Source organism: Lutra lutra, chromosome 16 (genome assembly GCF_902655055.1).
Source record: "Lutra lutra chromosome 16, mLutLut1.2, whole genome shotgun sequence".
Lineage (NCBI taxonomy): Eukaryota > Metazoa > Chordata > Mammalia > Carnivora > Mustelidae > Lutra > Lutra lutra.
The window spans coordinates 49,689,408-49,739,963 of NC_062293.1; the positions used below are offsets into that span (position 1 = coordinate 49,689,408).

General features: G+C 59.1%; 1 protein-coding gene across 1 annotated transcript; it reads left to right on the top strand.

Moving 5' to 3' along the window:
• The first annotated feature begins 254 nt into the window (after nucleotides 1-254).
• On the top strand, nucleotides 255-49,424 carry MYO15A (myosin XVA). Its single transcript, XM_047707855.1, is given in 69 exon segments — nucleotides 255-2,211; nucleotides 2,261-2,412; nucleotides 2,414-3,026; nucleotides 3,029-3,071; nucleotides 3,073-3,874; nucleotides 5,917-5,999; nucleotides 6,590-6,653; nucleotides 7,230-7,339; nucleotides 7,682-7,756; nucleotides 8,014-8,104; nucleotides 11,447-11,452; nucleotides 11,766-11,869; nucleotides 11,995-12,058; nucleotides 13,175-13,288; nucleotides 13,754-13,915; nucleotides 15,201-15,314; nucleotides 15,771-15,829; nucleotides 15,920-16,043; nucleotides 16,272-16,367; nucleotides 16,794-16,925; nucleotides 17,375-17,500; nucleotides 18,189-18,266; nucleotides 19,073-19,221; nucleotides 19,337-19,382; nucleotides 19,554-19,678; nucleotides 19,956-20,073; nucleotides 20,358-20,533; nucleotides 21,035-21,119; nucleotides 21,780-21,833; nucleotides 21,930-22,011; nucleotides 22,097-22,227; nucleotides 22,717-22,812; nucleotides 23,785-24,020; nucleotides 25,366-25,547; nucleotides 25,840-25,912; nucleotides 26,117-26,308; nucleotides 26,619-26,770; nucleotides 26,879-26,973; nucleotides 27,481-27,601; nucleotides 27,821-27,888; nucleotides 27,963-28,040; nucleotides 28,198-28,378; nucleotides 28,499-28,631; nucleotides 28,961-29,066; nucleotides 29,202-29,274; nucleotides 30,598-30,719; nucleotides 30,952-31,011; nucleotides 31,475-31,550; nucleotides 31,899-32,014; nucleotides 32,099-32,217; nucleotides 33,458-33,599; nucleotides 34,230-34,341; nucleotides 34,427-34,501; nucleotides 34,944-35,089; nucleotides 35,710-35,825; nucleotides 36,086-36,158; nucleotides 36,413-36,485; nucleotides 36,689-36,762; nucleotides 37,011-37,093; nucleotides 38,811-38,941; nucleotides 39,953-40,047; nucleotides 40,230-40,307; nucleotides 40,627-40,723; nucleotides 41,903-42,063; nucleotides 42,464-42,597; nucleotides 44,218-44,351; nucleotides 44,664-44,797; nucleotides 45,999-46,139; nucleotides 48,944-49,424. Coding segments are annotated over 69 exon segments (10,515 nt in total). The 3' UTR covers nucleotides 49,046-49,424.
• The last annotated feature ends 1,132 nt before the right edge of the window (nucleotides 49,425-50,556 follow it).

Sequence of the window (50,556 nt, forward strand, 5' to 3'; positions counted from 1 at the left end):
CTTTCCACCGCAGCTGGGGTGAAACCCAAGGCGGCTCTGGAGGAGATGAATTATGGATCCGCCCTCCCGGAATCTGGTCACAGCCAGAAGCAGCTTGGCTGTCCCTTCCAGGGCCACCCGGGCCAGTGCCGGCTGCTCCCAGCCCGAGGAGGCCGCGTATCCAGTGGCGGGCAGGAGACACAGCGTGTCCCTTTGGCTCCAAGTCCCCGAGCGCATGACACGGGGCGCAGCCCGGTGGGGAGCCGGCAGCCATCATGGCAAAGGAGGAGGAGGATGAGAAGAAAGCTAAGAAAGGGAAAAAGGGGAAGAAGGCCCCGGAGCCCGAGAAGCCCAAACGGAGCCTGAAGGGGACGTCGCGGCTGTTCATGGGCTTCCGCGACCGCACGCCCAAGATCTCCAAGAAGGGCCAGTTCCGGAGCGCGTCGGCCTTCTTCTGGGGCCTGCACACCGGCCCGCAGAAGACCAAACGCAAGAAGAAGGCGCGCACAGTGCTCAAGTCCACGTCGAAGCTCATGACACAGATGCGCATGGGTAAGAAGAAGCGGGCGATGAAGGGCAAGAAGCCATCCTTCATGGTCATCCGCTTCCCGGGCCGGCGCGGCTACGGCCGCCTGCGGCCGCGCGCCCGCTCACTCAGCAAGGCGTCCACGGCCATCAACTGGCTCACCAAGAAGTTCCTCATCAAGAAGGCCGAGGAGTCCGGCAGCGAGCAGGCCACGCTGGACGCCTGGCTCAACCGCTCGGACTCCCGTGTGGGCTCCCGCAAGCTGCCCTTCCCGTCGGGCGCCGAGATCCTGAGGCAGGGAGGCCGCCTCCGAAGGTTCCCCCGCAGCCGCAGCATCTACGCGTCCGGCGAGCCAGTGGGCTTCCTGCCCTTCGAGGACGAGGCCCCATTCCGGCCCTCGGGCTCCCGCAGGTCGCTGTACGGGCTCGAGGGCTTCCAGGACCTGGGCGAGTATTACGACTACCACCGCGAGGGTGACGACTACTACGACCGGCAGTCACTCTACCAGTACGAGGAGGAGGAGCCTTACCTGGGCTATGGCGGCTACGGCCCCTACGGCCCCTACAACCCGGCCTGGCCGCCCTATGGAGACCACCCCCACGGGTACCCGCCCGAGGACCCCTACGACTACTACCACCCGGACTATTACGGCGGCCCCTACTACCCCACCTACCCCTACGGTTACGGCTACGAGGATTACGAGCCCCCATATGCGCCCCCGGGGGTCTACGCGTCCCCCTACAGCTACTATGATGGGTACCAAGGCGAGCCGTACCCGCACGGCTACTACATGGATCCCTACGCCCCTTATGAGGCGCCATACCTGCCCTACAACCTCCCGTACGACCTCCCGTACGATGTACCCTATTTTGATCCCTACAGGGGGCCCTATGGCACCCCCTATGCCGAAGGCATCTATGGTGGCGCGAACCAGGCTCTCTACCCTCCGGAAGCGCCCTATCTTTATCCAGAGGAGCCGGCCTTCGCCTATCCGTGGGCACCGCCGCCCATCCTGTCGCCCCACAACCCATACGCCCACCCCATGGATGACATCGCGGAGCTGGAGGAGCCGGAGGAGGCGGGCGGCGAGCGGCAGAGCACCTCCTTCCGCCTGCCCAGCGCGGCCTTCTTCGAGCAGCAAGGCATGGACAAGCCCGCCAGGTCCAAGCTGTCCCTCATCCGCCGGTTCCGCCTCTTCCCGCGGCCCCAGGTGAAGCTGTTCGGGAAGGAGAAGCTGGACGTGTCCCTGCCCCCGTCCCTGGACATCCCCCTGCCCTTGGGGGATGAGGACGAAGATGAGGATGAGGAGGAGATACCCCCGGTGTCCCGGGTGCCCTACGCCCACCCCTTCTGGGGCTTCCTGACGCCGCGCCAGCGCAACCTCCAGCGCGCCCTCTCCGCCTTCGGCGCCCACCGGGGCCTGGGCTTCGGCCCCGAGTTTGGCTGCTCCCCGCCCCGCCCGGCCACCTCGCTGGCGAGGTTCCTCAAAAAGACGCTGTCGGAAAAAAAGCCCATCCCGCGGCTCAGGAGCAGCCAGAAGGCGCGGCCAGGCGGCCCGGCGGTGCGGGAGGCGGCCTACAAGCGCTTCGGCTACAAGCTGGCGGGCATGGACGCGGAGCGGCCCAGCACGCCCATCGTGCTGCGGAGGGCCGAGGCGCGGGCCCGCAACAACAACAACTCCCGCCGGCCGCCCGCGCCCCCGCCCGCGCCCCCCGCCCGCGCCCCCGCCCGCGCCCGCGCCCCCCGCCCGCGCCCCGCCCCGGCCACCCTCGCACTGGAGCGCGCGCCTCTCCCCGCCCTCAGCCAGGCGGCCCCCCAGCCCCCGCCCCGCGGCTCCGCCAGCCCTGGCCCCGGCCCTCGCCGGCCTGCCCCGGCCGGTGTCGCCCTACGGCTCCCTCCGCCGCCACCCCACCGCCCTGGGTCGCCCCGGCTCACGTGCCCCTCACGCCGCCCGCCGGCTGGTGGGCCTTCATGGAGCCCCCTTCCGCGAGCCTGGAGGGGCCCCCCGACCCGCTGGCATACCCGCGCCCCCGGCCCTCCTTCAGAGGCTCCCGCCGGCTACCGGCGGCCTTCGGCCTTCCCTGGACCCCGCTGCCCTCTCCCCAGCCCTCGCTGAGGAGCCTGTCGGGCCTGGGCTACCGCTCGCCCGTGGGGGGCCTGTCCCCTCAGCCATCCCTCCACGCTCGGCCCTTCCAGACTCCCTTCTCGCCCCCACCCCGCCGGCCCCGCTCACTTCGGGAGCCCATGTCCCTGCGCCGTGGCTCTGGGCGCCTGGGGCCACCCTGCTCGCCGGTGCTGGGCTCCCCGAGGCCGCCTTCGCCGCCCCCTCTGTTGGGCCACAGCTCGCGATGCCGGTCCCTCAACCTGCCCTCGCGCCTGCCGCACACGTGGCGCCGGCTCAGTGAGCCCCCAACCAGAGCGGTGAAGCCGCGGGTGCGCCAGCCCTTTCCCGGGCCTCCTAGTGCTGGCCCCTGGCCGGTGGCCGCAGCTGCCCCTGAGCGCTGGGAGAGCCAGCGGGAGTCTGAGACTCAGAGACACCCTGGACAGTGCCCCCGCTGGCCCTAGCTGGGACTTGGCATGCCTCCCGCCCAGCACCCACCCTCACCCTGGCCAGGAGGTGCAGGCAGCCGCCGCGGGTTTTTCCAGGCCACCCCCCCGTGCCATGAAAACCCCTTCCTCCAGCACGTGGGCCCTGTGCGGCCCCTGCTTCCCAGCCTGAGGAACCCAGACTCGGACATGACCAATGTCTTCCTGGGTAGACACCATGACCCAGGGCCTGGACAGTTGCTAAAGTCAGCCAGCCCGATCCCTGAGAAGCCAGAAGAAGAGGCCGCTCTGGGGGAGCCTCGGCCACCAGCAGAGCCTGAGCCCTCCAGCCCTCCAGCCCCCAAGGATTCCCTGCCAGAGCGGAAGGCACTAAGGCTCAGCCTCTCCCACCCGCTGGCCACATGTGATAAGATGAGAGCCACGGGACCACCATGGCGCCGCTGGGGGACACTGCCCAGCGCCCCAGCCCCCTTGGCACCCTCTGGGGCTCCAGCACCCCTGCCTAAGGCGGGTGAGCGGCGCCAGGCAGGCCCTGGGCGCTTTGCAGTGGTCATGCCCCAGGTACAAAAACTCAGTGCTTTCCAGCGAGTTCGTCCTGCCGCCCTGCAGCCCACTGTCCAGGTGACCCAGGACCCAGAGTCCCGCCCCAAGCCAAGAGCCTGGAGTTTGCTCTGGTCCTGTTTCTGGCTGCCGGTGGAGGCCCATCGACCCTGGCCACAAGTGCTCACCAGCCCCCAGTCCGGCCGCCTGGGCCCTGGAGCCAACTGCCTGCCCCATGGGGGCCCCTGGGAAGAAGTTGGCCCCAAAAGCTGGTGGAACAAGGTATGAAGGCATAGGTCAGAGGGAGGGTTTGGGGGTTCTGTCCTGGGAAACAAGACAGGAGACAGCCTCACGATCCTGGTGAGCTGCTGCCTGCTTGGGCTTCAGTTTTCCCATCTGTAACCTGAGGAGAACAGCATTTGGCCTTCCAGAGCTTTTGGAAGATCGAACATGAAGGATGCCCAGCACAGGTGGGCACAATACAGAGACTCTGGAAACTCCTCCCAGTCCATTTTAGGGGAAGGGATCTTGTCCCAGCCTGCGCTCTGGGCAGCCCTGTCCTGGGCCAGTCTGGATGGCACGTCTGCCCCCAGCAGCCCCTCAGAGATCTTATCTGAGTACAGAACTTCAGGACATGCCTGTCCCCCCTGTCCCATCCTCACATCCATGTTCACACTGTTTCTGTTGCCACCTCCTGACCCTCCCCCAGCCTGGAGTCTTCCTCTTTCGACTTCCTGCTTAAGGTGAGTTCCTTGGGCTGCAGAATTCTGAACTATCCAAGGGTGAGAGGCTCAGGATCCAACTTCCCATGTCCTCATGGTATGGGAGGAAACTGAGGCCCAGAAGGCCACACAGTGGATGAAGGACCAGCCCAGGAGTCTGCCTGGGACCCCCGTGGGGTGCAAGGCAGGTGGCTTGTCTGAAGGGTGCCAAGCTCATGCCTGGCTACCACGCGCATGGCGGAACGCGAGCCTGATGCTGGGTGGCCCTCAGTGGAGGGGGGTGGTCACCGGAGACTCCCCCGGGACGCCTCGGGTGGGCGGGGCACGCAGGGCGGCCAGTGTTTCTCAGGCTCTGCACACAGTGCCCCGGGGAGCGGGTGGCCAGCTGGCCCAGCAATGGCGACTGGGGCAGCCTGGCTGCTGGGGGGGCCCTGGCCCCGGCGCCGGGTGCCCCGTGCCGTGTGGGCCGCAGCATTGTGGGAGCGGGGCGCAGGGCGCCCAAGGGTGAGGGGCAAGGATGCCTGGGCCCTCCTCACCCTGGAATACGTGAGTGGCTGAATTATTCAGGGTTTGTGGCCACTGGTGCACATGGCCAGACGGGTGGGAGGGAGGCCAGGGCCTGCAGGGTGATACTCTCTGTGTCCTACTTAACAGCCTGGTGACAGGCCTGCAGCACGCAGGGCTCCCTCCTGGTGTCCCCTTCCCTTGCCTGCTCAGAGGAGGGTGCAGGGAGGCTGGGAGGGCGGGATGCACACATGTTCTCACAGTCGTGTGGGTCACAGGCAGGCCTCTGGGTCTGGGACACGTTCTTAGGTGTATTGCAGCCAGGCTCTGAGCAAACGTGGCATCCTTGGTGTCATGAGTGTGCACACATATGGGCATGGTGGAGATCCCACAGCCCACGGAGGGGCGGGGGGGGAGGCGGTGCACAGGACCTTTGTCTTAAGATCCCCGCCAGCTGTGATCGAGAGAGCCCCAGCCCTCCATGCACTTGAGAATGGGTCAGACGGACCCTGAGAGTGTGTGTCTCTTAGCCAGGCAGGCTAGGCCCACGTGTGTGTCCACAGGCATGTTGTAAGACCACGGGTGTGGGTGAGAGTTGCATGAGCTATGAATGCCTTTGCATATGGGTCTGAGCGCAGGGGTGTACGTGTTTGCCCTGGGCTGGAAGCAGAGGTGTGGTGCTGAGGGGCACAGTCTCAGTGTCCGCCCTCCACCAGCATGTGGACGTTCATTAGATGGTCACATAAGCAAAGATGCGGGGTCCACCCAGGGCCAGGATGTTGTCGCTGGGACAGCATGAGGTTGGGAGGACTTCCAAGCAGTCAGAGGGAACAGTATGTGCGTGTGCTCAGCCCCAGGTCAAGGACACGGGAGCACCTGCCACAGGGGACACATGGGCACAGGGCAGGCCTGTGTCCCTGAGTTGCAGGCAGCCTCCATGGGCCACAGTATTCCACAGCAGGGAGGCCCCAGGACCCAGTCTGGCTTTGGCCTTGGGCTTCTCTCCTCCCCAGCAGGACCAGGTTCCAGGGGTGTGCAGGACCGGTGGCCATGCACAGGTGCCCTCCGTCTGGGCTGACCCCAGACTCTCTCTGACAGATGCACTCCATCCGCAGCCTGCCCCCCACAAGGTTCTGTGAGCAGTGCCGGGACGACGGCGTGGAGGACATGACGCAGCTGGAGTGAGTGGAGTGTGGGGGTGGAGGGGTGGCAAGGGGTCACCATGGGCCAGGGCGCCTCCTCCTGCGAAGGGGGCCTCTCACCTCCTGGAATGTTTCCAGAGCCTCCACGTCCTCACCTGTGAAGTGGGGTCATGTGGCATCACAAAGCCAGTGTGTGCTTGTCAGAGCTGTGAGTCACGCAGGCCTGAGTTCAAATCCCAGGCCCACTACCTCCTGGCTGGGAGACCTTGGGCAGATCGCTTTGCCTTTCTGTGCCTCAGCTTCTCATCTGCAAGATGGGAGTGGGTGGCTGTTACTGTGAGGGTGCTGGCACCTCGGAGGGGCCCAAAATGGTAGGGTTGGTGTCATTATCTGGTGGCAATGACTCAGCCCTCACGTCTGCTTCCCCAGAGGATCCCCTTACCCAGGGAGGTAGAGACAGTGATTAGTATAGACATGGAGAAACCAAGGCACGGAGAAGTTAAGGACCTTGCCCAAGGCCTCACACTGAGTTGGTGTCAGAGATGGGACTCAAGCTCAAGCCTTTCTGACCAAGGCCCTGCCGTGAGGGGGAAGGTGGGCCCTGATGTCTCCTCTTTGTGCCCTCCCAGAGACCTCCAGGAGACCACCGTGCTGTCCAATCTCAAGACAAGATTTGAACGGAACCTCATTTATGTAAGTCCCAGGGCTGGCCCTTTCCTGGGCTCAGAGCACAAAGGCGGCTGCCTTTTGGGACCACAGTGGGCAGAACAGATTTCTCCTGCTGAGCTCCCAATGTGAGGCCTCTGGTTTGAAATGCGGGCTTTCTACCATTTGAGTATAACATGCTAGAGTCTGGGGTTCTAGATGGTGGATGTCACCCACAAGGGCTCTGGCCACCTCAGAATACCCTGGGCTCCTGACTCCCTCCCCACTCCAAGCAGGAGAGGTTTGACCTCACCTTGAGGGAGAAGTTTCTGGAGCCTAGTCCTGACTATGCATAAATGGAGTACACAACCGCTGACATGGCCACCTTTGCAGATTTCGTGGCTGTGGGGTTTTGCTTACTTGAGCCTTCTCCGAGCCTCAGCCTGGTACAGAGTCTGAAATCCTTCAGCCAGAGTAGAGGACCCATCGAGCTGTCAGAGGGTCCCAGGTGTGAACACGGAGGCTAGGTGGCAGAGACACCTGGCTCCGTAGAAACAGGCTACTGGAAGCAGGGGAGGAAGTCTATGAGGAGGCATAGCATTAAGGCCACCGTCTGCCCAGCAGACCTACATCGGCAGCATCCTGGTGTCTGTGAACCCATACCGAATGTTTGGAATCTATGGGCCTGAGCACGTGCAGCAGTACAGCGGGCGGGGCCTGGGAGAAAATCCCCCGTAAGTGTCTCTGGGGCTGGGGCGGCGGGGGGTGGGGGGTGCTGTCCTGGGGTCTCCTGGGTCGCTCTGCCTGAGCTCGGCAAGTCCCTGCCTGCGCCCAAGCCATGCATAGGGCCAGCTTACCTGTTTGGCCCAATGGTCTCTCCCCCAGTCTGGCCATGCTCCTCTCTAGGTCAGAGGCCTCTGTGGCTCCGACCAGAATGGGCGCAGGGAGCATTTCCCCAGGATGAAGGGTAGAGCAGAACTGGCTGCTTGGGTAGACAGAGATGCTCTCCAGCTGACTCCCGAGGGGTTTGAGAGGCAAGGTCCTGTCCCAGTGATACCTGTGGCCTGTCTCTCCAGGCACCTCTTTGCAGTTGCAAATCTTGCTTTCGCCAAAATGCTTGATGCCAAACAGAACCAGTGCATAATCATCAGGTGGGTCCGGCTGGGGACCTTTGTGTCTGTGGGGCAGGGTGGAGGATGGGGGAACATACGGGAGGAATCTCAGATGACAGGTCTGCATCAGGCCAGACCCGCTGTGGGAGCTGGGGTAAATCACTTGGCATCTCTGGGCTGGGCCGGCCCGCCCACGTCCTCTTATGTCATAGGAGGTCAAAGAAGGGTACGGGTAGGGGGAGCCCAGAAGAGTCTGTGACCTTGTGGATGCTCACTCGGCTCCTTTGCCCGGTCAGTGGAGAGAGTGGTTCTGGGAAAACCGAGTCCACCAAGTTGATCCTGCGCTACCTGGCTGCTGTGAACCAGAAACGAGGCATCACGCAGCAGGTGAGTCTGTCTGTTGCGTGATCTGCCTGAGTCCCCAGGACTCCCGAGCTTAGTGCTCCCCTGGGACAGGCTCCTAGGCCCCACTTGGAGGATGGGGAGGCTGAGGCCAGGGTTGCACTGGGAGGGCTTCTAGGACTCTGGCTTTTTCTGCCATCACCCTCCCCATCCAAGGCATGGCTGCAGGGGAGTCCCTTCTGCCCGTGCTCCAGAGCGGCTCTGGTTTCTGCCCTGCCGGGCCTGGCCAGAGCAGAAGCCCCATTTCTCCTGCCTGGCCTCATCTTCCTGGTGGTGTAAGAGACAGGACAGTCCTAGGCATGGGGGTGGGCTGCAGAAGATGCTGGGGCACTGAGGACATGGAATCTGGGAGATGCAGGCTCAGAGCATTGTGGAGCGTGCTAGGTCCTCCAAACCTGAGAGTGTTAGGCCCTCAGAAAAACTTTCCCGAGGACATACTGTGTGCCAGGCCTGGGCTAGGAGATGAGGAAGCAGGCAGCAGCAATGCGAACAAATGTTCCCACACTCATGGGAATTTTGCTACAGTAGAGGAAACAGAAGGAAAGAGATACACAAGGAAATTACATCTATGTGAAGGGGTGGGAAGTTGTGGACAAAAAAAAAAAAAAATAAAACAGCAAAACAATAGAGGAGGTTGGGGGAGTTTGGGGGCTTATAATTTGAAGCATGGTGGTCAGTGAAGGCTCTACTGAGAAGGCGAGGGAGTGGGCCCTAAAGACATCTGGGGAAAGAGCAAGCAGGTGGAGGGAAGGGCAAGTGCAAAGGCCCTGGGGTGCAAGGAGGTCTGGTATGTCCAGGGGTTAGCAAAGTGGCCTGGGGGAGTCCAGATGAGGGAGGACAGTGGCTTTGACCAGGGAGGTAGTGACGGAGGTGGTGAGCACAGCTGGACCTGGGAGCAGTTTAAAGGTCAGCCGATGACTTGCTGAGGGACCAGATTTGGGGTGTGAGGGAGGGGATCGGTCCAAGGGCAACTCCAGGTATTTGGCCTGAGCCATAGGCAGCGTGGAGCTGCCATTAGCTGCATGGGCAGGGCAGTGGAGAAAAAACAGGTAGGAGTCTTTTCTCCCGGGGAGTCTGCTGGGCGTCCCTACAGCGATGGTGGGAAGATGGTGGATACGCCACCAGCCTGGAGCTCAGGGAGGGTGAGGCTGGAGGCAAAGGCCCAGCAACTCAGACTCCAGAACCTTCCTTTGCCCCAGGCTGGGCTTTCAAATCCTCTAAGTGTGGATTTCTGGAAGGACTGTCTAGGTGGGCAGGGCAACATGCTCTTTGAGCACCCCTATGTCCAGTGTGATACGGAGTCACACCAGGACAGCCCAGCAGCCCTGGGAGGCAGGTGCATTTGTGTCCATTTACAGACTGGGAATCTGGGGTCTGGGAAGGGAGAGCACTTACCCAGAGTCCCAAAGTGTGGGGGTGGAGGAGCTGGGATTTGAAGTTCAAGGCAGAGAGCTGTCTCGGCAGGTGTTGGGAAGGACGATGAGAGTGGTGGGATGTGGCTGGATCTGGAGGTTTCTGTGCCAGGCCTTCCATAGACATGAGGATGGGCCTGCCAGCTGTGATGCTGTGGGCTCATTTCCTAGCTGCTGCTGGCCCCGCTCACATAATCTGACAGTCCTTACCTAGGGTCGGTTTCAGGTACGGCTGGATCTAGGGTCTTAAACAGCATTCCTTGTTTTGGCTCCATCCCCATCTATGGGCATCATTCATTCTCTCTCCCATTGATCAGCAAGATACGGCCACAGTGCCACCTGCACTTCCTAACGTGCCAGGAAAAGTCTCAGGGTTCTCTCTTGTTGGACTAGTTTGGGCCACGTGTCCTCCTTGGGCCCAGCTGTGCCTCAGTGGGCCAAGGCCTGGGCCAAAGTCTCTGCCTCTGGGCTGGGAATGCGACAGGCATTCCCCAGGGGTGGAGGGTGGCTGGATGCCACCCAGCCCAAACTACAGGCCGTCACCCCACCTGTGGGTTGAGCTAGGGGGCCCCCCAGGACCGCGTGCTCACCCATTTAGCCCAGCATTCCTCTTCCAACTCCCTGGCTGTGTGCTAAGGACAGAGGAGCGGCTGACTCCCACTCAGACACCCTCAAGGGGATTCCAGAGTAGGAGATAGCGTGAGCCAACATCCAGGCAGACGCCGACTCACTGAACAACCCCAGGCCAGCTCACACTCTCGTCTGGGCTGCGGTCTACTTCTTTGTGCGATGGACATGGTATTTCCTGACTAAACAGGACCATGACCGTGAACAGATGGAAGAACTGGCGCCTTCCCCCAAGTAACATTTCTGCAAAGAGCAGGCCTTCCAGCTGCTTCTTTCCTAAGAATTCATCCCGAGGAAATGACTCAGTCTGAAAGTGCTGTGTACACAGTTACCCACATGCTTGGCACGGTGTTGTGATCTCATTCATGGGACTCTGCAGTCCCCTGGCTCACACCTCACCTTTCCACGTGTTTCCTGATCTGTGAAATGGGTGCGTCAGTACCTACCTCCAGGATGGTTCGCAGCCATATAATTAGGGCCACTAATCCTGCAATTCTGGCACGTGGTAGGTGCCACTGGCTCTGCCTTGGGCAGCTCTGCAGTCCTAAAACGCTGGTCTTCATGTCATTCATTCAGCACATATTTTTTGAGGGCCTCTGATGCTCCTGGTCTCGCATAGATGCTGGGGACCCAGAGATGGCATGCAAAGATTTTTGCCTGTGGGGGCTGACGTTCTAGGGTGGGGAGGACACGATGCAAGGAAGTGAGGGGATTTGCCAGCGGTGCTGAGGGCTCCAGAGGGAGAGAACCCTGGTCCAGAAGCTGGCGTGGGCCTGGGTCAGGAGGGCTTTGCAGGACGAGGGAGGGAAGAAGTGGAGATGGAGCCAACCAGGAGCTTGGCTGTGCAAGGCTTGGCTTTGAGCCTGAGTGACGTGGAAGCCTGAGGGGAAAAGTGACCTAACAGGTGTTCAAAGGACCCCTGGAGGGAGCAGGGCCAGGATCGGGAAGGAGACTCCCCTGGGAGCTCAGGTGATTGACAGGTGGTGATGGCCATGGAGACGGGGTAAAGAGGACATCCCCAGAGCTTTTTGGCAGGTAGACCCAGCAGACTCCCATACCCTGGGACCACACTGCAGGCCCCATGCCTAGACAGCTGGGGTCTCAAAGATTCTTGGGTTTGCTCTCACCTGGCAACCCCCCTGCCCAGCCCAGGGGCCCAAAGGGGTCAGTGGTCCCTCCATGCTCTAAGGCCCCTGGCTTCCTGGAGGGAGAGGGGTTCAGTCCTATAGGTGACCTGCTTCTGTTCTTGTCCCTCTCTCCTCCTTCTCTGTCCTGGGCACTCCTGAAGATAAAGGTACTGGAGTGTGCCTGTATTCGTGTGCATGCATTGTGTGTGACGGCAGGATGGGCAGGGAGGGGCATCCAGAGGCCTGTCCTGGCTGGGGGCTGCTGTGGGAGGGGCCGGGGGCTGGGAGAGTGTAGCTGTGGCCTGAGTGTGGAGGCTGGCAGCATGAGGGGTGTTGGGGGACACTGGGGAGACTCAAGGATTCTACAGGGAGCCCACCGCCTCACACAGCGGGTCTGTATCTGGGAAAACCTAGGGGTGGCCCTAGCTATACTCCCTACTCCGGGCCCCCAGAACAATTCCCACATCTTCTGGGGTCCAGATCCTGGAGGCAACACCCCTCTTGGAGTCCTTCGGTAACGCCAAAACCGTCAGGAACGACAACTCCAGCCGCTTCGGGAAGTTTGTGGAGGTCTTTCTGGAAGGGTGAGTGGGATGGTGGCAGGAGGGACCCCCCAAGATTTTGCGGTGCACCCCATGTTCTAGTGCAACCCCTCAGAGCCCACGCCGGCCACCACCCTGCACAAGCTGACTGAGCTCCCCCTTTCCAGGGGCATGATTTCTGGTGCCATAACCTCCCAGTACCTGCTCGAGAAATCCAGGATTGTGTTTCAGGTGGGACAGGACCTCCCGGGGCCCTTGTGCACTGAGAGGGGCTGGGGTAGGCAGATATGCAGAGCCTGGCACCTGTTGGGGTTGGGGCAATGTTGAATTAATGAACAAAGACATGTTTCTGTGTGAGCATGTGATCTCCTCTCCTCTCGCACCCCCTACAGCCACACTGACACTTTCTTGTCCCCGAAGCACACCACCCATGATCCTGCCTCAGGACCTTTGTACCTACAATCTCTTCTCTCTGAGCACTCCTCCCCACCAGACACTCACGTGACCCAACCCCCATCTCCTCCAAGTCTCCCCTGAAATGGTACCCGCTTGGGGGAAGCTACCCCATTTAAGATGCAGCCCCTCCGCCTGGGTGGCTCGGTGGGTTAAAGCCTCTGCCTTTGGCTCGGGTCATGATCCCAGGGTCCTGGAATTGAGCCCTGCGTCGGGCTCTCTGTTCGGCAGGAAGCCTGCTTCCCTTCCTCTTTCTCTGCCTGCCTCTCTGCCTACTTGTGATCTCTGTCATTAAATAAATAAATAAAATCTTAAAAAAAAAAATAAGATGCAGCCCCTTTCCATCCCTCTCCCAGAACTCCCACCCCCTCCCTGCTTTATTTCTCTCCAGAGCACTCTGTTCTATCTGACATGTCTTATTTTCACTAGCGGTTGGCTGGATGTCTATCTCCACAGCTAGCAGGTGGGCTCCAGGATATCGAAGGCTTCTGTGTCCCTTGTTCCCCACTGGGTCTCAAGGGCCTATAAGAGGGCCTGGGGTGCAGTTAGGGCTCAGCCGCCCAGGCTGAGAAAACCGTCATGAGGCCCGGCGTGTGCACATCTGGGCCTTGGACACAGTACAAGTAGCTGGGTATGCCCAGTGTTCACATGAGACCTTGGTCTCATTCCTCCAAACAAAATTAAATCCCGACCAGTGCCCCCTTCCTACCAGCATTCCAGGGCTTCTCTGCCCCTGCACCCACCCCCAATCAGAGCCAGGCTGGGGGCTCACTGCTCACAGGTGCCTGGTCTCACCTGTATCTGTATGGGCAGGCACACCTGGCCTCGTATGTGTGTCTGGGGGTCACCTAGGTAGGTGGCTCCCTTCTCTGCCCCTGCCCATCCCCGCTACAGGCCAAAAATGAGAGGAACTACCACATCTTTTACGAGATGCTGGCCGGGCTGCCCGCCCAGCTGCGACAAGCCTTCAGTCTACAGGAGGCTGAGACCTACTACTACCTGAACCAGGTGAGCCCTGGCAGGCATCCGAGGGCCCCCAGGCCTGATATCCCTGCCCCATCACCCTGTGCAGGCTGAGAGAACCAGCTCATGGTGTCCTGATAGCCAGCGAAGGGGGTGGGGATTGGCGGGGGGAGGGCACAGCTTTGGATTTAAAGTGTGTCTTTTCACAACAAGGTGATAGGCATCTTTGGGGTCCAAAGTGGGGGTAGAGGAGGCCTACCTGACTTCATTTCTCTACAACCTAAACAAAGATAAGCAGCTGGGAGTTACGGCACTTCCGGTTTTGTGCCTCAGTTTCCTCATCTGTGAAATGGGGACAGCATAAGACCACGTTTTAGGGTTATAGTGAGGACGAGATGAGCAAACGTATATAAAGCAGTTGATCAGGGCCTGCCTCCTGGGCCATGGGAGTGGGACAGAGCTAGAGTGCCTGCCCAGGGTCCCTGACCCCTGGCCCCTGCCCTTGCCCAGGGCGGGAACTGTGAGATCTCAGGGAAAAGTGACTCTGACGACTTCCACCGGCTTCTGGCCGCCATGGAGGTGCTAGGCTTCAGCGGTGAGGACCAGGACAGCATCTTCCGTATCTTGGCATCCATTCTGCACCTGGGCAATGTATACTTCGAGAAGTATGAGGTGAGAGCCCACAGCCTGCAGGTCCTCTCCTCAGAGGTTTGGGGGCCATGGATACTAGCCTTTCAGGGCACACCATGCACATTTCATTTGTTCTCTCTCCCACCTCTACCCCAACCATTGGGGTCGCTCCTCTTTTTCTTATTGATGTATGAGAGCTTTTTATATATGAGAAGGAGACCAACTCTTGGTTCCTGGTGGGAACTGCCAATATATTTTCTGGCTTGTTCATTTGTATTTTGATTTGTACCCAGGGTGTTTTGTTTTGGCGTTTTCTTTGGTGGTTGGTTGGTCCTGTTTTGGTTTGTTTTTTTGCCATGTAGGTTTTTAGAATTATTTTCAGGTATTTTATTTAGGAACCTTTTCTTGTATAAATTTTAGACTTTGTATCATTTTTAGAGAGGGACTTATCTCCCTAAATTGTAACAGCTGGGGCGCCTGGGTGGCTCAGTGGGATAAGCCTCTGCCTTCGGCTCAGGTCATGATCCCGGGGTCCTGGGATCGAGCCCCGAATCAGGCTCCCTGCTCAGTGGGGGGTCTGCTTCCCCCTCTCTCTCTGCCTGCCTCTCTGCCTACTTGTGATCTCTGTCAAATAAATAAACAAAATCTTAAAAAAAAATTGTAACAGCTTTCACCCAGCACTTTTTCAAAATGTGTTATGGGGTGTGTGTGTGTGTGTGTGTGTTCACATTTAATCTTTGGTTCATCAGGAGTTTATCCCAGTAAAGCGTGAAGTAGGAATCTGGTTCCTTTTTTTTTTCCATGTGGTTACTCAGTTACACTAATTCTGTAATTCAAGAAATAGAAATTTATCATGTACTAAATTCTCACATACATTTATGCCTAGTTTCTCATTTACTGTCGTGCTTTATTAACTTATGTATTGTGTGTCTATTTCCCACTGTTTTATTTTGTTTTTTAAAGATTCTATTTATTTTTTTGAGAAAGAGAGAGAGTGTGTGTGAGTAGTAGAGGGAGAGGGAGAAGCAGGCCCCCCACTGAGCAGGGAGCCTGATGTGGGGCTCCATCCCAGGACCCTGAGATCGTGACTTGAGCTGAAGGCAGACACTTAACTACTGAGCCACCCAGATGGCCCTAAAATCCCCCTCAGTGCTTTAATTATTGTAACTTCATAACACATTTGACTATCCGTCTTCTTGTGCTCCTCCACTCCCCTTCTATCTCAGAAATTTCCTGTTTTTTTTTCTAGCTTATTTATGCTTTTTACATGAACTTTAAGTCAAGTTACGTAGTTTAAAGCATGTTGCCGTTGCTGTTTGGCATGTAGACGGATGCGCAGGAGACCGCCTCAGTGGTGAGCGCCCGGGAGATCCAGGCCGTGGCGGAGCTGCTCCAGATCTCCCCTGAGGGCCTGCAGAAGGCCATCACCTTCAAAGTGACCGTGAGTCCCGGGCCCCCGAGGGCTGTCAGAGCCCCCCGCCAGCACCTGGATGGTATGGACTGTTCCCTCTGCCTCGAATGCTATTCCTTCTCGTCCTTCAAGACCTGATGCAAGCATCCCCCATCAGGGCGCCACCCCTAAGCCCTGGGTGGGTCATTACCTCCCCCGGGGCTCCCACAACCACTGGCCCTTTGTCCCTTCCCAAGGCGGATCTCGCTGGGTCTGTCGCCTTATGCGTGTGTCTCCGCCTTAGACCCCCGGCCCTGCCCCCACCCGCAGCATAGTCAGGCAGAAGTGGGGGTGAGGGTGTCTTATTCCACCTCTGGCCAGCCGTGCGACTGAGACCAGTCACACCAACATTCCTGCTCTCTTCCACGTGCTCCCCCCAATCCTCCCGGGGGCTTCCTGGAGGCGGCAGCCAGCCCGCTGCCATTCAAGGGCCTCATCCCTCCACAGGAGACAATGCGAGAGAAGATCTTCACCCCACTGACCGTGGAGAGTGCTGTGGATGCCAGGTGAGGCCTTGCCCCTCCCTGCCTAACCCCCAGATGCCTGCACCCCACCCCCACACCTTCCCACCTGTCCCAGCACCATCTCTGCTCCAGGGACGCCATTGCCAAGGTGTTGTACGCACTGCTCTTCAGCTGGCTCATCGCCCGGGTCAATGCCCTGGTGTCCCCTCGGCAGGACACGCTGTCCATCGCCATCCTGGATATCTATGGCTTCGAGGTAAGGCTGCACGTTGGGTGAGGGGCGGAGGACATTAAGCCACCTCTCACTCCCTTCTCTGCTGACAGCCCCCACCATCTCCTCTCTCCTCCTTCACATACCCGCCTGAGGCCGAGGAAGGCAGGGAGGGCACTGGGCAGCTGGGGCCAGTGAACGGGGCCCTGGGTGGGGACACGTGGGCTACTGGCCTAGGAGGGAGCTGGCCCAGCCTCACCCCCCGCCTGGCAGGACCTGAGCTTCAACAGCTTCGAGCAGCTGTGCATCAACTATGCAAATGAGAACCTTCAGTACCTTTTCAACAAGATCGTCTTCCAGGAGGAGCAGGTGTGCGGAGCCTCCCTGAGCACTCGTGTCCCCTCCTGATGGGCCAGTGGGCCTCATTGGGGCCAGGCAGGACAATACTGGTTCTCAGAGGGCAAACCGGAAGTGGTCAGGCGGAGGGGAGGGAAAGGTGTTCTGGGCCGGGGACCAGCACATGTGAAGGCCTGTGCTCTGGACACAGAAGATGCTGGGTGCTGAGCCGACAAAAGCCCTCTTGGCCTTGTGGAGGATCCTTCTCCCCCGCTGCAGGGCTGTCCCGGGGGAGGGTGGAACGGGGCTCAGAGATGGTTCGTGTTGCCCTCCCGGGGAGTGAGCTCCCTGTGTGAGCAGAGGTGCCCCTGGCCAGACCCTTTCACGGGGCTCCAGCCTAAGAGGCAGGGTGGGTGCGGCCCAGACAGGGCAAGGAGGCCAAGCTCTGGACGCCTGCAGGAAGAGTACATCCGGGAACAGATCGACTGGCGGGAGATCACCTTTGCTGACAACCAGCCATGCATCAACCTCATCTCGCTGAAGCCCTATGGCATCCTGCGGATCCTCGATGACCAGTGCTGCTTTCCCCAGGTGAGCCATGGATGCTGTGTGAGCCTGGTCAGGTTGGTCAACGTCTCTGAGCCTCATGGCCTCATCAGGCCTGGGTCCTGCCTTCTTATCTGCTCTTGCCTGGGGGACAGGAGCTCAGGGCACCCAACCTACAATTCACGACCTGGGGGACGGAGGCTGGGTAGGGGGCTGTGGTGTCCAGAAGAGGGTGCCAGCCTGGGAAATTATGGAAGGCTTCCTGAAGGAGGTGACCTTGAGGCTGGACCTCAGACTCTGATTGGAAGATGCAAGTCCAGGGTGGGATTCCGCTTAAGCCTCCCCAGTCAGGGCAGTGGGGCCGCTGGGGGCAGCTGTGACTTGCTGCTCCCCAGCGCTCACCCGGAAGCAGTTTGGGCTGGAGGATTTGCCACTAGTCCCGGAACGGGGTGCCCGGCTCCCCTGCCCACCCGCTGACCCCCGCCTGCCCACAGGCCACAGACCACACGTTTCTACAGAAGTGCCATTACCACCACGGCGCCAACCCGCTCTACTCCAAGCCCAAAATGCCGCTGCCCGAGTTCACCATCAAGCACTACGCAGGCAAAGTCACCTATCAGGTGAGACCCAGGACAGCCTGCACAGCGTGCTGCGAAACCGTCCGCAGTTGGAGACACAAGCGCACCAGGGGCTGCAGACACTCCCTCCTGGTTCTAGTCCCCTGCCAATCCTCAGCTGTGTGACCTTGGGCAAACTGCTTTACCTCTCTGAGCCTATGTGGGGACATCTGGAAAATGGGGCTAATGATAGTGCCCATCTCCTGCGCTGAATGTGATTAGGAGTAGCTGTTACCAGTAACGACGCGGATGCTCACTCTGTTATCTCAGACATGTTCCTGCCCTGGGGGTGGTGTCTCCGGCCAGGATCTGAAGCTTCTGTCTCCATTCAGGCCTCGTTTTCCTCATCTGGAGGACAGATACAGGACAGGGTCCTCCACTAAGGATGGGGCCAAGACCCAGACTGTTTATATGAAGCTATGGCTGGTGCCCCCTCCCTGGAAGATGGGAATGGTATTGGGAGCAGAAGGAGAGGGGACCACAGGAGGGGGAAGGGTCCCGTATTCTCTAGGACGGATAGGGAGATAGAGGCCCGGAGGGGCAGGGACGGAGAGCCCCTGACCCACTGTAGGGAAGAAGGAAGGAGGAGGGGAGCAGACAGACTGATGCACACTGGGGTAGGTTATCCCCCTGCCCTGCCCCCAGGCTGCATGGCCTCTAACCCAAGCTGCCCCTTGTTACCCCTTTGCAGGTGCACAAGTTCCTAGACAAGAACCATGACCAGGTGCGCCAGGACGTGCTGGATCTCTTTGTGCGGAGCCGGACACGGGTGAGCAAGCTTCACCTCCCACCGCTCTGTCCCCACCGCCCCCCCACCACTCCGAGAGCAACCAGCCCACCATCAGGTCCCTCTCTCGGTCCAGGAAACGGGGAGGTCCCCTAGGTACCCAGGTGCTGGCCCTGCCTCTAGCACACCCCAGGTCCAGCCAGGCTCTGACCCTGATCTCAGCCCTAACCCAGAGTCTTGCCTTGCTCTGTACTTTCTCCCATTGCTGGTCCTGACCCCTGAAGAGCCATGCCCCTGGCTGGTCCCACTGGATCACCCTGCCTGTCCCCCGGCCTTACCCACCCAGCCATGCCCTGCCCTGTCCCTTCACTGAGCAGTTTTCCCAAATAGCCCTGTTGTTTCCAGACACCCTCCCCCATTCTCTGGGTGTCCACCTTCTTCTCTGTCAAATGGGCACCCTGCTGAGGTCATTGCCAGAGTTCATGGCCATGTGTGTAGAAGGCCACCGTGGGACCAGCTGCACAATCAGACAGAAGGAAAAAAGTCAGCCCGACCACGGGACAGGTCCCTTGGAAGGTGCTGAGCACCTTGACTTGAAAGGGGTGTGGTCCAGGAGGACAGCAGCCTTGCAGAGAGGGCAGGGGCCCAGGGAGGTGGTTTTCTGATCCCTGTGGTCTGGAGATTTGGTTCGTTTTGTTTTTAACTCCTTTTGCCCCCACCCCCTCCACCCCCGGCCTCGCCACCAACCTCTGTTTCCTTGTTTCTATCTCTCGGCCCCTACCCTGCCGTGTCTCCCTGTCTCTCGGCACCTGGACCACTGCCCCGGCCTGCTGCCCACCCCTGCTCAGGTGGTGGCACACCTCTTCTCCAGCCACGCCCCACAGGCTGCCCCTCAGCGCCTGGGCCAGAGCAGCTCCGTCACCCGGCTCCACAAGGCACACACAGTGGCTGCTAAGTTCCAACAGTCGCTCCTGGATCTGGTAGAAAAGATGGAGAGGTGAGCGTGCAGTGGGGTGGGCATTCAGCTTCACCTCTGACCCACACCACCACCCTTACGGTCAACACTTCCCTTCTCTGGGACCTCACACGGCTGTCCTCCCACCCCTGCGCAGGTGTAACCCCTTGTTCGTACGGTGCCTGAAGCCCAACCACAAGAAGGTATGTGAAGAGCCAAATCATCTTCCCCGTGACGTGTGACCTGGGGCAAGTGGCTGTGCCTCTCTGGGCCTCCATCCATCCAGCCCACTGTGGGGACTGTTTGTAACTGCTAGTGCCTGGGGCACGTGGGTGGGCTGGTGTGCAAACTCCCTATCTGGGCCGTTCTTACAGGAGCCAGGCCTCTTTGAGCCAGACGTGGTGATGGCGCAGCTGCGCTACTCGGGGGTGCTGGAGACCGTGCGAATCCGCAAAGAGGGCTTTCCAGTGCGCCTGCCCTTCCAGGTGTTCATCGACAGGTACCGTAGCAGGGTGGTTCCTGAGCTCCACAGATCCTTCAGCTCTCCCGCTGCCCCAGGAGTACAGAACCCAGGCAGGACGCAGCCTGCCATGCACAGTTGCTCAGGTTGTTCACCACCCAAGCTCATCATCGGCTAGCTATCACAGGGCAGATTTATCCTTCCGCTTTTTTCGTAGTTTCACCGCCTGTGTGTGTGTAGGTTCTAGGAGTAATTTGAAGCTATTACAAGTTTCCAGCAGGTGGCAGTAAAGTGTCTTATTCCACGGGAACCGTAGGTACCGCTGTCTCGTCGCTCTCAAGCACAACCTGCCAGCCAGCGGGGACATGTGCGTGTCCGTGCTGAGCCGTCTGTGCACAGTCCTGCCGAGTATGTACCGCGTCGGGGTCAGCAAGGTGAGCCCCACTCCACGCACAGCCCCTGGAAGCCACAAGTTCAGGGGCTTCAGAGCGGGAGACGATGGAATGAGAAACGGCGCGACCGAACATTCCTGACCCAGAGAGCAGCGCCGTGGGGCTTGGTCCCGTCTCGGGACCGTTACTCGGGCCGGTCCCTCCTCCCGGTTCCCTGTCGCGGATCTTCCCACCTCTCCGCGCTCAGCCCGCCCCACACCCACCCCGGCTGGTCCTCCCCCCGCTGTCTCCTGGGAGACCCTAACGGGGCCGCCTGCCCTCCGCAGCTGTTCCTCAAGGAGCACCTGCACCAGTTGCTGGAGAGCATGCGGGAGCGCGTCCTGCACGTGGCGGCCCTCACCCTGCAGCGCTGCCTCCGCGGCTTCCTCATCCGCCGGCGCTTCCGCTCGCTGCGCCGCAAGATCGTCCTGCTGCAGAGCCGGGCCCGGGGCTACCTGGCCAGGTACCCGGCCCTCCCAGGGCAAGGCTCCCCAGAGCCCCATGGCGAGGCTTGGGCGGGGCCATGTCAGAGCAGGGGAACGAAGCTCCCTGGCCCCGAGGAGGCGTAGCAAGTAAGAGCCGGGTCTCGGCCAGAAGGATGTTCCCACTATGGCTCTGCCTTGCGCCGTCCTGCCCACCGAGCCCCTGGCCCTCCTGATCTCTCCAGCCAAGAGGAGCCCCAGCCTGCATCTTAAGGAGCCCTGGGAGGACAACCCATTGGGGTGCGCCTGCTCCTGGCAGTGTGGTCCAGGCCCTGCCACTTAATTGGCTGCGTGACCTTGGCCAAGTCACTGCCCCTCTCTGAGCCGTACAGGGCTCCCATAGTGAACCCTGGGTGCTGATATCCAGGACGGGCTGGCGTGGGCATCTCTGCACCTTGGCCACCCTGTGATCCCAACCCCTGCCTGCCCCATTCCCTCCCCCCACACACTTCTTTCCACCTCCCCCCCCCCACTCCCTCCAGGCAGCGGTATCAGCAGATGAAGAGGAACCTGGTGAAATTCCGGTCCCTGGTGCACACGTACATGAACCACCGGCATTACCTCAAGGTGCAGGCCGGCCCCTCCCCCTGCTCCGGGGAACCAGGCGGCAGCGGGAGGGAGGAGGCACTTAGCACCCAGGAGGGGACTCCTGGCCTCAGACAGTCCTGGGTTCCAATGCCCACTCTGCCACCCGCTAGCTGTGACCTTGGCCTTGCCCGTCCTCACTTTACCTGCCTTCCCCTGGGGTTGTGGAGGGGGTTCCGTCAGATCTTGCTCGTGAAGGATTTGGCCTGTACCAGGTTCACGGCGAGGCCTTCAGTCGTCGGGTATGACAGAATTTGTCGACCGAAGCTGCCCTAGATACAGTGTTCCTTTTACTTCAATGCCCGTCTTGGCCTGTTGTCATATAAACCAACGACCCAAAGGACAAATGTAGTCCCCAAAGCCTTGAAGAACTACCTGGCTTCTACTGAAGGCTTTGTGGAGGGATGGAGACGGGGACCTCCTATGGGTCTTTCCCTTTCTTCCAAGTATTACTCCCTCTGCCTCGTGCCTCTGCTTCTCGCTCTTCTTCCCTTCCTGTTTCTCCGGCCATATCTTTGCCTCCCTCTGCCGCCTGCGAGGCACCAGCCACCCTCTGGGAGCCGGCTCAGGCTGCCCCCGGCCTGGGGCCTGCCGTCGCCTCTGCCCACCATTCCCATGCCTTGACCATCTGCTCTCCTGCAGCTGAGGGCAGAGCGGAGGCTCCGGGCGGAGGAGGCGCGGCTCCGGGAGTTGGAGGTGGGTGCGGGCGCTGGGTGGCAGCAGGGGTAAGAAGGGAGGCTGGCTGGCGGGCGTTGTGGAGGGCCTGCCCCTCACTCTGGGCTGTCCCTCCAGGAGCTGAGCAAGCGGGAGGTGGTAGCTGTGGGACACCTGGAGGTACCTGCTGAGCTGGCAGGACTCTTACAAGCCGTGGCAGGTCCGTGAGTGCTGGACCCTGGGGTGGGGGGTGGGTGTGGGCGGGCACTGGACTCTGGTGCCCCATGACCTCCTTCTCTCCACAGGCCTCAGAGTGGCCCAGGTGCCCCGGGTGGCCCCTGTGCGGACTCCCCGGCTCCAGGCTGAACCCCGTGTCACACTGCCCCTGGATATCAACAACTACCCCATGGCCAAGTTTGTCCGATGCCACTTTAAGGTAAAAGCTGGCGTGGTCCCACATGGCCCTGGCCAGTGGGCACTGACAGATGAGAACTCACACTGATATCAGCCTGGGGCAGGCTCCTGGCCGTGCCCTGCAGCGTGGGGTATGAGCCCCTGAGTTGCTGGATCATGAGGAGTCTGGGGGCTCTGGGGGAGGGCTGGACGGAAGTGGGGGGCCATCGGGGGCTTAGGAAGTGGCCGTTTGCCCACCAGTTGGAACTATTTCAGATGTCTAACAACCGGTTGAGCCACGGGACATCATCCCGTCTCATTTCCAGCTCTCCAGGACGCTCAGATGGTCTTCACCCCCAGCTTGCTGATGGCCAGGGTCTGCTCCCTTTCAGGCCTCAGTAGCCCCATCCACACCCTGGGGAAAGGAGCCCATAGCTCCCTGGCTCTTGTCCCCCTCCCTGGCACAGAGCAGTGGATCCAGATGTGCCCACAAGCCCCAGCTCAGTCCCCACACCCCGCCCTGTGCCCACAGGAACCTGCCTTCGGGATGCTGACAGTGCCCCTGAGGACACCCCTCACACCGGTGCCAGCAGAGTGCCACGCGGAAGCCGTGAGCGTCTTCAAGCTGGTAAGGGTCCGCCCAGGCCGCCTTTGAAGTCTCAGGCTGTGAGGCTCCTTGTCTTGCCATCCTCGGTCCTGCACTAGCCCAGGCCATTTAGCCCAGGGCTCTTCTTTGGAGGAAAGACTTCTGGTGTGGGATGGAATCTGGGCTCCACTCTGGGCTAGGGCTAATCCCACTCGGGGGATTGGGAGCCTTTCTTCTCCCAGCCGTCTTCCTGGCAAAGAGCTTCCCAGAGGACCCAAGAATAGATCTGGGTCCTCTCCTCGAGGCCTTCCTAGTCCGAGGGGGAAGGCAGAGCACACCTGATCAGTGATGACTAGCATGGACAGAGGTTGGGCACAGAGGCCAGGAAGTCTGACTGGAGCCCTAATCCCGTTCTGGAGGGACAGAATCAGAGAGGGCTTCTTGGGGGGAAAGTGCGGGTTGGGGGGGGGTAGCATTTGAGCTCAGAATCTGCCAGCTGAGACAGATGGCAAAGGCACAGAGAGAAGAAAAACTTGATGTCAGACACATCAGTTGGAGCAAGTCAGAAGGGCAGAGGCAGGGAGGGGTCCCAAGGGCCTGTCTGCCAGATCCGGAGCTTGGAGTTCATTTCAAGGGCCCTGGGAAGCCAAGGAAGGTGCTTGGTCAGACAGGGATGTTAAAGAGTGCTCTCTGGGGCCTGGAGCAGGAGGTGGGGGCTGGCTGGAGGCCAGGGATGCAGGCTAGAGCTGGGGCTGTATGGAAAGTGCTCGTGGAAGCTTCATGAGCATGAGAGAAAGTCAGAATGCACTTTGGATCCTGACCTTTGTCGTAGTTGGCGCAAATCGCCTGGTCATTTGGCACGGGGCATGGCAGTTATACTGTGACACGGGGGGCTGTTATCTGGGCTTTCCAGGGACATGGGGGAAGGATGGGAGAGGGGTGCGTGTTGGGGGTGGTGGGACCCTGGCAGGAACCACCTTCCAAGAGGCCCAGGAGAGTCTGTTTGTGGCCTAGATCCTGCGTTTCATGGGCGACCCCCACCTGTATGGCGCCCAGGAAAATGTCTTCGGGAACTACATCGTGCACAAGGGGCTGGCGATGCCTGAACTCCGGGATGAGATCCTGGCACAGCTGGCAAACCAGGTGTGGCGCAACCCCAGTGCCCACAATGCCGAGCGTGGCTGGCTCTTACTGGCTACCTGCCTCAGCGGCTTTGCACCTTCCTCGCGCCTGAACAAGTACCTGCTCAAGTGAGTGGACCCAGCCAGGGCATGAGGACGGGGATGCAGGCGTGAGGCCCCTGGGGCGGGATGTGAGAGGTCAGGCCGTGCAGGAGTGAGGTCTCTGTGCTGGGAAGCTCAGGCACTGGGGCTGGACCGGGGGCTGGTCTCTGTCTCCAGTGGGCTCAGAGCCAGAAACGAGGGGAGGTATTCACTCTGGAGTGTAAGGCTCAGGCAAAACTCAGACGATGGCCGAGACCAGGGTCTGGGGAATTTGGGGAAAAGGTGCTGATCTGTCATGTCATGGGAAAAGAACCAGGGAGTCAGGAGCAGAGATCCTGGACACGCGACAGTCGGGGTTCAAATCCCAGCTTCAACCCATAGAATACTGGACGTGGTGTGTGGGTGTAGATCTTGTCGGCATCCTGATCACATTGGTGATTCCGATGACAATGATGATGCCGGGTGAGAAGGGTGATTTGCAAAAGAGAGAGCTCAGGCAGGCCCCGGGTGCAAAGCCCAGCTCTGATACTTCCCTGCTGTGTGACCTGGGGCAAGTCACTGCCCTTCTCTGAGTCTCTTTCCTCACCTGTGAATTAGCATTGGTAACAGGACCAATGGAGGGGGGGCTGTGAGCCTCAGTGTGCAGGGCCACGCCCAGTAGGTGGGCAGCTCAGAGGGTCAGTCTTGGGAAGCTGGGGCAGCAGGTTAGGACCACTGCCTGCCTGTCTGGGGCTTCCTGTGGGCACAGCTCTGGGTTCCCTTTTGCGGCCACCGTGGGCCTGCTCCACAGCTGTTCCAGCAGCAGGGAGGGAAGGAGCCAGAGAGCCAGGTATGTGGGGTACCTGCCTCTGGAGGGTATCTTCTGATTGGGCCTGGGTCAAGTTGAACCCTTTCAGCCATCTCTTGTATGGATAAGAACCTGGAGGCAGGCTCAGAGGGGGCAGATGACCCCCTGGGAGGCTTGGTGAAGGGATGGGAAGAGTGTTCCAGAGTCCACATTCTTGCCCACACCCTGCTGCAGAGCCCACCTGTCAATGACATTTTGCTCCAACAAGCTTTGGTGGGCCTTCCTGGAACCCGTTTGGCCTTTTGTTGGACCTCTGTGCTGGCTAAAGATACTTCTGGTTAGCCTGGGACCCTTTCAGCTTAGTCCTGGGACTCTGGGCTCTCGAGGGACCCCTTTAGTGTCATCCCAGAGCTCTGGACTATAGCCTGGGACCCTCCCGAGCCAGCCTCAGAGCTGGGGCCTTGTCAGCTTCACCTCACAGCTCTGGGCTAGGCTGGGCCTCCCTCAGATTAGACTTAGAATCCCCCTCTATCGCGGGCTAGCCACAGTCCCCTCTTCATCCTGGCTCCAACTCCCGCCCATCAGGTTTGTGTCTGATCACGGGCAGAATGGCTTCCAGGCTGTGTGTCAGCACCGGCTCATGCAGGCCATGGGCCAAGGTCAACAGCAGGGTTCTGGGGTGGCCCGCACCTTCCCGCCGACCCAGCTCGAGTGGAGAGCAACCCAGGAGAAGGCCAGCATGGCACTGGACGTGGGCTGCTTCAATGGTGAGCTGTCCTCTCCCCACCACGGGCTGCTTTCCCTCCTCCCTCTCTCCCTCCAGAGGGGCTACTGGAGTCAGTACGCCTGGGGATCAGGAGATGCTGGGGAGGGGCCCTCTGGGTGTGGCTGGGGAGAGAGGTCAGCAGGTGGATGTGGGGGCTGGACCTGGAATGGAGGGAGGGAGCAGGGGCCGGGAGGATGCAGATCTAGGGTCCAGGACAAGAGCAGGCAAGCAGGCAGGAAAGGTGCAGGCCTGGGCCGTGGATGCATCCTGGCTAAGCCCAGCATCTGCCCCAGGCGACCAGTTCTCCTGCCCGGTGCACTCCTGGAGTACAGGGGAAGAGGTGGCTGGAGACATTCTGCGGCACAGGTTGGCTCCTGGAAGGCCCCACCCTGCACAGTCTTGGGTAGTGCAGAAGGAGGGAGGGGGAGGAGCAGAAGACCAGAAACCCCCTTCCCCCACCATGGGGTCCACTCTGGTCATGCTTAGGGTCTGGCTCGTGTTCCATGGTTTCTCCAGACAGTACCTTTTGGCTCTGTCCCTCATCCCTGCTCCTCCATGTGCTGTCTCCAGGGGCCTGGCAGACGGCTGGCGGGGCTGGACGGTGGCCATGAAGCATGGGGTCCAGTGGGCAGAGCTGGCAGGCCACGACTACGTGCTGGACCTGGTGTCCAACCTTGAGCTGCTCCGGGACTTCCCACAACAGAAGTCCTACTTCATCGTGGGTGCAGAAGGGCCCGTGGCTGGCAGGGGAGGCCCCAGAGCGTAGGTGGCTACCAGGGCCCTTCACGCAGATGGCCTCTCCTCGCACACGGCTTTTCTCCCAGCTGCTGGTTCAGAGCTGAGTTCTAAACCTAAGCTTTAAGCAACTTCTACACCGAGAGTGGTCTCACACTCACTATCCCAAGATCAAGAGCCCGATGTTCTGCTGCCCGCCCCCCCGGGTCCCACCTTTAAAGGGAGGGAGTCACCCATTTCCAGAGCCCAGAGAGAACATGGTGGTGGTGGTGGGGTGATTCAGGGAGAGCCACAATCTCATAGGAGGGGAGCTGCTCCATGGTCCCCTTCCCTACAGGTTGTTTGGGAACAGCTGGGACTCGGATGAGGACACGCCCACCAGGCCCCAGGACCAGGGACACGTGCCCAGAGTAGCTGACTCTGATGGGTACTGCAGCCACAATGAGGACGGTACAAATGGGGCCCAGAGAGGGACAGCAAAGCACCAAGGCCAGCCAGCAGTGGCCACTGTCTCTGGTGGGGAGGGATCCTAGAGGCGATGGGGTGATTAGCAGGAGAAAAGAACTTGGCTTTTGTGTCCCCCACCCTCCCAACCAGACTCAGACAGCCCGGGAGAACCCTCTGTGCCCCACAAGGGACTGGAAGGCTACCTGGACAGCCTCTTCGACCCCGTGCTGTCCTACGGGGATGCGGTAGGGATTGGTGGGGGTGGTATTTGCAGACAGCTGGGACCACAGGGTGGTGCAGGAGCATCTCACAGCCAGGGCTGAGGGGTGGCACGTCTCACCTGGGTCTCTGCTGGGGGCCCGGCAAAAGATGAGGGTGTCCTCATGGCTCAAGATGCTCCAGGCTGACCCCAGAAGGACCCATGGGCCCCTCCTCCACCTCTGGTGGGAGCCAGCCCCCTCAGGCACCCTTGCTCATTCTGGGAACTTCCAGGAGCCCCTCCGTGGCATGATGTGGGCTCTGAGCAGGGCACAGCATCTCCTGGAACCTGTTCATTCACTTGTGGGAGGGGGGATGGGTTTGGGGAGTTTGCACGACTGTGGGAGTACTGACTGGTATGCTGCATGACCGGAGGCTGGGCATGGAGCAGACGCCCCAGGGACAGAGGAGGTGGCTGGTGTCAGGTGCCCGTTGCCTTGGCGTCTGAGGAGCATGACAGTGAGGCAGACACTTGAGCCACCTGCTGCCCCCAGGACCTGGAGAAGCCAACAGCCATTGCCTACCGCATGAAAGGGGGAGGCCAGCCTGGTGGCAGCGGTGGTAGCAGCACTGAAGACCCCCCCAGGAGACCCCCAGAGCCAAAGCCAAAGCCAAGTCAGTGCCTGCCCCCAGGGTGTTTCCGGGGTCGGGCGAGGTGAGGGGGGCTCTCCTGCTGGTTCTCTGGGCTCCTCCACCTGCTAGGATGGAGGCAGCCACAGGCCTGGCGGGAGGGGGTGGGGGAGACAGCAGCAGTGTTGGGGATAGCTGGGGAATTCCTACTTCCCTCTACCTCCCATCCCTCGGGATCCACGCCCTCCGACTCGCTCCCTCCAGTCCCAGGCCTAGATGCCTCCACGCTGGCCCTGCAGCAGGCCTTCATCCACAAGCAGGCCGTCCTCCTGGTGAGTGCAGGATGGGTGCGGGGGGTGCCCTGATTTCGGGCCTGCCAGTCACCACTGCCACCACCTCTCCCCAGGCCCGGGAGATGACCCTGCAGGCCATGGCACTCCAGCAACAGCCCCTGGGCCCTACCCCAAGGCCCTTGCCCCCAGAGGTGAGCCTGGCCTGCCCAGCTGAGAGGCGTGCTGCTCTAGGGCATCGTTGTGCCTCTCTGGGGCAGTCCCCCCGCAGCCCATCCTGGGCAAATGTGGGGTCCCTAAGAACAGGCAGGTGTGTCCCAGGAAGTGCACCCTACCCCCTGTTCTCTGCAGAAACCCCTACCGCCAGAGGCACGGCCACAGTTTGTGGGCACTGGACCCCCAGCCAAGCCTGTGCTCCTCCGCTCCTCTCCAAAGCCTCTGGCCCCTGCCCCTCTGGCCAAGGCCCCAAGACCCCCCACCAAGCCCGTGGCCGTCCCTGTTCTAGCTCAGCACCGGGTTTGTCCAGAAACCAGTGAGTGTCCTATCCCCGTGGTGGGGGATGGGGGGAGGGCTTCCCGGGACAGGACTGGGATTGTAGTGTGTCCCCTGGGGTCTCATCCTGTCCCCTACCCCCACCCCCCCTTGCCCACAGCTGCACCTTGCCTGGATCTGGTCCGGTATTCCACACTCAACTCAGAGCACTTCCCGCAGCCCACACAGCAGATCAAGAACATCGTGAGGCAGTACCAGCAGCCGCCCCGGGGAGGCTGGCCCGAGACCCTCAGGTCAGCTCTGCCCCTGTCCCCGCCATCCGGCACTCTGGACGGTGTGGGAGGGGCCCTCCTTGCTGTGGGCCCATTCACCCGGGGAGCAGCCCCCTGCCCAGCACCCTGCAGGGAGTGAGTCTGCTCACGCAGATGGTCCCAATGATCCTTCAAGCAGAGGAAGGCCTAGACCGCTGCTCTCTAGGTTGTGCTGTGTGACCTCAGGCCAGTCTCTGACCCTCTCTGGGTGCTCACATGTAACGATGGAGGTGGGGCTGGGGGTGGAGGAAGAAGTTCCCTGTTACAGGTATTTGTGGCTGGGAAGAAGAAACCCCTATCCAATCCACCAGGACGGATGGCAGAAAGATGTTTGTGAAGCGGCCAGATCCCCATGAGGAGGCGCTAATGATCCTCAAGGGGCAGATGGGTGACCCAGCGGCAGGAGGGAGCAGCCAGGTGAGGGACAGGTTTGGGCTGCGGCCCTGGAGTACCTCCAAAGCCAGCTGCCCCTATAAGCTGCTGCCCCTGCCACTGCCCCCTTCCTGGCCCCCCGCATTCTGCCCCTGAGCACTCTCTTTGTGGTGGGAACAGGTGCCCAGAGAGGCCGTGGCCTTGGTCAAGCCAGTGACCAGCACACCAAGGCTATCCGTGGAACCCACTCCAGGTGAGAGGCCAGGAGGGAGAGGGGAGAGAGGGGCACGAGGGTCGAAGGGTGTAAGCCTGTGTGAGCACAGGGGAGTCCCGGTCTTCATGTCCACGGCATGTGTGTCTGTGTCCCTGAGCCCATGTGGACCTACTGTGTGCACATTCATGTAAGTATATCAGCACTTATGTAACACTGATTTCAGGCCAGACCCGCTCTGGCCTCAGTAAATCCCCACTCAAATCCTTCAAGGAAATACTGTTCCGGTCTCTACATTACAGGTGAGAAAACAGACAGAGAGGTTACATGACTTGTCTAAGATCACACGGTTCAAATGGGTTAGACCAGGAATATAAACTTAGTCCTCCTAGATTCATAATTGCAACCCTAATCTCTATGTCCTCTGCTTCATGGCAACCACAGTATATCTTAAAAGCTCACATCATGTTGGGCACCTGGGTGGCTCAGTGGGTTAAAGCCTCTGCCTTTGGGTCATGATCCCAGGGTCCTGGGATCAAGCCCCACATCGGGCTCTCTGCTCAGCAGGGAGCCTGCTTCCCTCTCTCTGCCTGCCTCTCTGCCTATCTCTGTCTGTGAAATAAATAAATAAGTAAATAAAATCTTTTAAAAAATGTTTTAAAAGCTCACAGCATGTCTCTGCCAAGAACTCTCCCATGATTTCTAGGATGAACTCCAGACTTCTCACTATGGCCTATGAGACCCTGCATGATCTGCCCATCTCTGCAACCTCATCCCCTCCCACTCTCCTTTTGGCACACTCTGTTCCTGGAATACAGCAAGCCCACTCCTACCCCAGGGCCTTTGCACTTGCTATACCTATAATGCTCTTCCCCAGAAGATCTTTGCATGCCTGGCCTGTCTCACATTTGGGTCTTGGCTCAGTGTCATCTGAGAGGTATGACAGATCACAGAGACTGAAGGACCCTCACAGACAAGCCCCTAGACTTTCTCCTAAATACACGAGATTTATTTCCATCCCAGCTCCTAGAACTGAGACCTTTGTTATTTCTCGCCATTCCATCAACATCTACCACAAGACTGTCAACACAAGGGCAGGAGCTTTGTCTCTATTGTTCACACCCAGCCTCTAGCACAGACCGGCTGCATACACTAGATGATCTATATATGCATCAAATGAAAGACTGAGCCAGGGCTGAGCTGTTATGATTGTTCATGTGCCCTCATGACTGATATGTCCACAGTCAGGGGTGTGGGAAACCTCTTAGCCCTGGTCCCTTACCTGACAAGAGGTCACCCCCAATACCCTCCCTCATCGGCCCTGCGTCTCTCACTCATGCCCACCCGACTCACTGTGCTCCCCAGTGCCGCCTTCGCGGTCTCTGGAGCCCCCTGAGGAACCCCAGCAGACGCGGCTGCACCGCCTGGTGAATCCCAACTTCTACGGCTACCAGGACACCCCCTGGCGGATCTTCTTGCGCAAAGAGGTACTTGGCACTGTTGAAGCCAAGGGAGGGGCTGCATGGGGGCGGAGCCCTCTCCTCTGCAGGGGGCAGGGAGGAGGGGTGGGGTTGGGGGTGAGGCACAAGAACGTGGTTCATGTAAGGGGGCGGAGTCAGAGCCAGAGCATGGAGCCCGCTGTATTTAGGGGATGGGGCCTGGTGGGAAGCAAAGCGAGGGGACTGTCCCAAGGGCCTCACTGGAGCCCCAATCCCACAGGTGTTTTACCCCAAGGACAGCTACAGCCATCCCGTGCAGCTAGACCTCTTGTTCCGGCAGGTGAGGTCTTCTCTTCCCTTTCTGGCTCGGTGTACTCACCAGGGCAATGGGTACATAGACTAGCTGTCTGCAGATTTCATTTCTGTACTCTTGGATGTGGGGTCCTTGACCACAGCGAGGATGGGAAGCTGTTCTACTGAATTTCCCACCTCCACTGTCAAGGTCAGTAAGCCCACAATTTGGATTTAACCAGATAACACCGTTTGTCTGAGCTGGATGGTACTCAGAAGTCAAATCCCAGCCCCAGTAAGTACAGGAGGAAGCTACGGCCCAAGGGCAGCATGGGTTGTAGAAGAGAGGAGGAAGGAGAGGGACCTCTGTAACTGGGATCTGATTGACACAGATGACCCCACTGCCATATAAGTAGAAACCTCCGCATTCCCACTCCCACTAGAACAGTCCAGCCTGGGTTCCCAGCTGGGGGAGTCTCACCAGCCACCTGCATTGGGGTTCATTCCCACAGATCCTCCATGACACGCTGTCCGAGGCCTGCCTGCGCATCTCTGAGGATGAGAGACTGAAGATGAAGGCCTTGTTTGGTACCATAGAGGGCAGGAAAGGACACGGATGGGGCATCCAGCTAGAGTCAGGCTAGCCCTTTCCCACAGGGAGATTGGGGATGATGAACCCAGCCCTGTTTGCCTCCTGGACAGCCCCCTTGGCTCTGTTTCTGGCATCTTCCCTGGCTAGGTGTCAGGCCGAGTTCAGATTTGCCTAACACATCATGTGTCCCCAGCCATCCTGTCTGTCCGTGGATCTTGGTTTCCCCTTGTAGGCACTGAGAACACAATTCCAGTACCTTCTTGCCGGGTGTCAGCCTCCCTCCCTGCAATGTGGGCTGGCAAGGGAGGGGAGGGAGGATTCTGACCTGACCTGGCATCCCTTAGCCCAGAACCAGCTGGACACACAGCGGCCCCTGGCAACGGAGAGCGTGAAGCGGGCCGTGGTCAGCACCGCACGTGACAGCTGGGAGGTCTACTTCTCCCGCCTCTTCCCTGCCACGGTGCGAGCCCCCTGCGGGCCCCCACTCACCAAGGGGCTTCAGGGAGGAGGCTAGAAGACTCACGTGTCCCTCATCCCCACCCAGGGCAGCGTGGGCACTGGCGTGCAGATCCTAGCCGTGTCCCACACAGGCATCAAGCTCTTGCGGATGGTCAAGAGCAGCCGGGAGGCTGGCGGGCAGCTACAGGTCCTGCGCACGTACAGGTGACCTGGGGACAGGCGGGTGAGAATGGGGCTGGCTGGAGGTGGGCGTGGACCGACAGCAGCATCTCCTCCCAGACTCTTGCCTCAGCCAACTGCCAGCTGCCTGTGATGTGCCAGGCTCTGAGCCAAGCCCTTTAAGCAAGTCCGTTTTACAGACAGGGCAACTGAGGCTCAGTGACAGAAGTGGCTTGTCTCAATTCACAAAACCAGGAAGTGGATGAGGCTAGAAGCCCGCCACCCTGTCCTGCCTCTTAGCCTCACCCCAGCCCTGCCCTCCCAGAGCTCACTGTGCAGTGCGGGCGTCTGTGTTGTGAATAGCCGAGAAGGGCAAGGGTACTCCAGCATAAGACCTCACGGAGTCTGCGGACCCTCCTCTGCCAGCAGCCCCTTTTGTCCTCTGTCACACAAGCCCAGAGATAGAGCCTCATCGCTGCTTGTGTGAAAGCTCCTTGCTTTGAAAGATGCAGAGAATTTGGTCAGTGGGTGAAAGAGAGACATTTCTGTAGGCAAGGCCTAGAAGGCTGGATTAAGAAACAAACAGGGGCGCCTTGGGTGGCTCAGTCGGTTAAGTGGGTAAGCCTTTGCCTTCCGTCTGCTCAGGCCATGATCTCAGGATCCTGGGATCAAGCCCTGCATGGGGCTCTCTGCTCAGCAGGAAGCCTATCTCTCCTTCTCCCTCTGCCACTAGCCGCCCCCCCAACTTGTGTGCACGCTCTCTCTCTCAAATAAATAAAATCTTTTTAAAAAGAGAGAGAGAGAGGGGCGCCTGGGTGGCTCCGTGGGTTAAAGCCTCTGCCTTCGGCTCAGGTCGTGATCCCAGGGTCCTGGGATTGAGCCCTGCATCAGGTTCTCTGCTCAGCAGGGAGCCTGCTTCCTCCTCTCTTTCTACCTGCCTCTCTGCCTACTTGTGATCTGTCTGTCAAATAAATAAATAAAAATCTTAAAAAATAAAATAAAGTAAAAAGAGAGAGAGAGAGAAACAAACAGAGCAAGGCAAAGCGTAGTGAGGGCTGGAGTGTGAGCTCACAGGGTGCTAGGAAGTAAGCTGGAGCCACAGGCAGGATGGGGTGGGGAGGTTAGGCAGGCTCCCAGGTCCCATGGTGGCAGGGGGCAGGGGGCTGGGGTGGGACTGGGCTTTGGGAACCGTACAGGGCAGGAACAGAAGGACCAGGATGGGAAGGGAGGAAGGCACCCTCCAGCCAAGGAGCCCTGCCTTCATGCCACTCTCCCCGTCCTCCAGCTTTGCAGATATCCTCTTTGTGACCATCCCCTCCCAGAACATGCTGGAGTTCAACCTGGCCAGTGAGAAAGTCATCCTCTTCTCAGCCCGAGCTCACCAGGTCAAGACCCTGGTGGATGACTTCATCCTGGAGCTGAAGAAGGTCAGGGTCCTCCTACAGATGCCCTCTCCTCAGGGGTCCGGGGGCAGAGAACAGGGCTCTTCTGCATCGTGGACAGGAGGCATGGGTGTGAGTGTGTGTGTGGGTGTGGGTGTGTGCACATGTGTCCACAGACATCTGGCATCTTTTGGGCCTTTGCAGAGGCTGTGTCTGGGACACCTGTTCCCACTTTTGCCAGCTCCCTCAAAGCCTTTCCTAATGCCCTCATCACAGGTGTCACCCCACCCCCCACCCCGAGCCTGTGAGTGCCCGCCTCGGCCTCTGCAACCTCCCTTCCTCCCCACCAGGCAGCCTCAGGCCCAGCAGCTGGCCTCAGTGGGGCAGCTTTGGGGGGTGGGGGATGGGTAAGGCCTGTACACGTCCTGACGGCCACCAGTGTCCCTCGGACTCTCAGCTCCAGCCCTTCACAGTTGTGGCTCCAGCCCTTCACAGTTGTGGGAACCCCTTCGACTGGCACAGCATCCTTCCCTCTTGCACCCGCGGAATGTTTGGAATGTTCGCTTGCCCAGGAATCAGGGAGGAATACCTGCGGGAGAGAGGAGCCAGGGCATGGCCCCAGGCTTCTGGGAGGAGGGGATGGGCCCCAGCCCCTCTCCCGGCCCCTCCTCCCAGGACTCGGACTACGTGGTCGCAGTGAGAAACTTCCTGCCCGAAGACCCAGTGCTGCTGGCCTTCCACAAGGGCGACATCATCCACCTGCAGCCCCTGGAGCCTCCCCGAACAGGTCAGGGCCCTGGGATGCTGGGTACTGGAGGGGGACGCCTGGCCAGGGGCCTCCTGGCCTGTGCTGACATCAGCTCCACCCCCAGGCTACAGTGCCGGCTGCGTTGTCCGCAAGAAGGTCGTGTACCTGGAGGAACTGCGGCGCAGAGGCCCCGACTTTGGTGGATACCCCCGGATCTCTCCCCTCTCCTCGTCTAGCCGCCCTGGCTCCCAAACCTGGAAACCCCAATTGGCTTCATGCATTGGCACTGCACAGGCTCGGTGGGGTTTCTTCTGCCCCAGAGCGGTCCTCCTGGCAGCCCCCTAGCCCAGCCCTCTGTCTGCATGTCGGGCTGAGGGGTCTCTGCAAGTGTTAGTGTTCCCCTGTATGTGGCCTGGGTCTCTCTCTACCCGAGAGTCTACAAGCACCGTGTCTTCTCGTCCACCTCCACTGAGGGAATGCCTTCCCTGTCCCTGTGTCTGCATCTGCAGATAGGCTCCCGGCAGGGTTCCCTCACAGACCCTGGGCCAAGGGCAGGAAGGAGCTCGATTACCCCTTCAGGGGCCCCTTCATTCCAAGACAAGACCCTTCTGTTTGTCTCAGATCCCCTACCTGCCCCCTAGGCTGGAGGTTCGGGACCATCCACGGGCGCGTGGGCCGCTTCCCTTCAGAGCTGGTGCAGCCCGCGGCCGCGCCCGACTTCCTACAGTTGCCAGCTGAGCCGGGCAGGGGCCGGGCTGCTGCATGGGAGGTGGGCCGCAGGAGGGAGGTGAGACCTGCAGGGCTGGTCGTGGGGCTGGAACAGCAGGGGGTTCTCAGCCTGATGGTGGAGGCGGAGGGGAGCAAGGTCAGCCAAGAGTGTGACCAGTTCCAGGATAGGAGAACCTGGTAGGGCTAGCCAGATGTGAGACCTAGGGGATGGGACCAGAGACGGCTGGAGGTGTGGCCAAATGGGGTTGGAGTGGTGGGGGTCAGCAGAAGGACTGTGATGAGGCCCCCTGGAGCAGGACCAACCTGGGGGCCAGTAGGGGTGAGGCCAGGCAAATGAGGTGGGGTTGGGTGTGTGGAATGGACCTAGCGAGGGGTGGGGTGAGGTAAAACTAAGGAGTGAAGGACAAGGTCAGCCACAGCCAAGCAGCTGGGGAAGCTAACCCTAGGCTCAGATGAGGGGCATGGCAAGGTGCAGCAGCGGGCAGGGTCAGTTGGGCCTGTGGAAAGTGGGGCCAGGAGAAGGGGGCCAGGACTACTGAATGGGGGTGGGTTTCGATGGGTGGAGGTTAGGGGTAGCCTGAGAGGCTCTGGACAGAGTCAGCCTGGAGTTGGGTGTGGCAGCTATGAATGTGACCCCGTGTGGCAGGACAGGACCTCTTAGCTCTGGCCCTCCTGCAGGGGCCCCTGGTCAGGGCTGGCTGCCCTGACGGTGCGGAGGACGGCCTGACTCTCCCCCCGTACTCGATGCTTGAGTTTGCCCAGAAGCATTTCCGAGACCCTCAGAGGAGACCCCAGTGAGTGGTGGCCCCACCCATTATCCCCACTCTGAGGAAGATCCTTCTGGGGCTTCTTACAGCTATCCACGTGGGGGCACCCGCTTGTGATGGGGGGGATGAGAAATCCCCCCAGATGTGAGGTCCGCCTGCAGCCTCTGCTTCTGGGAGCCTTCCTGCGTGGCCGACTGACGCGGGATGGAGAACATTCTGGGTGGGAAGGGGTTGTCGCCAGAGGCTCAGAGGCTAGACTAGTCAGTAGTGCCTATCTCCTGTTTCAGGGATGGCCTCAGGCTCAAATCCAAGGAAGGTCGGGAATCCAGAACCTTGGAAGACATGCTCTGCTTCACCAAGGTGTCCAGCCCCGGGCCTGTTTCCCCATCTGTAAAATGGTGATGCAAGATTCCCCCTTCCAGGCCCTTCGGGAAAACAGCGTTGTCCTCAGTGGGCCCCCTCCCAGCTCTCAGCACCCCAGCCACCTGATTCCTCCCAGGGACAGGATCTGTCCCCATTGCCGAGCAAGCCTGGTGCCTCTTCTGTGATGTGGACTCTCCCGTGGTGAGACGAGAGGCACTGGCCCTGACACAGCTCCCTTCCTCCTCTCACAGACCCCGCTCCAGGAATCTCTTATCGAGCTCAGTGACAGCAGCCTCAACAAGATGGCCACCGACATGTTCCTAGGTGTGCGGGTGGGATCCAGCACCCTGTGACCCTGCCTATCCCACCCCTCTGGTCTTGAGTCTTCCCCCTCCCCTCAACTCAGACCTGGGGCCCCATTAAGCCCCCAGCTGCCTCCTGGGGACAGACCCAACCTTGGGGTGCCATGGGGGCGGAGCGGGCAGCTAGGTATCTGCTGGCCTGAGTGGGGCAAGTCTTTCCTATAGCTGTGATGAGGTTCATGGGCGATGCTCCACTGAAAGGCCAGAGTGAACTGGACGTGCTTTACACCCTCCTGAAGGTCAGTCCAGCAGACTTCGCCAGATGTTCCCTTTTTGGCTTGTGTGGCTCAGTTTCCCCATCTGTCACCCAAAGTTGCAGGACTTTGGGCGGAGGGGAAGCCCAAAGAGGAGTGCATCCTGCAGGTGGGGAGGGGGCTGGGGAAAGGACACCAGGCCTTTCTCCAAGCACACACCCTGTTCTTTTGTGTCTGGTGTGTGGCACGGGCCCTGGCCTGTCCTTGCCATGTAATGGCCTGCCCTCCTTCAGCTGTGTGGGGACCATGAAGTCATGCGGGACGAGTGTTACTGCCAAGTTGTGAAGCAGATCACGGACAACACCAGCGCCAAGCCGTGAGTGAGCTGGGCCTTTCCCTCTGTCCCCTAGTCCCCATGCTGGGTCCTCGCTCCAGGAGGAGCCAGTTTAGACTCTCACCCCCCACCCAGGTCTTCCCTCCTAATTCTCTTTCCCTCATCCTGTTCCTCACCCAATGGTTAGAGTACACATGTTTGGAATTGCTTGGTCTGGGACAAGCCGCTGCTGCTCTCTCAGCCTCATTTTCCTCGTCTGTAAAATGGCATTGATCATGTGATAAATCCAGGATCTTGGTTGCAAGTGACAGAAACCCAGTTCAAGATGGTTTAACCAAAAGAGGATTCAGATGACTGAAAAGCCCAAGTATGGCTTCAGGCATGGCTGGATCCAGGTGTCATTGGGAACAGGCTTTCTCTATACTCTAGCCCTGCTGCTCTCTGTGTTGATAGCGTTCTTAAGTAATATCTCCTATCCACTGGCAAGATACCAGCTCTGGGAAGACATTTCCCAGTCTAGTAGTCTTAGGGAAAGCCAGATTGACCCAAGATTGTAGCAAAAATACCCAAATCTAGTCTTTTTGGCTTCAGTTAGTCCCATGCCCATCCCTGAACCAACCACAATGGCTGGAGGATATGGAGCTTTGACTGGCTAGAACTGGGTCAGATTTTTGTCCCTCAGCCAGTCACTAGATCCAAAGGAAGGTTGAACTCTTATTGGCCAGACCAGGATCAACAAACCATCCCTAAACCGATCACTGTGGCCAGGCGGCTACAGTGTTCTAGTTCTAGGCCAGACCGGGCTCCCATATCTGTCACCAAACCACCGTGAACTGGGGAGGACTGGGTGCTTTCTTTTTTTTTTTAAAGATTTTATTTATTTATGTGACAGATAGAGATCACAAGTAGGCTGAGAGGCAGGCAGAGAGAGAGGAGGAAGCAGGCTCCCTGCTGAGCAGAGAGCCTGATGCAGGGCTCGATCCTAGAACCCTGAGATCACAGACCTGAGCCGAAGGCAGAGGCTTAACCCACTGAGTCACCCAGGTGCCCCGGAGTGGGTGCTTTCTTAAAGGAAGCCCAAGTGCTGGCCACAGGCCCCAGCAGGCTCCACAAATGAAACCTTGCCTGCGGGGCGGTGGGAAGGTGAATGTGTCTTACATGGGACTGGCACAGAGCAAGTGGCCAGCATGGGGCACTCTTGTTACCACCAGATCCACCCTCCTGTCCCCATCTGGTCTACCTCCCCACTTGCTCTCTATACACACCCCCACCCCCCTCCCCGCCCCCCCCCGCCCCCTCGGCCAGGAATTTTAGAAGCACTCAGCATATCCTCCTGCTCCTTCCCACCCCCTGGCCCTCCCTGTTGTCCCTCGTGCCCAGCCCCAGCGGGCATGGGTTCCTCTGGCCCTCCTTCAAGGCCCTCCACCCAGGAGCCTCCCCAGAGAGATTACACCCAGAGAATACTTGTGGGTTTTTTTGTTTTATTTTTTGTTTGTTTGTTTGTTTTGTGCATGTCTGGCTTGTCCTGTCAAGGGCCACATCTCCTTCTTTCCATGTCTCCCACCTTGTCTTCCCAAGCACATTGTACTGTCTGCATGGCTCTGGGGCCCTCCCGCCCTCTCTCCCTGGCTGGGGAGCACCGTCAGCCAACAAGCTGCCCGAGAGCCGGAGACGTCCAACCCCATCCCTGGAGTCTCCCGGCATGGCCCTCCAGGTCCGCGGCCAGCTGTGATGTGGCCCTGTGTGCGTGTCCCCACAGGGACAGCTGCCAGCGAGGCTGGAGGTTGCTATACATCGTAGCTGCCTACCACAGCTGCTCCCAGGTCCTCCAGCCACACCTCGTTCGCTTCCTCCAGGATGTGAGCCGGACTCCAGGCCTGCCCTTCCAAGGTGAGGGGCTAGTGAGTGGCGACCCTGGGTAGTGAGCACATGGAAGGGATTTCTAGGTGGGCTGAGTGGCAGGAGCAAAAGCCTGGAGGTGGCACTGTGTGGCATGCTGGAGAAGGAAGGGGGTAGCCAGGGCCTGGAGTGCTGGGTAAGGCCCTACTTCTCTCTCGGCCATTGAGAATCCCCACGGGTCTTGAGTGGGTCTGTGCAGGGGTGAGACCCAGCTGATGGCAGGGTCTCAGCCTTTCCTCCCTTGGAGACTGGAGGAAAGGGGCTTGTCCTCAGCCTCACCCCTACCCTTGTTTCCAGAGCAACCCCTGGGTTCCCCTTAAGAAGAAGGTCATCAGGGATGCCTGGGTGGCTCAGTTGGTTGAGTGGCTGCCTTCGGCTCAGGTCATGATCCCAGCATCCTGGGATCGAGTCCCACATCGGGCTCCTTGCTCGGCAGGGAGCCTGCTTCTCTCTCTGCCTCTGCCTGCCACTCTGTCTGCCTGTGCTCGCTCGCTCTCTCTCTGACAAATAAATTTAAAAAAAAAAAAAAAATCTTAAAAAAAAAAAAAGAAAAAGAAAAAGGTCATCATAGCAGACCTCTTTGTCCGCCCCCTGAGTCCTCCTCTTTCATTCGGTTAACATTCCCAGAGAAACAGATGGTGGCGTCTTCTGCACCCAACTCTGGGTGAGGGAGGGGGGCTGGCAAGGGGGTCCCAGCTGACAGGGGAACATAACCCCCGGGGCAACAGCGGAGGTGACGGCTGTTTCCAAGGCTGTTTCCAAGCTGGGGGACCGTGGGCTAGACAAAAGGCTTTAACCACATGGGCCATGAGTTCGAATGCATCTCTTGGCTTTGGGCAAATCCCTGCCCCTCTTGGGACTGTTTCCTCAGCTAACATCATGTCGGGGAGTAGATACCCCATAGATTGTGGAGAGAAACCAGAAGGCTGGTGCTGGTGGCCGGAAGAGCCTCTTTCTTGCACTGCCTACCCTGGGCAAGGCCTTGACTCTCTGTCTCTGCAGGGATTGCCAAGGCGTGTGAGCAGAATCTTCAGAAAACCTTGCACTCCGGTGGCCGTGTGGAACTCCCCAGCAGCATGGAGCTTCGGGCCATGTTGGTGAGCGTCAGGTGGGGTCAGAAGGAACAGGGGGGAAACAGGAGCCCAGCCCAGAGACGCAGTGGGCACTCAGCCCTCACCAGTCCAGAGTCCCTTGGCTTGGGCACTTCCGTGGCTGGGGACAATGGCTGGCCCAGATCCCAGGACACGGCCTCTCTCGTCTCCTCCCCTCTCTGTCCCAGGCGGGCCGCAGTTCCAAGAGGCAGCTCTTTCTTCTCCCCGGAGGCCTTGAACGCCACCTCAAAATCAAAACATGCACCGTACGTGAGGGAATGTTTCTGGCAGGCAGGGGCAGGAGGGTGGTGGTGGTGGGGTGCCCTAGGGTGCTAAGTCCCGCAGGGCAGGACTTCTGTCTCAGGGAAGCAGACTAAGTCTCCGAGAGGTAAAGGGTCATACTGCCGAGAAAGAATTTGAATTCCAGAAGCTGTGCTCCTTCCCTGCATGAGGCCAATTCTCAGAGGATCCTTCACGGCCCTGCAGAGGGCCTGAGGAACTCTGTGCTTGGCTTTGCAGGGCCTGGGCCACCGGGAGGACAGGGGTTAGCTCAGCTGGCCTGGCCTCACCCTTCCCTCCCTCCAGGTGGCCCTGGACGTGGTGGAAGAGATCTGTGCCGAGATGGCTCTGACCCGCCCCGAGGCCTTCAGCGAGTATGTCATCTTTGTCGTCACCAACCGAGGTGAGGGGCCAGGAGGACTGGGGACGCTGGGCCCAGCCCTTAAGTCCCAGGTCAGATGCCGCTTCTTCCGGGAAGCCCAGGCTGCTGTGCCTAAGAACTTCTATGTGCCGAGCACCCCAGCTCTGGACATTGGTTTTGCCTGCCAGACCAGAAGTTCATGGAGGACAGTGGCCTGCTCGGCGGGAGCCCATGGGCCCTGCCTTCAAGGAGCTCATATCCTGGGACATTTCCTTGAGTGGACCCTGGCTTCTGGAGCCCGCCCCACATGCATTGCTTCCTGTCTCTCAGGCAGTAGCAGCGGTCTCCCCCAGCCCTTCTCATGCGGCCCAAAGCCCCTTCTGTCTGCTGCCCATTCTGGACCGTGGTCTTGCCTCCTGCCACCCTGGGCAGGAGGTGCCAGCCTCCTGCCCCTAATCCTTGTGGCTGCCGGCTGGGTTCTGAACTATGTGTCCTCAGCCCTGCCCGCCTGGGTCCAGCTAAGACAGGGGGCAGGGGATGGTGGTAACAAAATTGTCCTCATAACGGACATGTATGGACCAGATACGGTGTTCCAGGCACAGTTCAAAGCATTTTAATTGTAAAAACTCCTGGAGGGGGTCCATTGTTTAGTGGAGGTTAAGGGGTTTCCTGAAGGTCACACCATGGACAGTCTAGCCTCAAGAGTCTGGGCTTTATCATCACGCCATACCTCCTCTTTGGTAAAATGTTACTGAAGACCTAGGATGGGCAGCAGAAAGGTCCATGCGAGAAGGAAGAGCTTAACCCTCCCTCACAGACTCAGACCCCTCCCATTGCCAGGCCCCCATCTTCCCCACCCCCCATCCATTCCAGTAGCCATTCCAGGCAAGGGGGTCTCCCCTGAAGGAGTTCTGTAGGAAGGCACTCATAGGTCTCACGCCCTGGGGCCTGTGGTACTTCTCTGGGTCCCCAGCCTCCTCTGGAAAGGGGCTGGGCTTCCTCCAGGCATGACCCAAGGCACTTTCTGAGACCTAGATGGGCTGTAGCTTGGAAGCTTGGATTGGAATGATTCCCACCTCTGCTGATCAGCGTTCCGCAGGCACAGGGCACCGTGTTCCATACACATGCTCTGCTTAAGGGAGGACCTCACGTCCTGGAGCAGGGAGGGGCCCTGCCCGAGCTCTGCACATCTGCTCTGCAGCCACCCCCGTCTCTCCACAGGCCAGCACGTGTGTCCGCTCAGCCGCTGTGCGTACATCCTGGACGTGGCCTCGGAGATGGAGCCGGTGGATGGGGGCTACATGCTGTGGTTCCGGCGTGTGCTCTGGGATCAGCCCCTCAAGTTCGAGAATGAGCTCTACGTGACCATGCACTACAACCAGGTCAGCACATGGGCTCTGGAACCTTTTACGCTTGCCTGTGTGAAGTCGGACTCCACAGCCTTGGCACCTGAGGCCTTCCCAGCTATAGTGACTCTGGTGCAGGCTCCGTTTTCAGAAACCCCGGCCCATGGCCGTTCCCAAATGCCGCAACGCAGATGTCCAGGACACTCTTCCCCCGCCACTGTGGGGACTCCCATGTGTGCTTCCAGGCCACGACCCTCCCCGCTCACCTTCTCGTACATCTCATCGTTCCCCGGAGCCCAGGAGGGTGGCCGGCACCCCCAGCCCAGAAACGAGCAAGACTGGAACTATTGCAATCGCACGTGTTCACGTGTTCCTCTGAGGAACAGGTGAGTGCGGGGCAGCCTACAGCCCCTCATTGGAATTCTCAACCCCGCAGGTCCTGCCCGACTACCTGAAGGGCCTCTTCAGCAGCGTGCCAGCCGGCCGGCCCAGCAAGCAGCAGCTGCAACAGGTGTCCAAGCTGGCCTTGCTACAGCACCGGGCCAAGGGCCACTCCCACCTGCCCAGCGTGTGAGCACCTGCCACCTGTCAGCCCCCCTCTCCACCCCAGCCCCCAGAGCTGGCCCTCCCAGGCCCCAGCACTCTGCTTCTGCACCACTGTCTGCCAAGCTGGCTGGGAAGTGGAGAGCGGCCCTGGCCCTGGGGCAGAAACGTTCACTGCGGTACCGCAACCCACCCCCCACGATAGGAGATCCCTTAAATAAATCCTGGGTGTCAGGCAGCCTTTAAACTGAGTTCCCCAAAGAGGCAATACCTTGGTCATCCTAAGACTTTTGGCCTCAGAACATTTTTACGCTCTCAAACATAGGACCAAGGAGCTTTTGTTTATGTGGGTCGTACTTACCGTACTGAAAACTGAAATTGAGAACCGCCTTAAAATATGTATGGTTTGAAAAATAAGGATAATGTATTACACATTAATATAAATAACCATATAATAATTGTAGTTCTGAAAACATGTGAAAAGTATTTGTAACTCAAGCAGTAGAAATTAACGTTACGTGCTAATGCAAACGACTTCTAAAAACCAACTGTGTTTCCCCAAAAAGATCTAGTGAGGAGAGTGACACTGGTTTACATTTTGCACATCTCCTTACCAACTGGCGTAACGGAACACAGCTGGGTTCTCAGATATGCTTCTGTGGGTGGGTGAGCTGGGACCTCACAGGTCATGGGTTCTCCGGTAAGTTCCACTTGTGAGAGAACCCGAGGGGAAAAGTCCAATTAACATCTTAGCTCTTCAGATGTTATCAGGGAAATGGCTTTGACCTCCTAGGCCCTCAGCCACACCCTGAGAAGCTGTGGTAGGAATAATAGTAAGATAACGTAGGTATGCTGTATGTATTTCCAGGAACTCGTAATAAGGTAAGAACTCCGAATATAAGGCTCTTTTTATGTTCTAATTTTAAGGAAAAGGTCAAGGAAGGATGGACAGCTATAATCCCAATATTGGGGGAAAATAAATCACTGAGTTTTACTTTTTGGAAGGTACTTAACATGCATCATCTCAGCTAATCTTTATTTTCCCCCTTACAAACAAGGAAACTAAGGCCCACAGAGGTTACAGGGCTTACCGAAGCTTACCCAGCTAAAAGGTGGGGGAACCAGTATCCAAACAGAAGGGACTGAAGTGGGGGGTCTGTTGGCCCAACGGGTCCAGCCTGGAGCCCCACACTTCTCTGCTCCACGCTCTGACCCGCTGCTGGTGGTCGCTTTGCTCCCTGCCCCCATATTTCCCCCACCCTAGTGCATCTCACCCTCATGGCCTGGGCTTCCCCTTGGGGAGTGGGGCTACAAAGGACTAACCCACCTTGGGTTCAAGTCTCAGCCCCCCAGTTCACTCAGTCACTGTGTGACCCGGGGCCAGTTGGGGAACTTCTCAGAGCCTCCATCCCTGCACCCTCAGGCAGGGACCCTACTTGTAGCGGCCACGGTCATGGAGCGCCTGCCGTGGCCCCAGGCGCCAAGTGAGCCCACTGGACAGGCAGCACTGAGCGGTCTAGGGAAGTGTAAAGATCACATCCCTTTGGCCTAACACCTGCCTCGCAGCGAGGATGGCGGAGACTGCGTGCAGGGTGTGCGGAGCCTGTGATGCTGGGCGCTCAGGACCATCCTTCCTTCCACACACAGGCGAGAGATACAGGACTACATCCCAGCCCAGCTCTACCGCTCCCTGGCCGGCTCCGCCTGGCTCGGCCTGCTGGGCCAGCACCGGCAGCAGACACAGGCACTCAGCCCCCACCAGGCCCGGGCCCAGTTTCTGGGTAAGAGTCTGTGGCTGGGGTGGATAAGCGAAGGGTACCCCACTGCGGAAAGGGTTCTGGAGGCAGGGGAGGGAGGCACTTTTTTCTTTGCACAAAGGCATTTTCAGTGCTAGCAGAGCTGAGCAGCTGCCTGGAGAGAACACCTTTCCAAGAAGTTCACCAAGGCACCACTGAGGCTCTGGGCGGCTGTGGGCAGATGCAGGGGGGCTGGAGAGGAGGAGGAGCCTTGGGGCGAGGACACAGATGCTGGACGCAGCGGAGGGAGGACACAGACAGCAGGCTGACCGACCACCCCACCTCTCCCCTCCCTAGGCCTCATCAGCGCCCTACCCATGTTCGGCTCCTCCTTCTTCTTCGTCCAGAGCTGCAGCAACACCACGGTGCCAGCCCCCTGCATCCTCGCTGTCAACCAGAATGGCCTCAACTTCCTCAGCACCGAGACCCACGTGAGTGGCCTGAGCCTGGCCCCCACCTCCTATCCTCCGGAGCATACTCCCTGGGGTTGGGGACACATTGCTGGGCAGCGGTGGAAGCCAGCCCCAATACACCACAGGCCCGCTCTGAGCCTCATGTGCCCATCCGGAACATGGGTATGATAGCAGAACCCAGCCCACAGGCTGTCGTGAAGGTCAGCGCGGTGGGCGCTCACAAAACTAGTACACAGGTCTGCCCCACCTGCCTGAGCAGCCTCAGACGCTGATTTCTCGTGGGTCTAGAGGCCCAAAGCCAGAGAGCAAGGACCTTGTGGGGTTCGTTTCCCCTGAGGCCTCTCTCCTTGGCCTGTAGATGGCTGCCGGCTCCCCAGGTCCTCACGTGGACTTTCCTCGGAACGTACATCCTTGGTGTCTTCATAATGTCCAAGTTCCCTCTTCTCCTAAGGACAAGGGTTGGATTTGAACTACGCCCACCCACCCCGATGGTCTCATTTCAACTTCGTTCCCTTTTTCAAGGCCTTGTCTCCAAATACAGTGGCAGTCTGAGGGACAGGGCCTTAGGACTTTATTGGAGGTGATCTAGGATGCTGGAATGAGGAAGTGAGACCAGGAAGGGACAGTCTCACACACCTTGGAAACACACCTTCTGGAAGGGTGTGTGAGCAGCCAGTGGGAACTGGGGCTCAGTGGGGAGGGGGGAGGAGGCAGGGCTTGAGACAGCCTGGGACACACCCCTGGCAGGATGTTCTGGGGGTGAGGGAGCTGGGGTGTCTAGGCACCTTGTCACCCACTGTCACTAATCATGGCATTAACTCCCATTGCCCTGGCTTTCCATGCGTGGGCTCAGGGTTTGCTTCTGGGGGTGGAAAGAAAGCTCCAGGCAGAGAGGGGCAGACTTAAAAGGCAGCTTGGGTGGGAAGGTCAGGGCACCGCTGGCTTCTACCACACCCCGGGATCCCAAGCATTCAGAACAGGGCCCAGCACCGTGGAGATGGGTGCGTCCTATTTGTAGAATCAGTTTCATAGGCAAGGAAACCGAAGTCCAGAGAGGTAAAGTGACTTACCTCACGTCCCACAGCAAGTCGCTGGGGAACTGGCACTCCAGCCCCCGGGGGGGGGGGTCCTTCCTCCTGCTGATCTGATCTGCAGGGGAGAGGTAAGGGTGGGTGAGACTGTCCCACCCACAGGCCTGTCTCCTCCCCTCTCCCTCCAGGAGCTGATGGTGAAGTTCCCCCTGAAGGAGATCCAGTCAACTCGAACCCAGAGACCCACAGCCAGCTCCAGCTACCCATACGTGGAGATCGCGCTGGGGGATATGGCCGCCCAGCGCACCATGCAGCTGCAGCTAGAGCAGGTGGGCCCAGCCCTGGCCCCAGGCCTCAACCTCCAACCCAGCCCCTCCCTCATTAGTTCTACCCACCAGGATCTCTGCCAGGCCTGCCTCCATGGTAGGTCAGGTCCTGGCCATACCCCCCAAGGAGCATCCAGCTGGGTGCTGGGGACAGAGCTAACCCAGCTAACCCAACCGAGCACAGAACTGTGGGTCATTAGGGTAGTCTGGCAATGAAGCATCTTAGTGGTGGGCTCATGGGAAAGGGCCAGGTTATTTGTAGAAGATTGAAGAGTTTGATGGGGAACTAGGGAGACACAGCTGGCCCAGGGGAGACCTTAAAGTCCTTAAATGTCAAGATAAGACTCTGGGGCATGCCGAGGGTACTAGGGAGCCACAGAAGGTTGGTGAGAAGGCAGGGACACAGGAAGTCTGAGGAAGCTCACCTGGACTGAGGCTTGGAAGATGGATGGTGAGGTCTGGGGTTGAGGGTAGAAAGGGTATGTTCCCATATGACAGATAGGGAAACTGAGGTCCACCTGTCCTGTACCTTCCCATATCTGGAGCAACTGTGGCTGCTTCTTAAAAGGCATGGCTGATCTCTAGATTCCTTTCCAAGTCTCACATCCCTGGGGAGAGAAGATTGAGGCCCAGGGAAGGTCTGGGACCTGGGCTAGGGCCATGCATGTCTGCGGATGCCAGGCTTCCACATCCACTCAAGATCTGGGCCTATGACCAGCCCCCACACCAGGGCCTCCCTTGGAGGGGCTGACCTCCCAGTGCAAGGCGGAGGGACTCCCACCACCCTGGCTCTGCCTCTGAGGGACACAACAGAGCCCTCCATGTACCCCTTGCAGAGCCTGCAACTCAGGACCAAGCCCCCTGTTCTGCTTCCCACCACACCCCAGTCCCGCTCCTGCCAAGCTCACCCCCGGTCTTGGCCTTACTTTCTGGCCTGGCCCGCTTCCCAGAACCTTCCTTTCTGAGCTCACACCACAGCGAACTTACCTTCCATGTCTTCCTGGGCTCCTTTTCTGCTGCCCCCTCTTCTGGATGATGTCTAAGTATTGCTGAGTCTGAACCCCTCGCCCCTTCTGGCCCTGAGGCCTCCATCAGTGCTGTGACAGCCCCCATATTTCTGGCTCCTGCCCTCACCCCTCATCTCCCTGGAGACCAACAGTACTTACCTCAGAACCCTCACAGGCACTCGGGTCCTAACCCAGGGGCCCTTTCCATCCCTCTCGCTTCCTCTCTCTATCTTTCTGGCCTCTGCTCTCACCCCCCTCCCCTCTGCGCACAGCCCTGGCCTCTTCCAGCTCCCTGATGCCAAACTTGCCCTTGCCTCTCTGCCCCAGACCCTTTGCACTCACTGTCCCGTCTATCTGCAGTGCTCTTCCCTGGTTCATTCCTTCCCTCTATTTGGGTGGCAGCACAAGCGTCACCTCTTTCCAGAAGCTTTCCCTGACTCTCCTCCTGGATGTATTACTGTCTTCAGCTTGGCAGACCTCCCTGTGGCGTGTAGATCTATCACTTGTTTACATATTGTCTGTCTCCCCAACCAGAACACCAGCCCCCAGAGGCCAGAGCTGTGTCTGTTTTGTCCACATTGGGTCCATAGCACAGCCTCCGGCATGTAGTGGGTGCTCACTAAGTGGTTGGTACGATGGATGGTTGGATGGGGCCTTTTTGGCTTTTCCACTTCCTTGCAGACCTCCAACCCCTTTATGCTGCTGCCTCTGCCTCTGGCACGTTTGACTGAGGGGTGGGGCGCGTTCATTCAGCACATAACCACGGAACGTCTCTACGTAGCAGGCTCTGCACTGGCTACAGGGATCCCCTCAGCCCTTAACCCCACCGAGCCCAGAGTCAAAGAATCTTTCCAGCAGACCCCATGATCAGTGCTAAGGACGATGTAGCTGAGCTATCTGGGATGTAATCAGCAAGGACTTCCAAGAGGAGGTGATACTGAGTATGGCGGCAGTGCAGCCAACAGACCTAGGTCCCTGCCTCGCCCACCTCTGACAGGCTGCGTGAGGGGATCTCAAGGCACCCCCACTTCTTACTGAGCTTCAGTTTCCACACCTGTCAAGTGGGGCCACGGCTCCATGGAGGCCTCGCATGTGGCACGTGGGTGGGAGGGCTGTCTGGGGCATCGGCTGGCACAGTGTGGACCAGAAGGGGTAAGGTGCGGGAAGCTTTAGGAATGGTGCCTGGCGCACCATCCCGCTCAGTCAGCATCCTTTCTCTTTACGTCTGTCAGAGCAGCTCCCGTGGCCCCTTGGAGATCCCTGTGGGGCTACCACCGCTGCCTGTAGTCTGAGAACCATGCTCAGGTGGATTTTCCACACTTCTCTGCTGCCTCTTCCTCCCCACCCCATCTGGGAGCCCTGAGGCTGGCCCTCAGCTTATTCTCGGCCCTGGGTGCCAGGTGGTAACCATGGCAACACATCGCTAGACACTGACCACTCATCTACTAGACTAATATTTTTTCCATGCAAAGGGTTTGCATGTAACAAAACGTCACGGAATTCACGTGCTCATCCGGAACATGGAATTCTCCATGCAGCCCCGTGAGGCAGGCCCTGGGAAACTGAGACCCTACTGATGAGGCCGCTGAGGCTCTGAGAGGTGAAGTCACCAGCCCTAGGTCATACTCGTCAGGTGCAGCAAAGCTGGCAGATGCCCTAGGTCTCCTGCTTACTGACCCCTTTCAGCCTGGAGGTGGGGACAAGGGTGGGACCTGCCAGTACTCTCCCAACCACACCTCACCCCAAGGTGAGAGCTGGGGAAGCATTGCTGGTGCGGGACTCTCACTGTCTCTCCTGCAGGGCCTGGAGCTGTGTCGGGTAGTGGCCGTGCACGTGGAGAACCTGCTCAGTGCCCGGGAGAAGCGGCTCACGCTGCCCCCCAGTGAGATTACACTGCTTTGATCCAGCCCCCCAGCCCTCCTGCTGCCCTCTGCCAGAAGACTTGCTGTGTGGCTCCCGGGGAGTTACTGGGCCTCCGTGGGCCAGTGACCCCTGGAAGGGGCCAGACCCTTGGTGCAGAGACCAAGGTAGGGTAGGACAAATGACCTAAGTCCCTGGGAACACAAGAAGACAGATCCACAACTGGGATGGAATTGCAGTGTGCAAACTTGGTCAGATAACAGGAAGAACTTCCAAAGGCTGGCCCATGGGGACTGGAGTCACATACCCCATATGGGCCTGGCCCCGACTCACCCCCATGGCAGAGAAGCCCCACACCAATGGCCTAGTCAAATTGGACTGTGAATTGGTTTACCGCAGTCTGATTTTCTTTTTTTTAAGATTTTATTTATTTGACAGACAGAGATCACAAGTAGGCAGAGAGGCAGGCAGAGAGAGAGGAAGGGAAGCAGGCCCCCTACTCAGCAGAGTCCGATGCGGGGCTCGATCCCAGGACCCTGGGATCATGACCTGAGCCAAAGGCAGAAGCTTAACCCACTGAGCCACCCAGGCGCCCCAGGTCTGATGTTCAAGTCTGCCCCAGCCCCACATCTCAGCCCCTCACGTGTCCTCCTTGAGTGCTCTGTGCACTGCTGGTCAGCTGGGATTTGGGACCCTTGGTCATGTCTGTGCACATAAGAGATGTGCCTGGCAGCCATTCCTCCCCCTCCCCCCACCCCATGCAGTTGCTGAGTAGCTGGAAAAGCAGTCTAAGGGAGGAGGCAGGAACTGGAGGCCCAGCTGGGCCCCTGACTCACTGCCTGTGATTACAGCTTCTAGCAGAGACCTGTCCCTACCTCTCCCTGCAGACCCCTGTCCCCCAACTCCACACTCCTTAGGTGGCCTCGACCCCAGGCCCCCATCACTGGCTTATGCAAGGTTTGAGAGGGGTATAGTGGTGGGAGAGAGAAGTTTCACATCAGAGTCTGGGGAGGAAGAAGTCTGGGAATGGCTTCTTTAGAGAAGGAAACATTGGTGTTGGGTTTTGAAGGATGGGTAGACGTTTGCTAGGAATAGATGAAAGGAAGGTGAATGAACGTTCCAAAGAGAGAAAACAGTATTCGTTCCCTACTGTTATCCCCCCAGAGCCTAGGACAATGCCTATCACAGAGTGGGCGCTTAAACATTTGTTACATGGATAAAAGAATAAATAAATGTTGATGGAAAGTGTTGGTGCTTTGGGGAACTTGGGGAGGACAGAAGCACTAGGCTTGCGAGAAGAAGGCTGGATAGCTATGTGAGGGCTGGAGCCATGGTGCCTGAGGACCAATGTATTTACTCATTCGGTACCTATTAACCACCTGCTGTGTACTTGGCAAATGCCAAGCCCTGGGACTTGCTCACAGTGAAATGGCTATAAACCATGACAAGGTCTGTGAGTGGGACTTAGGCAGGTGAGGAGGGGAGGGAACAGCATGTGGACATTACTCATGGAAGACTTGAGACCGAAGAGGCCAGCATGGGTGGATGGAGTC